Source organism: Chamaea fasciata, unplaced genomic scaffold, assembly GCF_029207755.1.
Source record: "Chamaea fasciata isolate MVZ Bird 193981 ecotype frontalis unplaced genomic scaffold, bChaFas1.0.hap1 SCAF_5, whole genome shotgun sequence".
NCBI lineage: Eukaryota > Metazoa > Chordata > Aves > Passeriformes > Sylviidae > Chamaea > Chamaea fasciata.
The window spans coordinates 43,542,357-43,614,445 of record NW_027094090.1 but is presented as its reverse complement, the minus strand read 5'-3'; the positions used below and the strand labels follow the sequence as shown (position 1 = coordinate 43,614,445).

The 72,089-nt window shown below is 36.8% G+C and overlaps 1 protein-coding gene across 1 annotated transcript; it reads left to right on the top strand.

Moving 5' to 3' along the window:
- Window positions 1-17,324: 17,324 nt before the first annotated feature.
- Window positions 17,325-56,259, top strand: DCN (decorin). The gene is made up of 8 exons (XM_066183365.1): window positions 17,325-17,663; window positions 21,803-22,038; window positions 37,299-37,411; window positions 47,050-47,263; window positions 47,450-47,563; window positions 48,733-48,826; window positions 53,470-53,608; window positions 54,765-56,259. The coding sequence occupies exons 2-8, from the start codon at window positions 21,831-21,833 to the stop codon at window positions 54,957-54,959; spliced, it is 1,077 nt and encodes a 358-aa protein (XP_066039462.1). The 5' UTR covers window positions 17,325-17,663; window positions 21,803-21,830; the 3' UTR covers window positions 54,960-56,259.
- The last annotated feature ends 15,830 nt before the right edge of the window (window positions 56,260-72,089 follow it).

Below are 72,089 nucleotides of genomic sequence, written 5' to 3'. Positions count from 1 at the left end.
TTTTAAGAGTTGAAATGCTTCATAAGTAGTGAGAACAGTGTAGTTTTCTTTTGGCTTTGGATAATACTGGGTTTACAAAGAACTTGTGCCTATTCTGCTGTTTTTATTGGACTTTCTGCCTTCACATCTACTGTCTGTCTTGAGATCTGACTACTACTAATGTGCAGGAATTAGCTGGAAGTTTAATTTTAAATGACCTCTTTGCCTAAAGATATGATATTACTCCTTACAGAATGTTTTACATATGCTCTTCAAATTACAGATGCTCAGACAATCCTCTAAGTCATTCAAAACAATGAATATAGTACTCATTGAGGCACAAAATGTCTTTATAGTTCATCAGGAAGTATTTTAAATCAAAAAGCAGTCAGAACATTCATAATTAAAGCTGACATTCTGCCTCAGTTCAGATAGTTTTTAAACAAAACACTGGGCTGTTTTTCTGAAAAGAAAAACAAAGTGTTGTGAAATTAGATGTGAAATCTGAAATACTGGGGAAGGAAATCAAAGCTGGCTCTTCAAAATGATGCATTAGGGGGCTTGTAGAATGGCTTTCACTGCTGCTGGCATTCCCTTTCTCCTATAGGTCAAAAATGCTGTTGGCCTTACTCTGAAAGAGATACTTTTGCTGTGACAAAAGTGTTTTTAATAAGTTGGTTTGGTTGGTTTTCTCCAGCAGGAATGCAGCTTCAGTTTCCTTTTGAGGCCCCAAATTTGCCTCTTATGATTGGATAGTACTGTTATCTTAACTCCTTTCTGGATAAGGAAGAATTTGAACCTCTGATCACTATACTCATTCGGAACTCATCACAACACCAAGAACTGTTTCACTAGATTAACTACTATAAATGCTTCACCTTACCTGAAATAAGGAAAAATGTTGGTCTTAAAGAGGCAATATTCATTTTTAGTCTACTCAGCTTCCAGAAAGTGATTCAAGACAGCCAGCACAGCTTTACCAGGGGCAAGTCCTGTCAGATCAACCCAGTTATATTCTCTGATTGAGTGACTCCATCAGTAGACAAGTGAGAGGATGAGGATATAATTTTTCTGGATTTCTGTAAAGCCTTTGGCATCATTCCCCCTAACATCTCTCCCTCTAAATTGGAGAGCAATGGATTTGGTGATGTGGCCTCTTAGATGGATGAGAAAGTAGATGGGTGATTGCATCCAGAGGTTAGTGGTCAGTGGTTCACAGTTCTGATGGATATCAGTGACAAGTGGTGTCCCTCAGGGGTCCATACTGGGACCAGTGTTCTTTAATATCTTCATTACTGACATGAACAAAGGGATCAAGTGCGAGTTTGTGACGATCAGCGAGTTTGTGACGACAGCAAGCTGAGTGGTGTGGTTGACACACCTGAAGGATTGGATGCCATCCAGAGGAACCTGGACAAGCTTGAGGAATGGGTCTATGAAAATCTCATGAGGTCTAACAAGACCAAGTGCAAGGTGCTGCACCTGGGTCAGGGCAACCCCTGCTCTCAGTCCAGGCTGGGGGATGAACAGATGGAGAGCAGCCCTGCTGAGGACTTGGGGATGCAGGTGGGTGAGAGGCTGGATGTGACCCAGCAGTGTGCACTCACAGCCCAGAGAGCCAAACGTGTCCTGGGCATCCAAACTGCATCCAAAGCAGTGTGGGCAGCAGAGGAGGGAGGGGATTCTGCCCCTCTGCTCTGCCCTGGTGAGACCCACCTGCAATGCTGCATCCAGCTCTGGGGTCCCAGTACAAAAAGGACATGGAGCTGTTGGAGAGAGTCCAGAGGAGGACACCAAGATAATCAGAGGGCTGGAGCACCTCTCCTGTGATGAAAGGCTGAGAGAACTGGGATTGTTCAGCTTGGAAAAGAGAAGGCTTAGGCTAACTGCTGCCTTCCAGTACCTGAAGGGAGCCTACAAGAAAGATGGAGGGGGTCTTTTTACAAGAGCATATAGTGACAGGACAAGGGGGAATGGCTTCAAACTGAAAGAGACTAGCTTTAGGTTAGATATTAGGAAGAAATTCTTTGCTGTGAGTGTGATGAGACAATGGAACTGGTTAATCAGAGGAGCTGTGGGTGTCCATTCCTGGAAATCTTCAAGGCCAGGTTAGATGGGGCTTTGAACAACCCAGTCTAGTGGAAGGTGTCCCTGTCCATGGCAGGGGCCTTGAAATGAGATCCTGATAAAAGTCTTTTGCAACAGAAACCACTGTGATTACATGAAATTGAAGTAACTTTCAGTCCTCTTCGTATTTTGACTTGAATATTTTCATGTGTAGCTTCCCTTTTCCTTTTGTCAGTTGTAGTTGGCAGTTTAAATTATCCCATTTCCCATAGCAGCACAAAACAATGGAAAGCTGTGTACACATTAGAAAAAATGTAATCATAAAATTTTGCAATTAGTTACAGAACTCTGAATCACTAATCAGTAGCAAAAGTGTTTGTCATTAATGTGAAAACTCACCCTCTTTGGCCTAAAAATTACAAGATGTGGCAGATCCCTACATCCATGGAGAGGCCAAGGTTCCCTGCTGATATGCACATATGAAAAAACAGTCTCCCACTGGAAAAAAGGACATTAGGACATCTCCATACTTCTGGCTTCAATTTAAATTAATTTTTTTCTAATTTTACAGTTTCCTAACTCCAGTTATATTTATAGTCATATTTTCTTATGCATAAATTGGTTTATTGTACAAAATATTTAAGCAACTGTCATGGTACAAGTAGGGTTTTATGACCCTCTTCAACCAAGATTCATAAAAATGCCTTTCATTTGCTTTCTGTTAATTTCCAATTTTTTATCTTTGCTCTTAGCTTGTCAGCTGTCTGTTCATTAATTAGTTTTAAGGAAGCATATAGAATAATAACGTAATTTTAGTTAGCAAGCCTGAACATCTTTTAGTAGCTCAAACACTTTCCTTTTTTGTCTGTTTACAAATTACATTCATGAATGTCCAGTAGAACAGCTAAACACTTCCAAAGGATATTTATAAAGGTAGCATATTTGCAGTGCTAAAGGTGTTAAAATAGGCATCTTACTGTCTGTAACATTTATCAGTAGGCAAACCATATATTTCATGTAATCATGAATAGTTTGCAGCCTTCTGTTTTTTAAACCTACACTGATGTGGTCACAGCAATCTGAAGAATGATTACAATAACTTTTAAGTAAAATAAAGAGAAACCATCCATTCAGTGGTGTACTCAGCTGCTGGGAAGTCATCAGCAAGCCCCAGAAAAATGCCCTAATTTTCTGATTTGAACAGATATGGTTCAGAAGGTTTGTTCAGTAATGAGAAAACCAGTACTGGGCTCAGATTTCAGACAATATATCTAATAATAAGTGGGTTATGTTTTAGTGTTTAGAAAAAGAAAATTATTCCCTGCTAATAATTTCAATTTCATTTTGTGTCCACACATGGGCGTATCTACAAGGTGGATCAAGAAATATGAATGTGCATGTCAAAACCAGTATGTTACCTAATATTTTCAGTGAGTGGTTTGACTAATATTTATGACCATCTTATAAGGTACAATTTTAACCGAGACTAATGCAAGCAATAATTTATCTGTGGGATCCTAGGGGTTGCCTGTCTCCATGAATCATATCCAGAATCTCAAACAGCTGTAAGCCTATTTAGAAAATGTGAAGTTGTTCCTAAGATTCAGCACCTGTCTATAGAAATCTCTGCATGAAAAAACATGAGCTGGAAATTGCACACACCTATGGGAACTAAAAGGTATTTAACCAAGACTGAGTTCTGAGTTAGCAATACATTTAGGTGTGTATAAGGGCAAAATATCTTCAAATATTCAAACATGATGTAAATTATTTTCCTTTTTTTTCTGTACACATTTATATACACATGGAAGTTGGTTCAAATAAACATCTGAATGCTACCTCCTGCAGAAATTGCAACAACTGTCAATATATTTTAAAATCACTGAGAGTGAACAATTCAAAGGCAGAAATGATCCATCTTTGAAAGACGAGTCACATGCCAAGAATGTTACTCAAGGTCAGTGATTTTTGCTGTTTTCTTGTTGCTGTCTTTGTTAATATCCCTGTATTTCCATGAGTGCCGCTACATGCAAACAAAGTACATGTTCCTGAACTGACACAAGGATGGAACATAAAAATCAGCCTTTCAATGTCCCTTAAATATATATAATTTTAACATTAAGATTTGTACTATGGCTCCTAGAGTACTGAAATGCCAAATAAGTCTTGTTTTTGTGTTACTAAATAAATACCTGATAAGAAACATTTCTAGTCAAAACCCAACAAAGTTTACAGCCTTAAATTCTCTATTGTTTCAATTTTTAGATGGCAGAAATATGTTTTCTGGCATAAAAAGTTTTTCTACTTGATATTTAGTAGTACTCCTAGTACACTGAAAAGCAATAAGCAAAAGAACATTGCTGCCAAGAAGCCTCTGCATTCTGTCTGGCTAATTTACTGAACGTGTTTTTGTCATAAGTGCCTGGTACTCTGCCCATGGTAATAACATAAAACTCACCATCATGAACACACAGCAGTATATTACATGCTATTTCAAATATATTCCCTACATAAAGAACGTCAGGATAAGGAAGGATAATGTATTAGATGGTGGAGCTGGGAGATATGAAATGGTTTCTTAATTATTAGTGGAGTAAAATGTGATCTGGGCTAAATCCATGTAAGTGAAATTAATGGTTCTTCTAAACATGTTCTGCAGAAATAAAAATAAAAATCTTTATTAAAGTGTATGCAAGCCAACACTTTTTCAGTACATGAAATATCTGCTCACTCTTCCTGTAATGTTTTATTCATACATGATTTCACAGTAACTCCAATTTTCTAATACAATTCCCCAAATATATGATTATATCTAGATCTGTGGTCTCATTTTAGGCATACTGAATTTTTCCCCATGTCCCACTGAACAAGCACAACTAAGCTGGTGTGCAAAACTGACCTATTTATTTATGGTCCTATTCAACATCAACTGAAAAACTTCATCTTACCTTGTGTGCAATAAGATGAAGGGATGAAGGGGTGTGCTACATCATTTATATTTAAATACTCATTCATTCACTCAAAAGTTTGTGAAAAGAATCTTTAAAATGCAAGAAAAAGAATTTGGTTAAAGAGTTTGGGTTTGGAAGAAAATTATTATTTTTGATTATTGTCACTTATTTTGGGAAATGTGTTCCTAAGTCTTTCCTACTGTAATTAATTGTTAATAAAAAACAGTGGCAAAAAAAAATCTCTGTATTACTGCGTTTCTTACTCAGATTATCACACTCACATTTTCCTTCCAAATTATTTGGGTGAAAAAAAGTGTTTGACTGTTCTACCATAAAGCAAAAGAGGTGTATCTGGAGAATAATGAAAATAGCCTTGAGCAAATGAACTATAATATGAGCAAATGGACTACAATAATTCTATTCAAAATATTTAAATTTCTCAGTCTATTAATGCAGGGAGTTTTTCTCCCTGACTCTCATATAATCTGTTTTGTGTCTGTCTGAACAATATTTAACTGAGAATGGTATTTATTTTACTTTCACATCATACTGAGAAATGTTAATTGTCCTCTTTTAAACAAGCATTTGGAACTTCCTGTGGCTTGTGGAAAAAAAAAAGTTTTCTTTTAAATTATGTGCAAAGTTGGATAAGTGTGGATAAGAGAAATTCACTTAGTGAATAATTTACTCCAAAGAGTAGGATTATTTTTTAATAAACCAAATAAAAGTTGCTAAATATGGGAAATAAATATTTGAGGAAAAAGCCTGATTAAAAAAAAATCATGTAATGCCTATCTAGTAAACAGATTTGCTTGCTAATTTAGGAATGTCTGTGAGACGTTTGCTTCCATTGCGGCCCATCCTACATAAGCTACAAAAGCTTTCCAACATGCTTCTGGCAGCCTCTTACTCTTCTTATCATACCCTGAGAAACCCCAAAACTACAAGGCAACCAGCTGAAATGTCCGGCCAAAGCCCTGTCCAGCAGCAGTCAGAGCAGACAGGTTGCTTTTAGTGCCTTCTGTGCCACATCCAGGCTTGGAAAGAGTCTAGTGCTTAATGGTATTATTCCAATGTTCATTCCACTCTGTCAGTTACCTGTCATTTAGAGATGTTTAGAAAGTCCACTTTTTAATTAAGAAACTTGAAACAAAGAATTTGCCCCTAACAATACGGGTTACTTTTTCTAGGAGTGACCAGAGAAATTTGTCAGTGTGAGAGAAAGCGGAAAGAAATATTGCCCTGTGGGAATGTTCAAGTGTACATACTATAAAAGTCTCATTGGTGAATAATAGGAGAAGATATCAGAAAAATATATGTTTCAGGGGAGGAAAACTTTAAGTGATTCAGTCTGGTGAGCAATAGCTCTAGCTAGGATGTTAATCTTTCTCCATCTAGTAGTCTCCCTCTCCCTTTTCCGTCTTAACTTCTGATTTCCTCCTTTGATTTATTTAATATTTTAATTTATTCCAAATCAATTGTCTGTGTGATGCATTTTTTTCAAAAGAGCCGCTTATTCCCAGGTAACACTCATAATTTATAGCACTATGTGCTAAAGCACAAACTTTTCAAGGCATACTTATTTTTGCTTACTGGACTGACTTGCATTTAGTGACATTTACTACAAAATATAATGAGTACATTACTTCGCCTTTTCCATATCCACCCTCCAAGAAGGGCTTTCACAAGTAAATATCTGGATTGCAAACAGTTTCTTTGGTGCCAGAAAAACCCCCTGTTCTGTTTTTATATGACTCTACAGTCCTGTTGAGTTGAAATTTTAAAGTTGCCTGGATGTTCTGTCATGCCTACAAATCACATAATTGTGTGTCTCAACATTAATATGTTCCCTCAATAACTGGTTCATTAAATGGATTACTATAAAATCTGCATCCACAGTTTCATTGTATCAATGAAAATGAAAATCCAGGCTCGGTGGCGTTGCAAATTTACTCCATAATTTCTAACTTCAGACACATTAACAGATAGGAATATCTTTTTTGACCAAATTAAATGGACCACAAGATTTCTCTGAAATAATATGTGCTTCCTGTGAAAGGCTAAGACGAACTAAATCAATTCAATCAATTCAATCAAATCTGTTCAATTTAAATGACTGTTATAAACCCAGTTATAATAGGTTGGACATAGCCTTATATTAAATTTTATTCTGCAATATTTACAGCAGACAAACTGAAGAAATCCAAGCCCGGAATCCCCCAAGGAGAACAGTAATCTTTGTGCATGACTAATTTGTTGTGAAGTCTCAGAAAGATCTGTTACTCCAGTCATTTGAGGTAGATGTACAGTGTCATTCATTTGCTGTTAAATGCAGAAGTGTTACGAAATAACCTCCCCACCACATGTATATTTTTGCTGCGATCACTTCCTCTGCCTCCAAGACACATACAATGGAGTTTGGCTCAAATCTGATCAGAACTGATTTGCTGGGTTCTGCTAGTGTTTATTGAAGTGAAGTCTCTGTGCAGACTTTTGAGCAGTCTTCCAGTACCCCATTTTAAGATTTAATTAAGAGAACCTGTGGGAGAATCATAAATGGTTTGGATTGGAAGAGACCTTAAAAATCGTAAATAGAAGAATAAATGAAGATTTGGATGAAAAGTGTAGCAAGCAAAATAGTTAGAGGATTAACAGTTTGGAGAAGAAGGAAGTGATGACACTTGAAGTACACAAAATGTTACTATGAAGAAGACTGTCATGAGATGTCTCACAGAAAGTAGAACAAAGTGTAATTGGCTTAATTTGCAGCAGATACCCATGTTTGATATTGAGAAAGCTTTGCTAGCCATCAGTAGAGCTGAGTAACTGAGTTAAACAGGAATAAAATAAATGTGCCTGTACAGGAATTACTCAGAATGCAGGAGAACGAAGTGTTGTATGAAATTGTTCCCACAGAATTTTTACATGCAACAGGATGTAAAACAGTGGCCTGTAGTAAGAATGTAATTTTTCATTTATTTTCCATTTGACTGTGTTGGTTGTTTTAGAAATAGTCTACAACCTCAATTTTGATTCTATTAAATATTGTTGTACTTTTTCAACACACATGTTGAAAAATCAGATTTCCTCTCTGATGATTTTGTGTCTTTTTGTCTTCAAAGAGATGGATAATTATAAAGACAAACAAAATGATATTCTGATGAAATAGTTTAATTTTACAGTTTCTAGAGCAAAATACATGCCGATGTAAACCCATTTCTCATGGTGATAGAAAATGTCCTTTTGCCCAGGTATTTCCTATATGGAGTATATTGTTCTCCAAGAGCAAAGAGATGGAAAGAAGAAACAGATGCACAGTTTTCCATGTCTTATGTAATCAAGAGTTTATGGATCTTAGATTTCTGAAAACCTAACACAAAACTCCAGAATTCAGTAAGCAGTAGGTCTAAACCAAAATTAAGTTTTTACAATTAAGATAAGCCTGGGAAGTCTGGGGAAAGGGCACACTGTAGGTCAGAGTTTGGTAAAGGCCATTGCACATCACATCAGTCACTTAAGTTCACCAACCTTATACAAACAAAACTAAACTATGGAAAAAAAGAGGGTGAAGTACTCTGAATTTCTAGAAATGCCATATTTAAATAAGTCATAATTTATACTAATTTACTATAAGATTACCAGCTGCCCTAAGTCAAGGGTTCATAGTCACAGCAATCATAGGGTCAGCACAATATTTTTTATGGTCCCACTTAGCACCCAACACAAGGCTTATCTATCCTCTCCACAAAAACACAGTTCCTTCTCATTTAGTCTACAAACTGGCAAATCCTTAAATGCACATCACATCTTAACCAGACAAGATGAAAATATACCCTTATGTTTTGGTTAAAAACTAGAGTTGTATTGTATTGTAGAGTTGTATTGGACAAACTTTCATCGTAAGGCTGTAAATTGACTCTGCTTTTTGTTGATGAAAGATTTCTAGTAATTTTTTTTAAAGGTTCTGACCTGAAATACAACAATGTGAATTTTCATTATCTACATCCACTGAACTTTTATTACAAAGAGAAGGCCATATTATGGCTTTGGTTTTTAGAAATAAAATAAACTGAAATACACCTTTTAAGGAAAGCCATAAAAAAGGTAATCTAAAACAGGCTAAACCTTCTTTCAAGATTCAAATACTTTTAAGAACTACAAAACCCATTTTGCTGTCTCCAGTGTATTTGACAATTACATTTCATACTTTTTTGGCATCACTAATGTTGTTCTCCTTTAATCTGAAACATACTGTAATAAATTACAAGTTCACTCTTTGAAAAAGAAACCATACAAAGAAGCTGCAAAATAGCACCAAACTGTTTCAATGAACACAAAAATGGAGAGGCCATGGGAAGACTTGCAGGAAAAAAAGGAGAATTTCAGTAGATGGTCCCAGCTCCATAACTCTGTACTAAATTCATATAAAATGGCTGACCAGTAACATTCGTGGATGAGAGTCAGAGCATGTTCAGCAACAAGGCTATGTACAATGATGACAAGGGGTGAAATTGAGATCTACACTCAGAGCGAGGTTTTGCTGTCATTGTAGGTGGGTACCTGGGCTCAACAGACAAATCAGGTCTTTGAGCCTCACAATCTGGCAATGCCATCTCCTGTGTGTCCTGGGAACAGTCATAACAAAGTGGAGAAGAGATCCCAGTCACTTCAGGTTTCGTACTTCAAAGCCACAAAGCAAAATAAAGTTGTATTAAAGTATCCAAACCAGTAACCCTATCTTGTGCCTGCCAGCCTGCTGTAGTCCATTATACAGATGTTTATTCTGTTGAAGCTGAGGGAATGCAATATTTTTGGGATACAGGAAGGAAGAGAGGGTTGCAAAATGGCGTCATTCTAAAGTATATATGCTTCCATCCTGGATATGCCCTTGACAAATAGATGGTGATTAATAGCTAGGCATTTCACAGTAAATATCAGATGTCCATCAGGCTGAAATATGACCTAACCTATAGCCATAGGGGGACTTGTGGGGAAAAAACCGAACCAAACAAAAAAAACCCCACAAAAATCAGGATTTTGTGAGGCCTAAAAGGTTCTACAGAGTTTACACATTACTAGCATTTTCTTGGATGTATTTTTAAAACCTGTTTTTCTCACTTCTGGTAATTTGTATAATAATTATTTATTTTCTCTGACTTAATTCCATTGTTTTATTTGTCAACTCTTTCTCATTTTAAACTGACACCAGAATGAATGTCATTGCAGGCTGTGAGTGGGTTGGATACAGTATGAACTCTTCAGAGAGATGAATTTTCTAATTGTGACTGAAAGATAGGCTATTCCTCTTGTGAAGCTGATTCAAATTACTTGAAGGAGATACAGTATGCAGGAGCACAATGAACAGCATTATGAGAAATAACTGTTCCAACCCATCCAAGTCTCAAGATTCAGTTTGGAGTGGGTTTGGTTTTATAGGTGAAAAACAGTCTCTGAATAGCTTTTCCCTTGCAGGTACATACATGTGGCTTCTTCAGAGGCAAGCTTTCCATCTTGCAATAAAAAGTTGATTGATTCATTTTGAAACATTCTCTGTTATTTTTAGAATTAAAGCACAATATGTTGATCCTTAAATTCTGTAGGTAGTTTCGAACTGGTACAATACACTGATCTTTTCAAAAGCTGTTAGATAGGTGGATGCCTAGCTGTTTTCTGTGTCCATCCTCCAATGCATCATGCAACACATGATTTTCATAAACTGCACTTTGAAAGTCTCTTTGAAAATCAAATCTATCAGAGGTATTTTGAAAAACTGTTAGTCACTTTTACAAATCTTTACTTAGACCTCTAAGGGTTTGGGTTCCTCATATATTTTGATAGATTAGGATGAGACAAGAAAATAAGTGGTTAAGTTCTGAAATGGGATAAAACACAGGATGTTGCAATTCCAATAAGATGGTATCATTTGTGTCTTCTGGAGCTGTGTCCCAGCATGCTCATAAATCTGCCTATTGCATATGCAGATCTAAGAAAAACCCAACCAAAAAAATAAAAGTGAGATGAATAAATGCAAAACAATAATAGTCATAATAAGAGTAATTTAACTTCTATTCTGCTGGAAGACAACGGATGTGTGCTATCGTCTAAATTAAAATGTAGCTGGTCTTTTTGGAACACAATATTCCTGAAGGGAACTGAAAAACAAGTTGTAAAGAAGGAAATAAAACAATGAATAATGTAGAAAAAGGTCTAGAAAAAGGATAGCCTTCATTTTTTTTTCTGATTACCAATTAACATTCCACTTTAATTCAGTAGCTGAAGGAATTACCATCACATTTTAAGTTTTTCCATGTAGAATAAAACTTCATTTAATTTAGAAAACCACACTATGTTTTGTCCAGTCTGTCTATGGAAAATTTGTGTTGAGGAGCATCAGCACAATTTTTTAATCAGCACAATCCTTTGAGGAGTTTATTTACATGAATAAAAGTTTATATATATATAATTTAAATAGTAGTCAAAGTAAAGCTTAAACATGGTTAAGGCAAGTTAAAGTGAATGACTCTTCAATTGCTTAAGGAAGTATAATGGATATTTTAAAGACTCTTCCCAGAATATCCAGGACTTTTATTTTTTAGTCATTATATTGTGAAAATCAATTTGAAAGCTTCTACTACACTCTGTTATAAACTTCCATTTCACCCTTCTTTCCTCTATAATGAAACACAGTCCATACAAAACTAGTAAGTTTCGTGATGGCATTGCTTATATCTTCAAAGTCAACATTTTGTATGTTTAGCTGAAGTTAGAATTTTTTTCCTCAACAGATTGCCAAAAATGAGCATTTTGATACAGAGATAAAGACACAAAACCTTATGTAATTGTTGTTTTTTTCTATCCCACTCCTTTTTCTGGACTTTCCTCAGTATAACAGTCACAAGTTCCCCCTGAACAAGTTTACTGTCTGTGATGACTAAATTGGAAATCCAAGCTGACCCCTGTATTCACGTGTTTTTCATAATCTGGGAATAGGCTGTTCAGGGCTGCACAGGATGTGCCTCATTTTGAATGCTGGTTCATAACCCATGACTAAAAGAGTACATGCAAGGAATACAGTTACAACATTTGCATGCATTATTGTCATCCTTTTCTAGGGCATTGTGTAATTCAGCTGGGATGATGAAGTTTGTCCAGAGCATGATCTAAGGGCCATCAAAATGAGAATTAAGGTTTAAATTTTTCATCTGAACCTTGGAAATAGTTGGACTGCAACTCAGGGTAATGCAAAATATAGAGAAAGGCCAAAATCTGATGAAAAAACTGCTCACTGGAAAGAAAATTAATTTCCTCTTACCTAAACTAATCCTCCCTCATCTTCAGTCATCACTTCCTCTTTGGCAGCCCATACTCCCAAAGTGACACACTTTTCTGGGAAAGTGTCTTTCAAGGGGACTTGTGGATTCCTGGAACCTTTGCTGATGTCAGAACACTTTTTTTTTCATATAAGAGATTTTCTGGAGGACAAGAGACTGCTGACACTCACCTAGAATCCAGTCAGGAACAACATTTAATGCTGTCACTGAAGCACAGAAAATGAACACCTGAGTACGAATATTCTGTCTATCAATGTGTGTGAGAACAAACATTTTCGCCTACATTTTCTTCAATTTCTTTAATTAAAGGTGAAGACATAGAGTCAAAGTGAGGTTCTGGGATCTTTGGTCTACAATTGCTTTTAATTTTCCATCATTCTTTGCTTGTGGTATGACCAGGAGATGGTAGGACTCATAAAAAGTCAAGTTTTATCTATTTCCTGCATTTTTGGAGGAGAGAGGTATTATCAATCTCAAAACGTACATCTACACTACGAAAACATGAGTATTAGGCAGGAAATGTTTCCTCCTCCAGGGTAGAAGTCAAGTCCAGAGCATTTGAAATCATAGTGAGCAGTAAGGCTACATCAATATGTGGTTAACTACTACAGCTGCTAGATAGACCTGGACAATGTTATTTGGTTCAGGAGAAAATCGAAAAGCCAGTGGAAATGAAATCCAGCTTTGAGTACAGGAACAGATAGGCCTTTCCAAAGAAATGAGACCAAAGTGAAGGATATGATCACATGTCAGATACCTCAGCTGAGGAAAATTTGAATTAATTTCCTAGATTGACTTGTAGACCCCACAGACTCCCTTCAGAAGAGAGGAGAAAGATGACCATTAGAGGGAACAGTACATGCTCTTTCAGGGTGGGAAAGGGAAAGGTAGTGACAGAAGAGACTAATCTTTCAAAGAGATGGCTGTCTTTTGAAGTATGACTGCATTTTGTTCAAACAGTTGTACAAGTACTGGTTTTCATGGAAGCATAAATAAAATGCTACTGGTAACATACAACCAAAATCTGATACATTAGCCCTTTTGATCTGTAAAAATGTGAAGGAGTTCAGGCTGGTGATTTCTGAGGTCACAGAGCACTGAAGGAAACTTTCATACTCAGGATATCCAGAAATTACATTTCTTCTCTTTGACCACCTTTTTAAGCTGTGCCTGGGTCAATATTTACCTGGATCAATGTTTATTAAGCAGGGGTGAATATTTACTCACATTTTTAGTAAAGGAACTCAACTGCTGACTGCGAAGAACAGTTTACTACACTTAATTGGAAGAAATTATTATGCCTAGTGTAGAAAGAAGAGACAGGGTGTAGTACCTAGTGAATGTAGAATCTGAAATTCAAGGAAACTGTTCATAAAAGCCCAGGTGTGAGATACCAAGGAGGTAGAGGGTTCCCATAAGGCAGCCAAGCAAGGGATCTGTTTTCATCCCATCCTGATAGGGACTGGTACTTAACTAGCTGTTTTATGAGGACTTTGAGACACACTTGCCTGCTGTCCTTTACCACAACGCTAACCAGTCTTTGATCATCAAAGCTGGGATTCATTAGGAGGCAGCCCAAGAAAATGCCTTCTTCTCTAGAGAAAACTTAGAATTAGTAAGAGTCTGTATCTCTGGGACATGGGACACCATATTCCTGCAGAATAGATCCCGTCCTCCTGCTTTGGTTTCATTCCAGTAGCTTTCTGGATTGAAATAAATGTTACCCATTTTGTCCCAGACTCCCTTAAAAAAAGCCTTTCTTTCCACCATCAGGGACAGATTATGTCAGCTGCTCTGAGGAGACCTCAACCTGTTCTGGCAGCACTGGATGCCTGCTGGACATGCCTCTCTCCCAGCTCAACCCCATGCTCCAGGAGAAATTTCCCCAGGAAATGCTTTCTCCTCATAGGGCAGTGCTCATCTTTTTCCTGCAGAGACTTTCACTGGACCCAGGTGGAGCACTCACCAGCAGGCAGGCTTCCTGCTTTCTTTCCCACTGCTGCCCTTTGAAAGGTCCACAAAATAAGCTAAGAGCAAATGAAGCAGATGCTATCCATCAAAATTTAATAACAATATTGTTATATAAACAACATTAACATGCAGTTGCCTGTAACTTTCTGGGAACCAGAATTTGCAGAAGCATGTAGCCCTAAAAGTTTGTTGAATTGGAGTAATAAAATCACATAGAAACCAAGACTCTTCTAATAATGTGGGGTTTTTTTATTGGCTAAGCAGTAGTCAAAGTAGGTCAGACTGAGAAGGATATCTGATTGATGCTGGGCCCCGTGTATAGTCAAGGGCCATAAAATTACATAATGACCTAATATTGTTCTTTGGTTGTTAGGTTTTTTTAAGGTTGTTTATCTTCTTAGTGACACAGCAGGGGGCAAAGAGTGGAATTAAAGGAATACTTGTATCAGAAAGGATCTGCATTCCCATGAAAGCACACAAATATTGCGTATCCAGAGAAGAGCAGCTAAGCTGGTGAGAGGTCTAGAGAGAGTAAGTCCTAAGAGGAGCAACTGAGGGAGCTGGGGTTGTTTAACCTGGAGAAAAGGAGACTCAGGGTAAAGGAGGGTAGGCAAGTGTGTCTCAAAGTCCTCGTAAAGCAGCTAGTTAAGTGCCAGTCTCCATCAGGTAAGTGCCAATCCCCTTATCACTCTCTACAACTGCCTGAAAGGAGGGTGTAGCCAGGTGGGGGTCAGTCTCTTCTCCCAGGCAACAGGTGGTGAGATTAGAGCAAATAGCCTCAAGCTGCATCAGGGTATGTTCAGGTTGGACATCAGGAAGAATTTCTTGATGGAAAGGGTTATTAAGCATTGGAATGGGTGTCCCAGTGAGGTGGTGGAGTCACTATCCCTGGAGATGTTCAAGAAAAGACAGCATGTAGCACCTAGGGCCATGGTCTAAATGACAAGGTGGTGATCAGGCAAAGGTTAGTCTCAATGACCTTGGAGGTCTCCTCCAACCTAAGTGATTCTGTGATTCCTTGATTCAAAACAACTAATAGGGTATTACGTCATTGTCATAAGTCCTCTCCCATTCAGTTGCTCTGTTCAACCTAACTCAACTTTCCATTTCAGGAAGGGCTGGACACCTGACACATTCCTCTTCTGCTTCTGGGTATCAACAGGTAGCACAACTGTTTTAAGCATTCCTAAAGCTGGTAATATCTTTTCTCCTCTGAACTTCTTGCGATGGACTTCAGGAAAGAAAATGGAGCCCCTAGTTCATACAGCAGGTGCCCTGTTCTCCACCTGTTCCCACCTTTATTTTCATATTTTGGTTTGAATCTCCCTAATGCCTAAGACAAGCAGAAGGAGAGATGGTTGTTCATCCTCCCCTCTGCCTCCAAAGAAATTACTGAGGTATTAAATTACAACACCTTTCAACCCCATAACAGATATCAGAACAAATGTATTAAGTCTTTGCTGGGAAAGGATATGAATGGGTTTTGTGAAGCAAATGGACAAGTTTACCCTGACCTGTTCCTCATCAAAATCTTGCTTTGAAATGTTTTTAAACACCAGATGCAGCTGGTGACCAAGGTTCAAATAACTGACATTACTAAGATGCAGCCAAGATTTCAACAAGCCTCATGGTGACACTTCTGGACACAGATAAGGCTTTGTTGTAAGCATGAAAGCTTGGAACACCACTAATCATATGTAGGAAAATGTCACAACAAAAACCATTAGCAGTCTTGAATCCAGTGGAGATGCAGGGAAAAGAAGTTACCTTGAGGACTCGGGGTGAATAACTGATCCTTAACTTTTAGAGTGAGCTATATAAGGAATCTGTAACGTTAGATGTCTGATTACATCTTTGTTCTCCAGAGACCAAAATTAACAGACAATTATTCTCCCATGCTTTCTTCCACCAAAGGAGAACAATTATGAGATCTCTTAAAAGTACTCTTCTTGAATTTAAATGGGGAGGACAGCTAAAATTTCAAGAGTCTATTGTGTTTCTAAAAATTCTGACTTCTTTTAAACATCATTTTACAGGCTTTAATTTCAGATTTGCACCTGGTCTTTGCCTAGGGGCGGAAATAAAAAGGATACAAGTCAAAACACAGAGACAGGAGCCTTCAGTATTTAGATAGGACAGCTAACAGCACAGTGAAGCTACACATGTTCACAATGTGTTTGGATTACTAAATAAATAGTAATTATTGTATTTGCTTTCATTTCAGTTCACTTGACTTTCAAAATTGCGCAGCGATTAAGAAACTGCATTTTAGCTTCCACTGACATTTGCATAAAACCAGAAATTAGTAAAATAAAATAAAATCTAAATCTGAACAATAAGTCAGATGCATTTTTTTTCCATGTTTTTAAAAAAAAATCTCCTCTGTCTCTTAAAAAAACTCAACTAACCAAAAAGCCCAGCCCACTAAAAAAATTAAAAACACAAAAAACCACCAGCCCAAAACCCAAACAGTTAAAGCTAATTTCCCCTCTGTTTTGCTGTCCTGGTGAGAAGGTGGTGAAGGAAAAAGAAAAAAAAAAAAACAAACCCAAAAACAACAAAGTTTATATAAAGCATCTCTAACCACAAATGTTAGAATCATTTTTCTAATGAAAACATGATTTTCATATATATCAAAATTATGCTGTAGTTTAAAAAATACATACAAACTCTATTATTAGACAGGATAATAATATATTGAACTATATACTACTTAGCTTGAAAATAATTATAGCATAAGCAAAGGCAGGTTGATATCTGTTTAAATAATTTTACTTAAAGCTAACCCTTTTCTTCTGATATTAATCTCGACTTTGCCTAACTCAAAGATAAATTTTGTATAATTTCCTTGATATCAAAATACTATAAAGAAGAGGAACAACTAAAGATTTTTTTCTATAATGAGTCATAAACCCCCCCATAGTTAAAATCAAGAAAACTTTCCTGAATATATGTCGTAGGACATAAAAAAAATAAGCAGGATGAATTACAGCTAAGAATCTGTCTTATAATGTACAAGTAGTTTGGGATTGTAAACAGATGAAAGAGAAATAAAGCAAATGAAAAAGAAAAAGGAAGAAAAGAAAGAAAAAGAGCTGATAAAGTTTCTGGCTACAATACAGGAGACATATCATTACCATATGATCTAATGTGGGTGTCAGCCTGGATTGTGTTCATTGAGAGAAACATTTTTTAACTGTGCTATGGAATAGAAGCAGGAGGGCTTTCCACCAAGTGACAGTCACTGAGCTGAATTTACCCCCTCCTCCTTTCCACACCTGCAAAGCCTTCTGCCTGGGTTGAATATTTAGTTTAATTACATCTCAGCTTTGAGAGCTCCTGTTGCAAATCCCTGGATTAAAAGGTACGGTTTTTAATAATTCTTCTGAACTATGCTGTACTAATAAAACTTCGGGCAAGTCTATGGCAAGAACTATTTGAATTTTAAGAGAAGCAAGTTAAAAATCCTACTAAATGTTTAGCAATGTTAAGTTTTCTGTGATGCACTTTTGTTTCTTGGAAACATGAGAATACATTCTCAAAGGCTGTGCAGATTTCCTACTGTTTATTTGACTATTCTGTCTCTTGTTTTGATTTGTATAAGCACTGCTATAGTCCTTTCTTTTTCTTTACTCTAAACTTTTGCGGCAGCATATTCTCTGCAATCCAGTGTTTAGAATCGGTGATATAGAGAGTGTAAAAAATGTGTGTATGCTTACATTTCTGCTTTAAATTGTGCTCTGTGAATTCTTTCTCGTGTGTTTCTTCATATATATTTCAAACACTTATGAATATAATTTCAATTTCAGAGAAAAAAAAAGCATAGTAGTTAGTTAAATGGGTTCTGTGTTTGCCTTTGTAATGTTAGAAAGTGCTATGTTACAGGGAAAAAACAAGGGAATCATGTTTAAAGAAAGTCCTTATGAATGAAATAGTAGAAAAGAAAATTCTTGCAGTTGAAACTCCTGTTAACAGAGTTTTATTCTCTTTAAAACTTCCAACTCCTATGTTTGCATGTCTAGATTTTATTGCACAAAATGGGCAAAACATAAAATAGAGGGGATTTTTTTGAAACTGGAAAATATTGTTTAGCTTGTCTTTGTGGAATTTTGAGAGATTTCTGACAGTAGGTGAACTAATAATTTAACCTTACTATTAAGGTAAACTGACAAGAAGACCACCAATACAGTGGTGACGTGAACTGATGAAGCATATTTTCAGTGGTATTTTAAAACGAAATGTGGCCAAGCCTATGGTATAGTTTCCTCTGTTTGTGGAAAAGTCTTCTTCACTGTAAACACATAATTAAAGGAATTTTAAACAGCTGTGTCCTGAAGACATAAATATTGTGTCACAGAATTTAGATTTTTTTTGTCCTCTCCACTTTTGTAAGTGAAGTGTAAACATTCCTTGGTAGTAGTTTTGTGTATATCTTTTCCTTTGTTTATGTTCAATTACACATGCAAACAATAGGAACAGATACATGTATCTGCAGAATGAATGCATGTAGGACTGAAGATATCTGTTCCTATATCCTGATTAACATGTAGCTCGTGTCTGCTGTTTTTCTCTGCTGTATCCTCAGATTACATACTTAAATATCCTTTGTTGTCCTACAGTTTTTCTTTATAGCCACCTCTTTCTGATTTTATTACAGTTCTTGCAAAACAGGGTCCAAAGGAAAGGCCTGCTACAGGGTTTAACTGAGATAAATGAAGTCATCAATATTAATGTGACTAAGAAGCAAAGTGTGAAGACACTTCCAAAGTGCTTTTTCTTTTCTTTTCTTTTCTTTTCTTTTCTTTTCTTTTCTTTTCTTTTCTTTTCTTTTCTTTTCTTTTCTTTTCTTTTCTTTTCTTTTCTTTTCTTTTCTTTTCTTTTCTTTTCTTTTCTTTTCTTTTCTTTTCTTTTCTTTTCTTTTCTTTTCTTTTTCCGAGTGGTAGTAATTAAACTCCAGGATAAGTTCCTAATTCTGCATTCTTGGGAAGGGTGGTACTTCAGCAGTGACCCTGAGAGGGAACAAAGAAGTTTTAAATATTTTAAAATGTTTTAAAATCATATTAATACATTAAAAAAGGCTGAGGAAGGTCTTTAAAAAGTCCTGACTGCCACTGCCATTCAAGGATTAGCATGCAGTATTCTCAATGTTTATTTTTATTAATATCAATTCTGAAAAATAATTTGTACTGGGGTTATGTTTTTTTGTTCATTTTCACAAGGCAGCTTATTGTGATGAATGGTGATGATTTAGGAATTTTTTCTTCTCATTCCATATTATTAATAAATTGTTTTTTTTATTTTGCAGTAATTTGCCCATGATTATTACTATTTCAAAAATCGTGTTTTAGATTAAGCCCTGGAAACAGCTCACTACCATACATTAACAGCACTTTGCTGTGACATCCTGAGGTGTCCCTGTGCACTCTGCCTGCACTGGTAGAGGTGGTGTTGGGAAAGGGACACAGCCCCAGTGCTGGTGGGGAGCCAGGGCAGGAGGCAGCGCAGGAGGATGATCCACATGGGGACACAGCCTGCCCCTGCTACATGTCATGAGTTTACACAGCACTGGCTGACAGGACATACTAAAAATCTCTAGCTGATTTTGGGGTCTGTGACCCCACCCAGTGCATGCAGCAAGTAGGGTGTCTGTTCCAGAAACAGAAGTACTTGCACGTCCAACTAAGAAAACAAATATGTCTCTTAAAGAGACAACATAAACAGTGTTTTACTCCATGTGATTTAACTTTGTAGTCTTTGGGATATCTGAAAATATTAGATACATGTCCTTCTGTCAGGTAGCTCACAGGAAGGTAGGGTACGATTTTAAGCATATTTCATTAGGTGATCTAATCTTCTTCTCAAGAAACAGACCTAAAGGTTTCTGGAGAACTGTATTATTGGTACCTTTAGGTAGAAATTCAAAAAGAAAAATGAACTCAGGCACAATATAAATTGTATCCAAATCCAGTCTCATGGCTTTTTTACATATTTAGCTTTTTTCTTAACCCTAACCATTCCTTTTAGAGTACCTGGTAGTAGTATGTTAGAAAGGCAGGCTTCAGTAAACTACTCTCACCTGAAATCATCTGTTCATTCTCGTCACCTACCTGGTAGGTTCCATATGTCAAAGTAGAGAGGGAGACAGTCCTTCTCCTCTGTGTCTCCCAGTTTTTTTATCCAACAATGAATATGGAGCTGAAAAATGCTCTACCACACTCCTAACTGTTAGATAACTTATTCTAGAAAAAGAAACAATTCTAGCGAGCACCCAGACAAGGTGTTTCTAAGATATTGACCTAAAGAAGCAAGTGGACATTCTTGCTTTCATTACAAAGAGCAGCATCTATATTTAGGACTATGCTATTCATTTTAATAAAAAGCTCCTATATAAATGACAAGTTTGTCTTTGTGTCACTTACAATTTGAAGGCAGATTTTTTTTTTTTTGGTGGGTTTTTTTAATCAATTAAAATTAGTAAAGTATGAACTTAATTACATAAAAGATACAGTAAAAGAAAATAGTATTCAGATAATTAGCTGGACTTTACAGCCTTGATACCAACCTGCAAACTCTTGTGCAATTTCTCCTTAGTGCACAACAAGACAGGTAGCACAACCTAGAGTGTGTTGAAAGGCATCTAGGCCTAAGTCCTGAGAACATGCATTTAGGCAGCTTTCCTTGTTAATATCTGTGGCAATACATACTTGTGTAAAGTTTCTCCTGACCATGAAAGTCTGCAGAATGAAGCCCTGAAGTCCTAACAGAAAGAATGTACGCAACACTACAAGCATCAATTCAAATGCTTATGCAGTAAAAAGCAGAGGATTGTCAGGGTGGATGTCAAAATTCAGAAAGAAAGTCAAGAATATTCAATACAACACAACATCGTATTCCATTTTATTGTGCTGTTTGAACTAGGAAATAAGTATAGTGCATTTAAACAGCTAAAGATCTTCCCCTTACTTTCCACCCTGTCACTAAATCCTACTCTTTCTCAGTCAGTTTTACTAGGTTATAATTTTAAACATACAGCAAGCTGAAACTTAAAAATATTTCTCTAGACATGAAATATTTGGGAACCTCAGGTTTGTCCCCAGGGGTCAAACGCATTGCTATGAAATAAATGCTAATGAAATCAAATGGACTGTCATGTTGGCAGAAGACAGGCACATGGAAAATGTGGCTTATTGCTTTGACTCTTTTGTATCACAAAGTTGACATTGCTGCCTGTTCCTAATAAATATCACTCTAAATATGCAAACAGATGTGTTTACAGTTGCCTTCAAATTGCTCAAAAAAAAACCCAACAAAAAACGTAAAAGGCCTATTGACAAGCGGTTACCAGACTCCTATCACATAACTGTCCTATTTTTTCAATTCAGTTTTCTTTTATTGAAAGGAACAGTTATGCAATTGGTGGATGACCTGGACCTCCTTCAGGAGGAACTTTGCAGCTATGGGAAACTGCTACTTTTGTTGTTAATCTGCTGTTTTGAATTCTAGGTTCTGCTGGGAGTCGATGAACTAAGCCATGAAGAGGCTGGCTCTGCTCTTCATCCTACTGCTGCCAGCATGCTTGGCCAAGCCATTCCACCAGCAGGGCCTCTTTGACTTCATGCTGGAGGATGAGGGCTCAGCCGACATGGCTCCAACAGATGATCCCGTCATATCCGGATTTGGACCAGTGTGCCCCTTTCGCTGCCAGTGCCATCTTCGTGTGGTGCAGTGCTCTGACCTAGGTAAGCCCAAGAGCACCTCCAGGGGCTCTGTACTTCCAGCAGCCAGCAACCCAGATGGTGAGGCTGCCGTGCACTGTCTCTCCCTGTCTTTTTCCAAATATATATCCTACAGTTGCAGTTAACAAGAACCTACTATACAAAGTAGGCCAAAGAGCCCTGGCAAGATGGGCATTTGTTGTGACCATGAAGAATGTTTGACTTCTTTTTAATGTATATTTTGAAAGTGCACATTTCATTTGTTCTTTGAAATGCCACAGATTTCTCTTGTAGAGAAAATAACTTTTCAAAGCTGTTTCTTCAGATGAATATTAAATAAAGGCAGCAAGGTCAGATGTGGGGATGGAAATATTTTAAAAGGTTCTAAACTGCATGGTCCCAGGTCCAACACCTTTAATCACACTGTCTAGTACCTCAACATAGAAGTCATCCCATTTCCATAGGAATACATGAGCATGTAATAACCAACTGAATCATAGATCCTGGAACCAGCTCTTTGGAGTAAAGAGCTTGGAAACATACCAAAACAATTAAAACATTATGGAATTCCTTATTAAATATCTTTCTCAGACACTATATAAGGTGAAACCATGAGAACATTTCTCACAAACTTTCCTTACTCCCTTATTTAAGGGAAGGGCTTGTGTGCACAGTCAGAGTAGCAGGATATGAAGCCATGTCTGCCATCACTGTATTTGACTTTTCCATGCAGAAGTCTCAAGTAATTAAGTTGACTTCAGTGAGACTGTTTTTAGTTTAAACCAGTATTATTCAATCTTAGTTAGTGTACAGTGCAGAAAATCAATTAGAGTCAGTTTTGCTGGCAAGCAAACAGACAACTTCTCATCATTTTATAGAGCTTCTTTTTCTTTAAGTCTTCTCCCAGCTCTTTAAATGTATAACTGGGTGTTTCCATTTTCCTATGTCTTAACATTGGCTTTGATAATTACTTTAAGTCCACCAGTTAGGATCTGTGTCTCATTGTGGTGGGGGTTGTATAATTACAGAAAGGAGGGGAAATTTTAGCTACACCCTTAGAAACTTCTGTGAATTCATTAAAGTGAGCCACATAATTACGCAACAGATACGTTTGGCAAAGACCCAGTGAACAATGCAAGCCAAGTTGCACAAAACAGTGTGAGCTAACCTAGCCATGCATTCATAAAGCTTCCACAGTACTGTCTCTCTTGAAAAATATTTTCTTTTTTTCTACCATTTAGGTGCCAGAGAGAGCAAACTTGGGGCAGGGAGTAGGGAGGAGGTTGCCCCACATGCCATGAAAGTCTTAGGTTTTATTGTTGTTACACTCAGTAATGCTGATGGAATTTAAGTTATTTTGAGAACTTGTTCTCAGTCTGCTTCAATTCCACAGAATGTAATGAGCTTTCACTTGGTAAAAAAGTAGAGACATTCACACAGGGACCCTTTGCTCCTGTACTTCCTCCTGTGGCCATGCACTTCTCCTTCACACACACATGGTTTACAGTCCATTGCATAAGATACTTCTGGGGTGATAGAGTCCCATGCTGACTAGGAGTCTCAGAAATACCGCAGTTAAGGTCCCAGGTCAGTGTTTCCCAGGTAATTTCAAGTGGGGTGAAAAGAAAGAGATATATTTTGAGCTTTTCTTAAACCTGCATGCTGCATATCATGCAATGAAAAGATTGTGCTTTTGGATCAGCTGGGCTGATAACATCCAGCCCTTGGGTACAAAGGAAAAGAGATCTCCCTGGGGTCAAAATATGCAGCTCTGAAAAATAAATAAATAATATTTCCCTGGCAGAGCTCAAGGAAGTAATTATCAAGCAGTGCCAGCCTTGGTGCTAAGTTCCACCCATCTTTGTTGCATGTGACAGCCCCTGATGGGACATGGCCCAGTTGGGAGACTCATGAAGACACAGGTCTGCTGGATGCCCTGCAAGCAGGGGTAGGAGAGCTGTGTGTCACATGCTCACAGGCAAACTTGCCCTCTAGTCTTCTGAATTCACTTCTGTGTGACAGACCCAGGCAAAGTCATATTTACCTACTGACTTGAGAAAAGGCAGCTGCTGGCCTTTTGTTGCAAACTATGCAGGAGACCTCGTGTGCTCCTGAGCTGTGGCATGAAGGGTGCTCATGTTTCAGGGATCAGGAGGGCAATTTGCACATGGAAGGCATGAAACTAGCAGTGACAGTTCTGCCTCCCTGTTAACTTGTGCTCCTGGCTTGCCTCTCCCTTCAGCTCTGGGCATTTCCAACCTAACCAAATTAGCTACATCAGTCCTCCAAAATTATAAAATTTAGTCATCTAGTCCCACGGGTACTAGTTGAAGAAAAATTTCAGGCAATAACAAGGGTCCTCACAAGGATATATTAAGATCTTCCTGAATAAATTCTCACAAAGGGAAGTTGAAACCTGAGTCAGGGTCCTTTCCCCTACTCACTCTCTGGCATGGAAGGAGTGTTTAACAGCTGTGGGTGCAGGGGACATGCCAGAGCAAGGCAGCTGGAGGAACCTAACATGGGGAACATATGGAGCTATCTCCTCTTCCTCAGCCTGTTTCTTTTGTGCCTAAATGGGCATTTGCTCTTTGTAGATTCTTACATCATAAAGGAAATAAACAACCATCTGACACAGGGTTATGTGAATAAAGCACAGGAGAACTACTAGATCCAGAGTCCAGAGATCAGGTTTGTCCCTTTTCTCATGAGCACTGAATGGGAATTAAAAAAAAAAAAAAATCCAAGTTCAATAAAAACAGTGAAAAGAAAGCCCAGTGGTCCAATTGAACTCTCGTCAGCTGAATTTTTGCATTCCTATAGTCTTAAACTTCAGACACATCTTCCTAAGCACACACCTAGAAATTAATTTATTTTGCTTTCCAGCCAAGAGCTGAGTTGGCAAGAAGGAGAATGCTGCCTTCTCACATCCTGAAAAAGAATTCTCTCTAAGTTTTGGTTACTGATGGATCAAAAGCAGAACCCCATGTGTCTACATTTCATGACATGTATTACCTTTGTGAATAGGCTCAAGGATCTCATTAAGGAAGGCCGCTGTGCTATCTTTATAAAAGTGTTGCCTTTTATGAATTTACGCCCTGCTTTTAAAATGGAGTCACAAGTCTATTTTTTGATCATGCTTCAGTATGAGGCATTGCTGTGCTATATCCAGGCTTTCCATAGAAATCACAAACATATTCCTTATTAGAGCACAGTACAGGTGGGGAGTAACTGATGTAGCTGCTCAGAGGCCACATTTCCTGTCTTAAAGTAATATGTACAGAGAAGATGTACAGTCAGCCAGCCAGGCAAACATGCGTCTCAAAAAACCCTAGCAAGGATTAACAGTTCCATTTAAAGTCTCATCCTCCCAAAGGGAGTCTCAAGTAAAGTTCATCCCTGAGCGCCCTGGTAGGCAGGAGAATGCATGTGTGATTACTCATCCCTGCAGCACATGCAGAATGGTTCGAAAGTGCGTTCAGAGGTGGTGGTCAGAGCCTTATTTCACCTTCAAATAAGTCTGGCAGCCCCTTCTAAATGAGGAGTGTCTCTCTACAGGATGCAATGAGATTGCCTTCCTTGAAGACCTTATAGGACATATGGGGGGCCTCTCTATCTCTCTTGCTGGGAGTATCCATGGAGGTTTTGCCGTTTCCAAAAGGTGTGTGAGAGAGAGATGTCAGCAAACAAAGTATTACAGCTAAAATTCAAATTTTGCCCGCAGCTCAGAAATGCAGGGTTTCTCCATCTTATATAAAGAAGAGTACATTAGAGCTCAGCATGGATGTTGGAGGGTGTGTTTGAAAAGGACTTTGAGATCAGGAGGTGAAAATCTCACAGATATATGAAGTATTATCACTGGAATCTGGCAACATGAGGCAGTTTATCTGAACAGAGTGTCTCAATATATCAACTGATGTCTCTTCAACACTTGAACCATCCTAACATGGCAATATATTTGTTGGCAAAAAGATAACTGTACGTAATCTTCCAGAAATATCTGAACACCCATTTTCTGATTTTGACTCCCTGTGAGAATCCAATTTTTCACTATGAAGGAAATTATCTCCTTTACAATATACCTTGGCCTGAAATATAATCTTTAAAGCTAAATGTTCAGCTCAAAATCTTATAGGTTACTAAACACACAATAAAAGAAAGCGTGTATCCTTAAATGGCCAGACATTAACAAATACAATTTTTAAATAAAATAATTTTGTGAATTTACAATGTCACTGATTAGTCTTTAGGACAAGTTATTTCATTTTTATGCGTTTTTTTTGTTTTGTTTTGTTTTGTTTTTTGTTTGGTTTTTTTTTCTTCTTAAAATAAAGATTAAAGTCTTACTCCTTTTATGTTTAATAGAGGCTTATATTCTCATGAAATCTCCTGACTTCATAGAACTGGATCTTTTACCAAAATTATTATCATGAAAAGAGGAGCCATGAAATCTGGGAAAGTATTCTGTCACTCATACTGAGAATAGCATCTACATCACAAGACCCTGCCCTTAAAACTGACATTCTTTAGCCCAACATAATTTAGACTGTAAGCAAGCAGAGGCCACTGGGCATTCCACATGCTGTCTGGGTGAATTGGAATGCTCTTAACATGCCGGAGGTCACACTGGAGGATCTATCAGAATTATCACAGGATGTTAAGAATCTAAGAGTGGTCTGCTTTCCTTTCACAGACATGGGATGAGTTAGGTTGCCCACGCAGGGGTTCATCCTGTCTGAGGTGGAGGTCAGTGACAGAAAGGACACATCACTCTTGGAGAACCAAACTGCCAAGGGAGGGCAGTGATCACTGGAGGTTATACAACTTACTTTCAGATTAATGAAGTTATATGTGTTAAAATCAAGGCAAGGAAAAATAAAACCATGTTGCCATCTTTGTTTTGTGATAAATTTGGCCCTGGTTATTAAATTTTTTGTATATCTTCTGCTTTGGTACAATTTTGGGGGTGCCCTGGAAGTTAAAAAACATGAATTAAAGCCCTGTGCTCAGTACATTCTGAAAAATTATTAAATCGAGAACCCAATAATTAGAAAACACTCTTGAAAAATCGTCAAGAAAAAGAATATTGGCTTGGATGTAACCTACTTTATAATAACAAAAAGCCATTATCTTTTGCCAGTGTGGCAGTAAAAGACAGGCCTTCTTGCATCACCACCTGAATTACTGATGTTCCAGTTTCAGCTGATAAACATAATCCTAGATGAAAATTAATCCACTCTAAGTACATCCCTTCCTTATTTACTGCTTACTCCAAGGTAACAGTGACCAGCTTTCTATGTTTCAGTTTTTAAAGTTTTTTTTTAAAATTTGTTTTCTTTCTTCAGACTTGGAAATGCCATTTATGAAAGCCTAGTGGCAGGAATGGAAATCCAGACTGCCAAGTCTAGGTGATACAAGAAGTGACTGTTTTCTGACTGGCTCTGTCACAACAGTTCATTTCTAAAATCTCCCAATGCACTAATAAATAACTAGTAGATAGCTAGAAAAATGTGAGTCAATTATAAGTGGTTATAGGTGACTACAATGTTTAAAACAAGCTAAATAATCACTCCTTATATGACCTAGTGTTAGGGACTAACAGGTGTGACTGGTATGTTTATTATGTTCTTGAAACCTTTGTATGGAGTGTTACTTGGGAAGTCATATAATTATTTTAAAAATATCTGTGTTTTCACAGCAGAAAGCCTCTAGTATTTATTTGTGGAGGGTTCCCAGCCAAGGAAGAAATAGAGTCCAAAAGCTCCTTCCCAGGGTTCACTGAGAACCCATAGCAACAGGGAGGAGATCTAGGAATTTGGGTCCTGTGTGAAGTCATCAATGACAACAGCAAGAAGCTTCTGGTATTAGCACCCAGCTCAAAAACTCTGTTCACACAGTCCAGTTACCATGGTATTTTGTAAATCTAATTTTAAGCAGATTTTCAAAACACCGGTTTCAAACCCGGATTGGATTGTCCCAACCTTATCAAATTTGGTCTCAAATTTTGCTTTGCACATGCCCTGAATCTTTGATTATAAAAGAAGTGGTCCAAAAGAAGATAATCAGGTTACAGGAAAATAAAGCATTTTTTCTGAATATGCTTTAGTCTTTTCATAAAGTTCAAATCAAAAACTGTATTCTTCAAAATATATTGACATTTTTTAAAATTTATCCTGTTTTTCATGTTTGCCCTGACAAAAAAAAAATGTTGACAAATGCTGGAATTAATTATATGTCTCTTTGGCTGTATTGTATTTAAAATGCTCACACAGAGCACTGTTGTCCTTTACACTATGAAAGCAAAGGAGATAGATAATCACAGAATATTCTTAGTTGGAAGGGACTCATCAGGATCATCAAGGTCCAGCTCCTGGCCCTGCCCAAAAAGCCCCATGTGCCTGAGAGTGTTTCTGACTTGATCTCTCTCAGGCTTGGTGCTGTGACCACTTCCCTGGGGAGCTGTCCCAGTGCCCAAACACCTTCTGTGTGAAGAACTTATTTTGTAATATCCAACCTAAACCTCCTCTGGCACAGCTTCAGGCCATTCTCTTGGGTCCTGTCACTGCTGACCACAGAGAAGAGGTTAATGTCTGCCCCTCCTGTTCCCTTCACAAGGAAGTTGTAAATTGCAATGAGGTCTCTCCTAAGTCTCCTCTTCTTCAGGCTGAGCAAAAGAGTAGAGCTTGCTAATGGGCTTCTCTGCAGTGATAGAGGTGGAAAAAATAAACACAAACACACAGGGGCCTCAAGATCAAGGACCATGCCTTCATGGGTTTTAGGAAAAAAAAAAAAAAAAAAAAAAAAAAAAAAAAAAAAAAAAAAGAGATTTGTGTTGTAGTTTTCAACCTATGAAGCCAGTTACAAGATTCGAACAGTTCTCTGCAAATGACGCTGACTCCCTGATTTTAGTAAGATTGCATTTGCTATATAGGCAACTCTACTGCAAATCTTATATGCAGTCAATAGGAAACGAAAAAGGGGAAAAGCAGTATTTAAAGAATTTATATATTCTCTGCATGCATACTCATATGAGGGGTCACCCAGGACAGCATCCCATACCATCTTTGTGTTTATTACCTGGGACCTACTCGGAGTGTTTTTAGTTTCTGTAAAAATCTGTTAAGGAGAGATGCTTACAGTTTTAATTTTAATAAGAAACAAAATGTAATAATTATAATTTAAAAATAGCAGTGAAAGCAAGAAGCCAATTCTGCCCACCTGATGGCAGTTTTAAGGACTTCATGGCAAAAACCCCAAATGGACAAATTATTTATAGAAATGTCACAGTTTTTAAAACATGTAAAAGTGGCAAGGGGGCTACAGTCTGGTTTGTATTTCAACTTTAGCACAACAGAAATGTGCAATAAGGCATCCCAGAACCAGTTTCTGCTTGCACCTCCTCTATGACCTAAAATGTGAAAGCCTAGAATGATTTCAGTTTCTATGTTAGATTACATGCTTTCCCTTCTACTGCTCCAGAGTGGATCTCAGAAACTAAAGAGTTTCTCAATTAATTCATATTTTAGGGCAACATGGAAGAAAAGTGTCCGTAGTAGTGCAATAATCAAACTTATTGCTGAGTATCTCTACCTAGGATATATAGGAGTAAAGGCAATAAATTGAAGTATAATCATAATATTTTTCAGGATTAGGGGGAAAAATTACTTTCTCTTCTTTATTCTTTCACTCTGTGACAGATAGTTTACATCTTCTGGGCTGGAGATAACTCTTAGTGTTACAGAAGACCTGGGGAAGAGACCTGGGGAAGCTCTATCACTAAATGTCTGACAAAATAATAGAAAGCAAATATGTCTAAGAGTTACAAGAGTATATATAATATCTTGTAGTAGAAAGAGGGAACTAGCACGTTTGTAGATTTCCTGATTCAGTCAAGATGTTTTCTTCCAAAATTTGTCTGTGTCCAGACATGACCACAGCAGCTTCTTCCATTTTTATGTTTTTGTTGACAGTAGGTTGACAACAATTCTAAAACATTTTTGAAAAATGGCTGTGTTATGTTTAGAAGTACCTGAAATAACCAGGAACATATCTCTGCCCTCAGGTTATAAACTAGGGCTGTGTAATGACCATGTGGTCAGAACAGGAAGGGGTAAGTTTACTTGAAACTAGAGAAGACCTCCCCCAAATGATTCTTTATGACATTATGTTGGAGCCAATTCTGGTAAATCCCAAAGTAAAAATTGAGGGAACAATCCTCAAATTGTCATCTGTTGCCTGTTGCTAACTTAAACTGGAGCAGAGGTAAACATCAAATTACAATACTCCAAAGGGTCATTCAAAACATAATTTGTTAGATGATGCTCACTTTTCTGAGTCACTGAAATGCTGTCTTATGACTACTGAAGGAATAAATGTTTCACTTTACTGTGTGAGTACTCATAGGTAGTACATCTGCATTGCATCCACTTTGAGTAAAGCCATTATGCACATGGTGCTGGCAGATTGCATGAATCACACGGGTCAGTTGCTGCTCTCTGATGGGATGTTTTTTGTCCCCAGCCATGGCAATGGGAAATGTAAAGCTGATGATTCTAGGAGTTAACTAGAAAACTCATATTACTTGATTTTTATTTATGCCTATCTAAAATGTTAGTGTTCTTCAGGAGGCTTATACATTTCAGATCATTGTAATTAAAAGTTAGAAGTAGAAATTGCTTGAATTTTAGCTTCAAAAATGTATCATTACTCTTAGGTATTAACTTTTGGAGCCAGGAGACTAACTCAATCTGTACCAAAAATGTGACTAGCACTGAAAAATAATTCATAACAGCTGTGGCTTGCAATATCTGTTATGCTTTGAAATATGTGTTCACTACTCAGAGTGGGTGGAGGTGCAAAAGAGCAGATAAAGCCATGCATTCACTTTTATAGCTTTGCTAGGGCTTTTATAATTATAAGCACTATCACAATGGAGAACTGTTCATTTGATCACAAACTGAGTGATTTTTTTTTTTTTTTTTTTTTTTTTTTTTTTTTTTTTGTGTTCTTCACTCTTTTCTGGGAAGCAATGTTATAAATGTTTGGGGGGAAAAAAACCCAGTGAAGTAATAGGTCAGTAGGTCTACCCTTGTGAGGGGCCACCTCAGCAGGGATTGGAGTTTGTTTTCTTGTTCTTTCCTATGGGAAGGGTCAGACACATAAAAAACCAACAATGTGTGTGAAAAATAAGCCCAAAATCGATCTTATGAGACTTTCAGACTGCTGATCAGGAAAATGGTCTAAAAAGTGGTTGTGAATCACCTTCAGGATATTTTAAGAATCTTATGCATTCCATAATGTTTTGTTACATCTGTTAGGAAAAAAATATGACTGCTGATTTCACAGCAAGAGTGGAGAAAATAGAGAAGAAACTTTTAGTTTGAAAGTGGAAGAGAGAAGGCGGCCATGGATACTTGTCTCTAGAAAAAAACAATTGTTTCTTATTTCATGGATGCAAATAATGAAATTATTCCTATTTACATATCCCACAAAATAGAGAACAATTTTCCAGTAAATACTGCAGCACATAGCCTGGGAAAGTATCAGTAAACTTTTCTAAGTCAAAGCATTCAAAGCTGTTCCTTGCCATCCTTCCAGAAAGCAGACCATGGATCCAGTTATTTTTCCATGACTAAGTGTCCTGACCCTGCAAACTTGCCTTTCGCCTCGTTTGCCCCAGAGTCCACTCAGGGCATTAGTAAGGTCGTTCACCCCTGGGAGGATTGCTGCCTGTCAGTGGGATGCAGCAGAGCTGGGCTTGGAGCAAGGAGAGCACGCAGCAGTGTGTGGGGACAGCCCAGGCAGCTGCTGGAGAGGCTGCGTCCACGGGGAGTGCAGCCACTGATGATCACGGCTGGGAATTACATGGAGCTCAGTCCAAATTCCTCAGCTGACGGCAGCTGTTTGTAGAAACTGAAAGAGTCTTAAAACGAGCCCCATTTTATGGCCCCTATGATAATAATCGTAAGTGCTGCAATGTAATAACACATGTATCTGAGCTACAGCGTTCAGATGTCTCTCTACCTTCTGGCCCACGCTCTCCAACTGGGAAAGCAAAGGTTTATTCAGAGGAATAAGCCCCATCCCTGCTCTTTGTAAAATGGATAGGTGGAGGAAAAATCTCCCAAAATACCCTAAACACACCAAAAAATCAAACCACAAAATTGTAAAAATTGTTTATCACTGTCGCTGTTCACATATTTGTTATTTAGGTTTTGTGGTCTCAGTGTGGGAAAGATGCAATTCTCAGGACAGCATCCTCTTCTCTGGGCTGCAGACTCAGACTTCTACTTGCTTAGTCTCCCTTGCTGGCCCCATAAATCTTGCATTCCTTTTCTGCATAGTCGTATGGCTTCAGGAGAAATGTGGCTCCATGCCAAGCTGCAGACTAACTTGTGGCTCTTGCTGCTGAGAAGCTGGAGCAGTGGACTGAAACCTCTGCATATCCAGGAGGGTTCAAAATTCTCCCTTCTACTTTGTGGGTTAAATGTTTCCTCGACCACTTGATCACAACTTCTGTAGCTTGAGCAGGTTATTCCCTCAGCTGCAGAAACAATAACGACTGCTGTGTGCCCCAAAACCCATAACATCCTCACATTATTCCTAAATTCTTGCTACATCTCCTACACCTGTTTGACTGGCTAAAGAGCAGCATGTGCTAGTTGGGCTGGTGCAGTGCTACACAGGAGATGGCTAACCACTGATTGATTCTCTCTCAGGGACCAGATAAGGGATGAATTATACCAGTCTTGGCCCTTCTCTGCCTAATTTCCAGTCTCATAAAATCTCCAGACCGACCAGACTTCTGTCCTTTCCAGGATGTGAGGCAATCACAGCTAAACAGCCAGACAATGCCGTTTGCTGAAGAAATGGTAATAAAAGACTACGGCCCACAAGGATGCGATCCCACAAAGACAAGCTTGATTTCTGCAAAGTTACCTTCTCCAACCTCCCACTAAGCAGGGATTCCTGGTCCATGTAACATCTCCCCACCAAAGGTGACTGTAGATGAGCCTTTCTTGTATGAGAAAGAAATTGGTGAACTATCCAATTATTCTGGCTTTTATTGAATACATTTTGATGGTGTATGTTATCTCAAAAATCTGTTGTTTAGCAAGGAAGTGTACAAAAAGTTAAGAAAACTTCAGTCCTGAATAATAAAAGCTCAACTTATCCTAAGAAAAATGAAGTGTTCAAACTTACCTTTTTTTTTTTTTTTTTTTTTTTTTTTTTTTTTTTTTCCCATTTTATATCCTATGGTTTATTCTGTTCTTCATGTGTTTTAATGTGCATACATTTTTACACACGTAAATGTATACAGGTGGGAATAATTGTTTGCTCCAGGTTGATAATGTAGAACAGTAGGAAATTTCTGCCTATAAAAATTCATAAGGGATATTAGAGATCTGAACTGGGATACAGGAACTGATGGCTGTTCAGTTTCTTTAAGGAAGTAATGATTTCTCCCAAAGAAATTTTTTAGTGTGACTCAAAAGGGTATTTTGACTAAGATACATGAATTTGTTAATTTAATCTCTTTTATTTCCAGAATCTTTAAGCTCTTAATCTCAGTGCAAACAAGAATTTTAGAACGGTGGAGCTATACCATTTTTTCTTATTTTTGAATAAATGAATTTAAAAAAATATTTACCAAATTTAATAATAACTGACTTAGTTTTATTCAACCATAATTTAAAAAAAGATATATGTATTTTCAATTGAGCATACAGTGGGAAAGGCAGAATAATCTAAATTTTTAATCAGTTTTAAGTTAATCTTAGGACCTAGAAGCCTGAAATACTTCCAGGCAGCTGAATACCAAACCGTGTAGCACTCAGTATTCACATAGAAACTCAGACTGCTATGAGAGATTTTCATGTGGCATTTCAAGAAGCGAGTTTTAATGTATAAAAACATCCAAGAACTGGAATGTCTGTGTATACTGTTCTTAAAATGATTGAGAGGAGGAGACTCAATTGATATTTTCTGAGCTCAGTTTTCCTTTTGGTTGGCATTACATAAATTTCACTGGAAGTCATTTGTAGGTGGATGTGTGCTCACGCTGTACCACATGGCTTCATAAGTACATGGGCATCACTTAAGTTTCTCAGAAATGAGTAGTAAGGACAGCCCACAGTTCCCCTCTAAACTTCTGTCTCCCAGACAAAAGAACCAAAACCAATTTTTCTGGGACATGATAATTCTATCCCAGGAGCCATTTGAGCTTCCAATGGGATTACAATTTTCTCCATTCAATTTAAACCCCGTCACACTGTCACATCAGTTCAGGCTTCCCCCATTCATCTGAACTGGCTGCTGTTGACTAGAAAGGTTTGAAACTTTGCTCTCCAGGCTGGGAGCCTTCAACTCGGGGAATAGTTTCAGTACACCAATGCTCTTCCTACATGTATCTCTCTGGAGGTTCATCAAGTTAGACAGAGACCTGGAACTGCAAGTTGAAGCACAAGCCAAGGTAGATGTAGATCTGGTCTACACCTTAAATGCAATTTATTCCTGAATTATTTAAATTCTGATTTTGCAAGTCAGGGTCCATATTCCCCATTTATAAACTCTTCCTCCACTGGAGAGCTTTGGATGATGTAAGTTTCAGCTGGAGGATGCACTAAATTGCTGCTGCTGATAATGCAAGGTCTCCTCAGCAGCTGGTGTGCACCTTGTACTCATCTACGCTTTGCTCTTCCAAACCCGCACAAGTCAAGAAAAAAAATGAAATATAATGTCTATAGCTGGTTTTGAAAACATTTTTTAAAAAATCTTCAGGAAATACATTACAAAAAACGTGGGATAGGTAATAAAAAAAGTTTAACTCTTCAAGAAATGGCAATTATACTCTGCATGCAGAGCTAATTACTGTATTGTACATCATTCTAGTTTCTAGTACAAGACAGGAAAATTATGTTATAAAAAATTTTCAGAAATGGATTTTTGATTATTAAATTTGTTTTATCTTTATAATATGAAACATTGAAAGTCTAACTTTATTGCTCATAGAAATTATCAGTTCTGCCATATTTATGGGTAACAGTTAAGCTTTTAGAAACTGAGAGGTACAGCTGGAAGTTGTGTTTGAAATTTAGTCTCTGGCAAATTAACCCTTCAGTGGCAAGCCAAGTGTTCCCCAAGTGTTCTTACAAAGTATGTTCCAAGGGCATAACATAAAGCATGGCTGTGTAGCTCTTTCACCCTGTTGTTTGCCATAACACTTATTAGTGGTACCAACCTACTAATACAAATGTGCTGACAACCAGAACATACTAATGCTACTTTGAATATAAGTAATTAAAGCCTTGGGATTTTTTATTCATATGTGAAGAATGCTATAGAAGTTGCTAGACTGTAGAAAGTTATAACAAAATTATTGTCTAGAAAAAGTTGTGTTTTTTGGGAAAGAAGTTTTAGTTGCTGACATCAGTCCTGTTCACTGAAGACAGAAGCTGTCCAAAGACAACCAACATACAAATTATACAGTATCACATTCTTATATATTTGGAACTCTAGTACTACAGTTCTGGAAGTAATGAGGGTTTTGAAACTGTTGAAGTAAAATCAAAGTCCATGCCTAAATGAGGAAAAGTTATTTTAGTAATATGAATAATCTGTATCAAATATTTGTGCACTGAATATCAGTTAGGTAAACAGGATGAGATGTGTGTTTTGGCTGTTGTCAGTTTATGAAGCTTTTACTAATTCATCCCAGGCCACATAATTCTGCTTTTTAAAACTTTTGAATTCTGGTGTAGTTAAAACTCAAACAGGTGATTTTTTATTGCACTCAGTTTTAATAAAAATCTGATGCAAATATTTTAATATTTTTTATCTTACCACACTTTTACTTTACATATACACCTATTCTAAGAAAAGATTGAAAGAGAAGGAGTTTTGCTACACATAGGATTTTGACAGGGAAACCTACATGCTGTGTGTGAAAATTCATTTTTGTTGAGTGTTAAGTATCACAGAATTGTTGATTTTTGGAGATCAACTCTTGAGACCATCTATGCCACTCCCCTGCTTGGGGAGTTGCTTGCAGCTGTATCCAGACAACTTTGGAGTATCTCCAAGGATGGAATCTCCACAGCCATGGTGGGCGAAGCATCTTATCTCTGGGAAGCAAATCTCACTGTCTTTGCAATGCCATGCTTGGGGTTAACATATAGGTTTAGAAAGACAATCTTTATTGGTATATATCTTTCCTCTGAGAAGAATAGGATGCAGTCCACCATCATTCTGGGGGGAGTCTGGAAATACTCGCAGAGAGATCTTTCCCGGAAGAGTACAAATATAGCTTCAGGAATACTAGTTAAAACCTTTTCTGATAAAAAGACAATTTTACCCAGAGAAGTCCACTTCTGATATGTGCCCACATAGAGACTTTATTCATGTCTAGAATTTTTTTCCTACCAACTATTCATTTAGCATTTCACATTTTGTTAAAAAAAAAGGAAAAAAAGGCTAGTTAGGAAAGAACATTTTAATTTTGTGGTAAATCAGAATGACTATAAAAGACTTGTTTTATTCCAAGTCACAGTATGAAAGGAAAGCTGGGTAAAGCAAGTGTTATTTAACACTAAATAATTTCATTTCCATGACTTCATCAGACATACATATCAGCTATTCAGAAAATAGTCCCAAAGAGAGTCTTTAATTTAAACTGTCTGATGTTCTTTTGGCAGTTGTAGTTAAACCAAGAGATTTGTTCTCCAGAAAAGTTGGACATAGTTTCAGTTCAAAGAAAAGGGGGAATGTGGATTGGTAGTTTGGGGTTTTTTTTAAGGTGGACTTTACTGCAATTTACTCAGTTATGTCAAACAAACTGTATTTTTTTCTGGAAGTTATTATAGTTAACTATAGTACTTCTTTCAAAAATCCTAGTACCTTTTAAAATCAGGAAAGGTTCTCTGTCCACAAAAGCTAACACCCAGTGAAAATAATAAATACCATATCTCATTCCAAAAGGATTTTTATTCACACAATTCAGTGGAATAAAACATGTTAGAAATTATTTTCCCAAACTAAATCCTCAGATATTTTCTCAGAAAAGGCATAATGGAAATGTGAAAAAATAAATGTTGGTTCAACTTAGCAAAATAAAACTCTCTTTTACTTGCTGGAGACAGAAACAGTTTCTTTGTAAGTCTTTGTAAGCTGCTTCAGGAAATTAGTTCTAGAAATGGTGTTTACTAAAAGAAAAATGTTACTAAGAAAGGCACTGTCCCTTATTTAAAGCTTCTTTCAGATTTAATTGTTCTCTTCACTGTCACTAGGTCTGGAAAAGGTGCCAAAAGACCTTCCCCCGGACACAACCCTGTTGGACTTACAGAACAACAAAATCACTGAAATTAAAGAAGGAGATTTCAAGAACCTGAAGAATCTTCATGTAAGTGTATAAATGGACTAGTACTTGCCAACAAAAATGGAGAGAAAATGTGGTTTTAGCCTGGTAATGCATTTTTTAAGGAAAACTGGTTAAATCATTTGTGATCTTCTTCACCAGCCCAGCCTATTTATTTTTATTTCCCTTTCTCTCCTGCAAGCCTTCTTGTCAAACTACAGAAATGTAGAGCTCTTTTCAGCCCTTCGTATCTGTCTCCTGTCCATTCAGTTCTCTAATCTCCATCATAACTTCTCTCACATATTTATTTATGTTCCAGTCTCTTTGGCACAGTTACTTGGCTATTTTCATCTCAACCCTGCCACCTCACTCACTGCTTACTGTATTCTTTCCCCTCCTACCTCTGAGGTCACAGAGATTTGTATGTGCCACGTTTGTCAGCAGATATTCTGTACTAATTTTAATTCAAGAATCTTTCCAAATTACACTTCTGCTCCCTGTACTACAATGAAATTGTGTTTTTTTCAATAATTTTCTGCTAGCAAAGCTCCTTCTTTACCTGCCAGTCTCTTCTAACACTTCTGTCTGGTTTCCTCTTTGCTGAAGTATTTTCCTTCCTGGTTTCTGTGACTGTTTTTTTTTCTGGTTCACCTCTTCTTTTCCAAGTTTCCATCAGACAGTTACCTTCCTCTGTTTCTAAATTTTTTTTCTCTGTCTGAGGTTCTCCTCCCTGCCTTCAGTTTTTATCAACATTTTAAAATACATACCTCATTCTTTTGCCTAAATTTTGTTGAAATGCATTTTTTTACAGAGCAGAAAACGGCTATTCTCTGTTTTTGAAAGTAATATCCTAAATCAGGCATATGCCTGAAAATACTATTTTTCTAGACTTTCAACAACTCATTTTATTCTGTGAATTCCTCCATTTGATCCTTTTTTATTATAAACAATATCTTATTTGGCTTTTCATGCATTGGCTCTTTACAGCCTAATTCTATTCTATTCTATTCTATTCTATTCTATTCTATTCTATTCTATTCTATTCTATTCTATTCTATTCTATTCTATTCTATTCTATTCTATTCTATTCTATTCTATTCCATTCCATTCCATTCCATTCCATTCCATTCCATTCCATTCCATTCCATTCCATTCCATTCCCAAACAAGAGGCCTACTCCCACTTTTTATCCATTACTAGTGCCAGTGTCATCACCCATAAAAATCACTGTTTCAAACAAGAACCTGCATTCAACCATTCATACTTGGAAAAAAAAGTCCTATAAAATTTGACCTCTTTTAATTTCTTCCAAAGTCCCTCTTAAATATTTGTTTCAATGCAACATCAAAAAGATAAGTTTTAAAAAATATAAATGGCAGACTGTCCATAGTGAAGGGATCTGCCTGAGTGAATCATGAGGTTCATGTCATCTAATTTTTGCATAAGTGTCTATACTTGATCCACTTCCATAAGTAATTTCTAAAGTCAACAAATCACATTCTTCCACATCACATTTCAGTAGTCTAGGTTAAAGAATGAGATAACTTGTTCCCCAGATTTTTTTTTTTTTATTTAATTCCCTTCTTTGGCTACAGGACAGATTTGACACTGTAATTCCTGACCATTTGTTTTGGTTTTCTTCCACCTTGGAAAGAAGTCCTGTGTGTTCAGTGAAGATTATCTATGAAGTGCTAAAAGAGATAAAATTCCTATCAGTTTAATTAATCTTTTGGCTATCCTTCTTCATGACACTGCCTTAAATGAGTCAGAGCATGGCGTTACAGATGAAAATCACTGCTCCCAGTGACTTCTACCCACTTGGCACTTGGTTCAGGTCTCAATTACACATCCTGCTGTGAGTTATGCTGTTGTGAACTCTTTTATCTCATTGAAGTTAACTCTAAGGGGTTTTTTGTATTTCATACTGGTGTGTTTTTTTTTTCTTTTTCTTTTCTTACAACAGGTACAATTTCATAGTGAATTAAATGACTCCTCAGGGAAGATATTATTTGTTTGGCTTACTCACAAAGGTACCTAGTACATGCTTAGGGACCACTGGAAATCATACATAGCATACATTTTTACAAATAACCTTCGAAACTGCGATTTTCCTGGATTTACTCAAGAGCAAATAATGATTCTCTCAAGGTCTCTTTCCAATCCAAACCATTCTACAATGCTGTGATCTTCTCTCCAAAATAATAATTTAGTCATCCAGTATATTTTTGTAATTAGGAACCATCTTTGCTCTCAGCAGGACTATTCCTGTGTAATATTTGGGAATGATTCCTATTCCCCAACTTTTGATTATATATTTTTAGAAAGTAACACTCAAAAGCATTGTTGTTGACAGAGCTCTATTATGACATTTATTTTAAAAATATATCAGTGTGTGAGAGACATATATAAAATGTATAGGCTTTTTAATTTTATTTCCTGAGAAACATGGCTTGGGTTAATGTCACACTTTACAGTGTAATGTTCAAAAATTTCTTGGACAATACTGAACTTTCTTGTACTCTCTTAACATTTACAAAAATTAACTGCATTATTGTTACAAAATCTAAAAGGAGAAACTGGAGTTAACCTTTTGCATGAGTGATCACTTAAGAAAACAATTCTTTAAACTCCAGTTTTCACAGGTCTTGAAAAAATGACCAGTTTATACAGTTTGTTACTTTTAAATAATCCATTAAAATATTAATACTTATTTTAATACTTACAGCTTTCACCAACCACAAGTGCATTAGTTTTAAAAGAGATTTTCATGAGCAAGCTGGGTTGACCCTAAGGTACAGCTGGTACTAAAACCCAGAATAAATAGTGAGAAATGTAAGGATTTACCTATAACTTTCTCATGGCTTCTCTTTCAGTAGAAATGTAACTGCTTATGCTACACATCACTGGAGTACACAGCACTGTAGATGAAAGAGAAATTAGAACCTACCAAGATATTCTTTGCATTGAAAATTTTGCTATGTAGATTTCCCAAGAGCAGCAAAAATTTGCAGCTGTGGAAATAAGGCAAGCACTTAGGAGAGGATGCAACTAAAGGAACATTTGCCTACAAAAAATAGATTTCTGCCAAAAAAAAATCACAGTCAGCAGTTATAGTACACTTGATATTTTTATTGTTTTAAATTATCTATTAAAAGTAGCTAAACTATTAATGTTGTGCTATAAAAGCACAGTGATACTTCACTCTATTTAAAAATGAAAGATTGTGTGTTTTTGGTTTTGTTTTTTTAGCACAGGACTTGGGAGAAAGGGGAAAATTAAAGACTTTTTTTAAGGGCTGGGGACTGAGTTTCATGGTTTCAGAAAACTGTCTGATATTATGTAAAAAACTTGCTTATGACTTAGACCTGTGGCAAAAAAGTCAGACAGGAAAGCTATTGGAAAAGCCAGGAAAAAAGTCTCTATTTCTATGAAACTGTCAGAATTTTCCAGGCAGACTGACATTTCTGGATGGAGTTCAGTACTTTGACCCCATGGACACAATAAAGAATCCAAAATACTACATGAGTAAGCCCTCATGCAGAGTAAAGGAGGAGCCTACACAAACAGCACATGGAGTTGCAGGCTGTGTGGCAAAGCCAAAGCAAATCAGCAGAGTGCCTGGAACCTGGAAAAAGAGGTGAAAGAAACTGCTCTGTGTTAGATCACCATAAGAACAGCACAAACAACAGAATAGTGACTGCATGCTTTTCCAACAAGAATTTTTCAATTGGCACAGAGCTATCATAGTGAAAGGAGATGAACGCACTATTGGCCCGAAATCAAATGGAACTTTACTTAACTGAAGCTAGCAGAACTGTTCAGAGCCATGGCTGTATATTCAAAATTGCTAAACCCAACTTTGTTTAAACTGAAGAAAAAGACCTTAGAGATAAAAGATTTAAACTTGGAACTTAAAGTTATGACCATATCCACACTAGAGGTTTATCAACACTAAATGTGCAAGCAGACAACCTGAAAATCTTTGTAGTAATAGCAAGTGAAAAAACAACCCATGGCACTAGAAAATTTCATGTCACCCTTTCTTCAAAAAACAAAACAAACAAAAAAACCCCCAAAACACCTAAACCAAACCAAACAAACCTGAAGGAAAGTCTAAGAAGATATTTCAGAGATACAGAAAACCCCCAGAGAGAACAAAAAAAATTAATTAAATAATCCAGTATTCTGATGACTCATTACAGCTTCAGTTTCCTCTTCCCAGGCCTAAAAAGAAGTTAAGTAAACACTCATTTTCTGTAAATAACAGAATGAGAATCAGTAATCACCATTATACTGTGAAAAAGCAAATATATTTTCCATCCAGGTTCTACCCCTGAACCCAGTTTCTAGTATCATCAGTTGCAGGACTGAGGTGCAGCTTTGGGTTTCTTACAAATATTCAGAGGGGGGAACGAAAGGTTAATCTTTCTGAAATACAGCACTCCCTTAGAGAATTTTCATTTTCTTATACTCACCTTTGCATTGTGCTTAAGAAACAATGAAATTTTTCACTGAAACAAGTATAAAACAGACCACATGCACAGAAAACATTTCGTTTGTACAATGGGTAAAGATTTTTTCATGTGAGGAAAAAAAACAGGACAAAATATTTTGAGGTCCTTAAAATTCTGGAGAGTGTCAGCATACTAGTCTAATGAAGAAAAAGGAAATTTTTATAGGATATGACAATAAAAAAATCAGATCTATTGTAATAAATTTAATGAATGACTAAAATTACTTGTCATAATAGACAAAGACAAGGTTGAAAGAAAAAGGAAAATGCAGGGCCACCTGTTTCCTCATCATCTGTGCAAGTCACGTTGTGTGAGGTACCAGTGAGAGCTCAGAGGCCAAGCAAACCAGGTTTGCGGCAGGCTCCTTCACTTCGTGAGATTATTCAACAAGGTCCTGTGTATGTGGCCAAACTGCTTTCCACAGGCTTCTTTTGTTTGTACTGACAGGCATCTCCTTCCTTCCAATTCATTCATCTCTTCTCTATTGCTTCTATGTCATCCCTTTGTCCTTGCTTTTCTTAGCTACGTTCTCTGGATCCTAGGTTTGGAGGGTTAGAGAAGAATGTCAGGTTCTGGATTTTGGGTTTTCTTTTTGTTTGTGTGTTTGTTTCGTTCTTGTGTTGCTTGGTTTTTTAGGTTTTCCATAAATGTACATGCATCCTTAATAATTTGGAAGAAAACTTTGACTCTATGTCCATGTTATAATTATGGCTTAACTGAAAACATAAAGTAAACAAAAGGGATGAATTTTATTATTATTTTTATTGGGATGCCCAGCTCCTGAGGTTAGATTTCTTAAGATATAACTGTTTCTATCAGAACTGTAATAAAAACCAAGTAATAATGTAATACATAACCCAGGAAATTAAAGAAATTCCATTGGGTCAGGGATTGCCTTTTCAGGTTAAACCCTGAAGGATGCATGCATCAGTAAAGAATTGATGTTAGATAAGTGTACCATCCCCAGCTGGCAAAACAGGTGCATCACTATGCAGTATGGCTGATGAAAGTTTGCTGGTAATTTTCCATTTTAATTCTGGTTTTGGCAAAGCTCTCACTTCAAACTATACTAAATTTACGTGTATGGAGATTGAACCCCTCAGAACAGTCTCCTGAGATTCTCATATAATGAAATTACACCAGAAAATTATTCTCTGCTCCCCACCACTAGAAAGGGCAAAAAATTGGAAGTTTTAGTATCCACAAGAAGAGGAACCCAATGCTAATTCCACTCTGACTGCCACATGCTTCCTCTGCAGTTTGTCTGGGTGTATTTTGACAAAAGCCTGCCAACAGGGGTTCCAAAATTTTCCTGAATTTTGAATCCTCCTTTTTTTTTGTTAGGAATAAATATTTGAGGTAGAAACCAGGTCAGAGGGAGCTAAATGGCCAGACTCCCACTGACTTCAACATAGCCAGTGTCTATTCCTGTCATACAGTGGTTTTTATTTTTTCTCCTGACTCCAGAAATACCAGAGATGTTTCACTAAAAAAGAAAGTCATCTTTGCAGCAAAGCTTAATTTATTTTCCTCTCTGAACGCCACTTAAATTGCTGGTCATGATAAGGTGGTGCAATATTAAAACTGAGTCAATGTTTACTGTGCATTTTACATGCTAGATTATGACAAAGAAAAAAAGCTTTATCTCAGGAAAATGAGGCTGGAAGTTGTATTTTCTCTTATCCGTGGGAAATTGCTATTAAACTTATGAGCCAAACAAACTCATGTATTAATACTTGATTTTTTTTTGCCTCTTTATTTTTTCTTTCTTTTATGCCTTTTTTTTATGGAAGGACTTATATTTTTGCACCTGTACCAGGTCATGTTGAAAGCTATACATTTGTATGCTCAGTCTTTTGTATTGTGAATTCATGATGTGCTTCAGCTTTTTTGGTGGGGAGGAAGTTAGGGCTTAGGGAGTATATTTAGTCTAAAGGAAATATCCTGTTTCCTCCACTAAAAGTGAAAGAGCAGAAGAAGGGAGATTTTTAAATAAAAGTATTAATTCCTGTAACTTTTGTTCTAGGCTGTCATTTCTGCAAATCATTTCATACCAACAGCATTAAAAGTGATGCTCATGACCAAGGGCTCCAGCACTTTTAGCACTTTCATGATGACCCTTATTTTTCTCTCCAAGTACTTCTTGCCCTGTACAAAAATGTCAAATGTCCTTTAACACACTGAATAAAATGTCCCATCATGCCACTTGGGCTTTATTCAGGATAGCTGGTCCATGTGACCTGTTTTTGCCTAAGATCCATTCCTCTGTAACACTGCCTGCAGATGTTTTCCCTAGGTTTTTGTCCTCTGGTTCCTGTTTTCGTTGACCTCTAAATCCCCTGAGTTTTTAATTTTATTTTATTTTGGTTTGATTTAGCTTTTGTTACATGCAAACCATATGGGACACATTCTGAGGAAAGTAAACAGCATTGCTGCAAGGCTAATAACTTAGTTCTTAAAGAATGGGATATAATAGAGGTATTGTGAAGTGGGGAAGGAATCCAGGGCTTGCCAGGTGCTATACTGGTGTGTTATCCTCATCATTTGTTGTTGCCCTGGGAGACAGTAAAATGTCTCTTACAGACTGTAGTGTGTGGGTTAATTTTTCCTTCTTTACAGCTGCACAACAATGGAAAAATAATGCAGGTTTAAAATACTGGGATCAGGGACTTGCCAGAGGGGTCTAAGTGGGAAATAATATTCTCATACAGAAAAAGTTGTAAACTCTGACTTGTGGTATTTTCCCACCTTACACCACCAAACACATGTTCCCACTGAGAAATTAGTGTTTTTACACATACCTTTGATTGAATACCACCATTTCTAATTGAGAGATTCCTTGAAATGTTTAAACAACAATTCTGAGTGATAGCATTAACATATTCAAGAGAATGCATTGGAAAAGCATAATAGATTGATCCTAGGTAACTAGATAACTTCTGAGTTTGGTCAGGGGTATTAGTTCCCACCTGAAGAGATATAACAATCAACTACTTAGAATATTTACAGTGCCTAGCCGGATCTATGCCCGCCTATTTCCCTCAAGAAATATTTCACACCAAGCCATCAGCTGCAATTAATGTCTCCCAAATTTTTTTATTTAGAAGGTAACAAAGTTAAAAGAACCCAAAAGAAAGCAGACTTTTAGCTGAAACAAATGGTTAAGCATTACAAAGCAAGATGCAGGATAAAAATTTCAAATACACATAACGTGAGCCCAAACTCATTGAGTGTTGACTTAGAGATCAATGGAAAAGAAATATATGGTGAAAATAATTTAAAAAAGGACAATGTAATTAGCATTAGTGCATTCAATTATTGAAATAAAAACAATGTAACAGACTAATTGGCATAATACCAACTGTACCACTTTTAAATAACTGGATTGTTTGCCATGTCCTAATGCTCTACAGGTAGCTGAATTTCACTATGGGCAGAATCTATGTCTGTATCACAGTTCTGGCAATCATGAACTAGAAAACCACTCCCACTATGTATCCATGTGTTCTCATGTCAGGTTTTATAGTACAGGCCCAAATAGAGAGTTGGGACCATGGCTTCCACTGACCAACACATTTATTTTGGGATAGACTTATTGTTAGGGAAATACTCTGCTGAACTGTGGGTAACCTCTTCTACCTCCTCTTGCATATGAGTTATTTCTAGATAGCAAGCAAAATTAAAACCAGATATGTTCAACTTTACATGCACTGAATGAAGCCATGTATAGTACATGGTTTCACCCTGCTGGCTTTGCTCGGGGTGTTCTGCAAGAAGAGTCCATCAGGGGAAAAACACATCACCATTTTAATCTGCCCACTTCTCTTTCAAGTTTCCATGATGGAGAGGTACTGTCACAGAGGCTGATAAAATTGGCATTGTTCTAATACTTAACTGATTATGGAATAAGACACTCACTCCATTTTCCTCCAAGAAACAGGCTAAAGTGTAATTCTGAAAATATCGAAAGTGTATGAAAATTCTCTGAATGTTCACTACAGTATTTACAACAACTTTTGTCTTCTGTTTCTGAAACTAGCATAATGGAGTTGGTGAAAAAAATGCCCTAGTAATAAATATAAGTAGATATTATATCAATATTTACATGTCCCATTCTACCTAATCCACTGCACAGACATGCAGCACTGTAAATCTGATAAGTAGATAGCAAACAGATAGAATAAGAGTCATTTAAGTATCTATTTTATCTGAAATACTCTCTTCATTACTCTGTTATGTCCTGACAGTAACGAGACCTTCTCCCTTTTTTGTGATGTTTAATTAAGCTGTGAGATTTAGAAGTAACGTAGAATTTTAGAGGCATGCAGAGAACACCTATTACAGATAACAGTGCTTTCATGGAAGCCTTTCTCCCCTGACTGATTGGAGATAATCTTGTTAGAGTTACGCTGAGTTTAGATAACACAGTTGTGAGAGCTGTATTAGGCACTGACAGGGAAGGCAAAATAAGTCCATGATTTCCAACTGCAGGACTTGGAGCATGATGCTTCAGGCTGTTCCTCTTCCATACAAAGTTTTGCTTACGAGAGAGATAGCTTATATCTCTGAATAAAAGAAAAAAAAAAGAAAAGAAAAAGAAAAAAAGAGGTGGTTATTCATCAGTAATCTAGTAAGTGCAGTTTTAAAAGACTAAGGAACGAGGTGAAGTTACGTATAATTTTACTAAGCTGGGCTGTGCCTTCAGTCAATTGAGTGATAGAATTTCCTGTTCAGGAGAAACTGGTTAGCAGGGTTGTATGATTATGGGTGAGGTATAACAGTAACCTTAGGATAAACAAATACAGGAAAAAAAATACCCAAACAAATTTTTGTGACTGTCTTGCTCTTCACAGCTTTCAAATGGAATTATTGTACTTATTCTTGAACATAAATTATGGATGCTAACAGAATTGCAGTCTCAGCAATGAAGTAACACTTGTATTTCTATAGGACTTATAGTTCTATAGGACTTATCTTTCAATGTTTAAGAAGTTTATAATTTTTTTTAGTACTTCATTGCACTTTCTTCAGCTCACAAGACTTGCCATCAGAAGAGCTCAAAAGGCACTAGAGAATAATAATAATAATAACAATAATAATAATTTTAAAGGTTTCACCACAAAATAATTTCCCTTGCAATCATCTGAGATCTTGATTATTACTCTACAGGCATTGATCCTTGTCAACAACAAAATCAGCAAAATAAGCCCATTAGCTTTTGCTCCTCTGAAGAAACTGGAAAGACTTTACCTGTCCAAGAACAGCCTGAAGGAACTCCCAGAAAACATGCCGAAGTCTCTCCAGGAGATACGGGCTCATGAGAATGAGATCTCCAAGTTGAGGAAAGCTGTCTTTAATGGACTGAATCAAGTGATTGTCTTAGGTATGAGCATGAGAAATTATAACAAACACAGCTGTTTGTTTCTTCAAGATGTTGTTTTTAGTTTGATCAGTGATTATGTAGAAAGCCAACAAATGCCCCAATAAATTGTACCTCCAAATTAGCTTTGACCTGAAGAATATAGGTACCTACACTGCAGCACAGCTCACAACCATGTTTTGTTGGCAGAACTAGGCACCAATCCAATCAAGAGTTCAGGCATTGAAAACGGAGCTTTTCAGGGGATGAAGAGGCTCTCCTACATCCGTATTGCAGACACCAACATTACAAGCATCCCAAAGGGTAAGAAATTCAATTAGCATTTCAGAGATTTGCACAGGTATAACGTGGTGACTTCTACTCAGTTGGGGAAAAAAAAATATGGAAGGTTTTTCAGTCTGTCCTTAAAGTATCTATTTTTAGACCAGATGACTTTTATTATGGAAAATTTTAGCTTTTGGTTACAAGAAGCTCCATGCGAGGTGCACTGTAAAATGTCATTTTATGTTATTTTGCTTTGCTTGTCTCATAACTGAAATATAAAATGGAAGAACATTTCCAGCATCCAAGCCTGGTTATTGAGTCTGATTAATATTACACAATTGTAAACTCATGTAGAATTAACTGAAGTTGTACAAGCATATAATCAGCCCTCCACAAGTCTGTGGGTTTGAAGCCAAAAATACTCTCCCTATAACAAAACAGAAACCTTTGCTATTTTTCAAAGTACTTAATTGCAAATTCCTTCAAAATAAGAACAATTTCATTGTAATTTATTGAAAACAAACAAACAAGAATGGTTCCAATACAGAGGAAATTATATTCAATTTATTCATACTTCAGTTAACGGATTGTTTTGAAATGGCTGAAAACTTTTTTGAAAGATAATACTGGTTGTTATTTTTTTTTTCTACCCATATTTCCTGTTTTGGATGTTCTTTTGAGGGACCTCAGATAGATAAAATATGTTCCCTCTTCTTTTTTCCTGATAAACAGAATTTGTAAACTAGCATCCACCCTAACTAAACTAGCATTAAAATTATTTTGCCTCATACTTACAGTCGCATTTTCTACTGCTATTTCTTGTTAAATATCTAGGTGCCAGACATTTGCACATTTATGTATGTGGATATTCTGGCTAAAATGAGAGTTCTTTATGTGTCCTATTTACATAATCACAAAGGCTAGAAGTAATAAATGAGAAGAATTTAATTTAGGTATTTTTCAAGAGTTAACTGTTTTATAATGACTCTAGGAGCTTGGTCTTACTTCATGCTAAATAAAGTGTTACTAGCTGCTTTCAGTTTCCCTGATTGTGAAAGTTATTAATTTCATTTAGTGAATTGTTTATGGGCATGTTTAGAAAAAATCTTTTGTCAGCTGTAAGAGGGCTTTGGTATAGTACAAGTATTTTTTAAAAATATAAGAATCTAGTTTAATCAAAAGTAATTTGATGCTGTTCTCTCTTTCAGGCCTTCCTCCATCCCTTACTGAACTTCACCTTGATGGTAACAAAATCAGCAAAATTGATGCTGACAGTCTCTCTGGACTCACCAACTTGGCAAAGTAAGAATTAACTTCTACTTTTCACACAAAATATTAGTTGAAATTGCAATCACCACACAGACAATCATAAAACATCAGCCTGAGCTTCATGAGTATTAGAATCATTGAAATAATCATAACTTAAGAGAAAAAACTTCTAAGGATTTGTGTACTGATTGAAGAGAACAAACACTTCTTACATTTTCCTGACAAAACTTTTCATCTGTTTTCAATTGTGAGTGCTATAGGCTCAGCACAATTGTTTATTTGATTTACAACAAAAAAAAAAACCCAAACAAAAACGCAAACCAGACCAAAGGGAAAAAAAAAAATAAAACCCAAACAAACAAACAAACAAGAACAATTAGACATTTTGAATTATATCACATTTCTTTCATTGCATGTCCATTTTTGGTTCATGCAGTCTTCTTGGAGCACAGAAATGCTCATGCAGTTTGCCTGGAAACTGAGGGAAAAAGTACATGGGAACCAAAATTTCTTTCAACACTGGTTCCTTTGTTTCTCAAGAAAGGCAAGTTTGCAGTGAGTCCAGGAACATGATTAAAAAACAAAAATCATAAAATTTAATTTAAAAATTGTTACTGTCAGAATGACATTACTCTGCAAATCTGTGACTACATTGTTGAATAAATTTCTCTAACTGTAGGAAAATAAAAGGACCATTCCCAATGATTTGTGAATTCATTCACATCAAAAAACATGTAGCAGAGTAAAATGGACCTTTACTACAAGTAATTTTTGTAATTTAATACTTTAAAAATTTACTATGAAAACAGTTTTAAAAAAGACTGCTAATCAGACTTTTACCCAGATTACTGGATCTAATTAACGGATTTTCATCTTAATCATTCTGCTTGTCATAATGAGGGTAGAAAACAGAAATCAGAGAAAGATTAATGAGTAACAGGAGTTAAGTTTACTATTATTTACAGTAGCTTGGACAGCACTTCAATGCAATCAAGTATATAATAACCTAACACTTATTTTGAATCTGAAAGATTCCAACATATAAAGCTGGGAATAGTTTATAAATTAAGACATTTCATCTAACATTTTATGTTAATATTTTTTCACAGACTCAAAAAAAAAAAGTCCTAGATTTTGATGGAAAAGTAAAAATACTATAATTATGGATTAGAGAATTATGGAGCAGTTATTTTTTGTTACAGAAGCTTAGTATAGAATATAATATTCTTCAGAGAAATTATGAAGAAAACTTCCAAAACCAAAACAAAATTGTAACTACTCAGGTAGACAGTAATTTACATTACTGGAGAGGGGGGTTGTGGGGTGTGTGAGCTGTCCTGCAGATGACACAGTTTTTCTGTTTTTCTCATTCACACTTGGAAAACATCACAGGCAGCATCACATGGGCAACATTGTTGGAAATCTGGCCCAAGACATAAAGTTTTAAACAGCAAGTGCCAATGTACTCCTAAAAATATCTAAACTTGGGCTGCTTCTATTGTGGCTGTACTGTATGGAGCAACAAGATATTATATTGAGCATGATGTGGAAATGAGGAGCTGCTCAGAGCAAGCTCCATGTTTTAAACCGTTCTCTGCCTTGTGCTTAAGCAGGTAACCTAAGCATAGTCAGAGATGCTCTTTTGCAAAAGTGAGAGGCAGGGAAGAGTACAGATTGGTGAACAAGAAGGACATTGCACAAAACAAAACAGACGGATGAGGAAAGGAGGAAGCTATGGAAGAGCTCCAGCCCAGCATAAAAAACCCCCCCTTTTATTTACATGTCTACATTTTCAGTGATGTTAGGACAGAGTCAGAGAACCTTGTTCATGCCAACTCAAGCCTGACAGTCTAATAGCTGTCCTAAAGCACAGATAAACTTTGAGAAACAGGTAATTTTTCTGACTGTGTTAAGGAATTATAAACTGTAAAGTGTTTCATGCAAGAGCTTGGTGTAGGTCTGTTGCTCATTCTCTTTTGTCTTGCATTCTGTAGATCTACAATATTTGTCCTTTTGTTTGTTTGTTTGTTTTCCTCGCAAAATTACTCTTAAGTCTTTCAAAAGACGTCATAGAATGTTTCAGTGAAAAACCAATATTCTTATGAAAGTAAACCCAACAAAGACTTTGCTGATTACATGCAGGAATGAGCTCCAAGAGGACATTCACATTTCACATCTGATGTTACTAATGTCTATATTCTAATAAACCTTACTGAAATGGTCTAGCTCCATACAGTGGAATTTGAACCAAACAAAGGGAGTTTTAGATTAGATATTAGGAAAAATTTCTTCAATGAAAGGGCAGTCAGGGACTTCAACAGACTGCCCAGGGAAGTGGTGGAATCACCATCCCTGGATGTGTTCAAAAGGACATGGATGTGGCACCTGGGGGCATTGTTTAGGAGTGAACATGGTGGGGCAGTATTAATGTTTGAACTTGGTCGTGTTAGAGGTCTTTTCCGACCTTAATGATTCTATGATTCTAAGCCCATAATGATAATAATGGTGTTGAAGTTTCTTTCAAAATACAGTGGAAATGATCAGCAGGGATGTTGGAAAGAAAAGGTGAAATAGTATCTGAGCATTTCTTCAGTGCTGAGATATGGTTTTGGTGATGCTCTTCAATGATCTAGAACCCTTGGATGAAATCTACTGAAATACTGGGAAAATGTTACTTATTCCTTAATAAAAAAGGAAGTAATATATCAATGTATGAAGCAAGAGTGATTTTTCAAATTCTTCCCTTTTTTTCCTATGGGAAGGGAGATGAAGATCGTGCTCTTTCCAAACACTCTTGAACACCCTCTGTTTTACACAATAATATTGACTTATTTCATCTGTAAGCATAGCCCCAAGTGACTGAGAGTTTTTTGTTTGACATCTAGAGGAGATGTAATGTAATTACATATAATTTCACTTCTCCTGGGATTTAGGCCCACTTCACTACTGACTCCTATAATTTCATTCTTTCCCTAGAAGACGGTGCAAAGGGACTATTTTTCTTCAACAGACTAATATGAGAGTCAGAACTCCTTTTTTTTCGTACTGGTCTCCTAGGTTTGACACATATGCTTGTAGACCTGCATATGTAGTGAGCACATACTTAGATATGTGTCAAACAAGAATTTATAGCCCTCTGACAAAATGTGGAGGTTTTTTTTTCCAATCCTTTCAAAGACATTTACTATGAGTGCCCATCACTGAAGTCCTTTGTAAGCATTCTGTATAACTTCAGACTGAATTGCTCTGTAGGATCCAATTCCCCAAGTTTTCCTAAATCTTGGTATACTCTATTCAAAAGAGGGTCTGTTCTAATAATTTTTAATGAAAATTCTTCATTATCAAATTCTGGCTAGGAGATGGGATGCTGTGAATTTTGATTTCTGAGTGAAGTAAATTTATGTTGATGTAAGTGAGAGTTCTCATTAAATTCTCCTTTGTCGTTTAATAGTTTGAAAAGATTTCCATATTTAAATTAGTATGATAAGACTATTTGCATTATATGTAATACTAATTAATACACTATTTGCATTATATGTGATACTAATTAATACTAGGAAACCTCTCAGCCATAAAGATCAAACAAGAATTTTCAGTTCTGTGATTTTATTCCAGTTTCAGACCCTGACTTCTGAAATTGCTACAAGCCACAAAGAATTGCAGGTTTTTAGATAACTGTGAAGAAGGCTTTCTTTAAAATACTCCTCCATGGCAAATTATTTTAACGTGAAGTTTCTTATTACCTATATTAAATTCTCCTATGGATTAAGCTATTTATAAATCTCAGAGCATTTTCCCCATTAATTTTTTTAAAAATGGTTAAATGAAAACAGAGCAAAACAGATGAATTAAGTTTAGACTTTATAGAAATAATTTTTTAAAATTACAATCCTCCTGATGATGACAGCTCCTGTAATATTGTCACTGATTTCTTTACTGCAACACAGATTATTTTAAATTATGGGAGGCTCTTGAAAAATTTCTGTAGTTTAATAATCGTAAACCAAAATAGTATCAACACAGAAATACACAAATAGAAACAGATTTTCCAAATTGAACTTAAATTATGCTATAGACCAAGTACGTGGATGTGTAAAGCAGAAAAGATGATTTTGTGATGGAAACTCTGGATTGGAACTTAGGAGAAATGTGTAAGTCCCACTTCTGTGGCCTGCTGAAGTATGACTGAGCTCCTGTTTCCAGCATGTAACAGGGCTCTAACTAGTTAAGTACCTTAGAAGGATGTGGTGGAGTTTTAAGTTAACAGTTCTGGGTACATGGGTTATGTAGATTGACAAAAAGTTTCAGACAGTGCTCCTAAAGTTACAGGTATCACTTATTCATTGTTTCAGCTTTTGAAGAAAAACTTGTACCTGTGGAGTTGCACAGTATGGATCTACACCAGGATTAGTCACACAGCTCATCAAAGTATGCAGCATCATAAGCACAAGTTGAATGATATAATAATAATAATGATTGTTCACATCACATGCCAAACTTATTTATTTTTTTAATTTAACCTAGCTCTACCTAGCTCACACATAATTCTGAAAATTAGCCTGGTCTGTTCTGCAACAGCAGTGTAGAGAAGGAATCAAACCAAGACAGATGGGCAAGTTTAATGCTTTTTTGGTTGTTTTTTCCTCATTTATTTATTTATTTATTTACTTTTTCAGACTGGGTCTCAGTTTCAACAGTATTTCTTCAGTTGAGAATGGCTCTCTTAACAATGTACCTCATCTGAGGGAGCTCCACTTGAACAACAATGAACTTGTCAGAGTACCCAGTGGACTGGGTGATCACAAATATATACAGGTAAAGGTTTTCGTACTCAGAGAGTCAAGTTTATCAGTCTCAGAGAGCAATTGTTGAAAGATTCCTAATGGTATTTGTGTGTTAATTCAGTTTTGAACAGGAATGTGCCCACTGTTTTTAACTTGATGCAAGTTTTGTAAATGCTTGAATTATCAAGGAAATATTGAATACAACAAGAGGACTCTTATTCTGATTTTTTTGTGAACATGATTATGGAGGTGTATAGACCTGGATGTGTACATTTGTTGTCTCTGTGTGTTTGACGGGCCGCAACAAATATGGGATTATTTGTGTACTTTGTTTCCTCTTCATTCAAAAAATAATTTCTAAGAACATTTCTTCTGCTGTTTTTTTTGTTTGGTTTTTTTTGGGTTGGTTTTTTTTTGTTTGTTTTGTTTTGTTTTGTTTTTTCATTTCTACTAAGTGATGTTTTGCAACCTTTCCCTTGTTATCTCACAAAACAGTGCCATCAGGAGGGCAAATAGACAAAGTAGGCATTTAACATCACCAGTATTTTTGAGGTCCTTTTGGCTGGAGATCTAGAAAAATTTCCTCTTGGGAGCAATTTAAATCTGTCTTCACCCAGACTAAGATTTTACAGGAAAGAAAACTCCCAAAGAATGAAGACTCTCAAATGTAAATTACCCCCTGCATGTAGCTTGGAAAAATTCTCCAGAAATGGTGAAACTGGAGCAAAATAATATTCATCAGCTACTTTAAATCATCATTAGTGGTTACTTTGACTCTGAGTCCTGTATAGTTGCACTCATGGGAATGAAAATATTAGAGCTGGACAGAAAAAAAATAGCATCAAATGCACGGTATTCACTGAATACTCTGTACACAGTGCATGCTCCTGAGCCACCCTGCTGTATTAGTAATTTCACATCTTTGACTCCTCTTTTGGTTACAGTGCCACCAGCTCACAGTAACATTATTAGATTGCCTTGCATGGTTTGTGCACTTTCTGTAGAAATTATGTCAATTTGGTGTATGGTAGGTATTTCAAAAAGTAAACAGAGTCAAGAATTTGTTTGGAAAGAAGACACATTTGTATAATGTTGCCCAAACACATGTAAAACATTTAATATGAAATAATTTATATTATTTGCCATGATAGCTCAATTTCTCACTTCAGTACTTGTATGCTTTTCAGGTGGTCTATCTTCATAACAACAAAATTGCTTCCATCGGTATCAACGACTTTTGCCCTCTTGGCTACAACACCAAAAAGGCCAGCTACTCTGGTGTGAGCCTCTTCAGCAACCCTGTGCAGTACTGGGAAATCCAGCCCTCTGCTTTCCGGTGTATCCATGAACGCTCTGCAGTACAGATTGGAAATTACAAATAGATGTCCAAAGATGGGAGTCAGTTGTGTTTCAGCTAAAGTATCTGTCGTTATAGGCCTGTTCAAAAAACCGTTGCTAACAATTAACGCCAAATGCCAGAAACTTCACTTAAAAGTGGAGATGATCCATTTATGTAGAATAAATGAGACATTACAGATGTACAAGAGTGAGCATACCATCAATAAGAATTCCCAACTGTGCTTTAAACTGACGTATTTCAGCCTTTTTTTTTTCAGCATGCTTTCTGTGGCATTTTTCAGTTTGCTGAGTGCTGCAGGTTTTCAGATTCCACTGTATATGAAATTCGGAGTAAATATTTGTCAAGTTATGATATATTAAAAAAAAAAGATAGTGATTGAGGTTATTTTTATAGCCACACACAGAGAAAAATAGCAGAGGGAAAAAAGACTCTCAAATCATCTGGAGACTTGAGAAGGTAAGAATTACCTCCTTTAAATTTATTTCAAGCCCTGGAGGTTTAAAAATATCCACTCTAAGATAATTCTGAATGTATCTATTTAGCAGAGGCAAATAAAGTTGTTGCTAATGTCAATATGTTTGGAAAAATAAAATAAATTCATATTGTACACATAGTTCTTTAAAGTTTGCCATTCTTCTAGAGCAATGCTATTCAGAATTAGCCTAACATCATCCTAAAGAACAAAATACTGAGTAGTCTGCAGTAAAAACTTGCAACCTATATCTGGAGCTCGATGACTAAATTTCTCTAGTGCAAATCCTTCTCATCTTAGTCACAAGAGCAGTTTTTATGACTTTACTGCCTTTCAGAATATGGTATGAGGGTTTAGTAATTGATATCAACCTATGCATTTATCTAAACAAAAAACCATAGCAGTTCACTTTTCACTTGTTCTGCATTGTACTTTTGTCAGCATCCTTTATTGGTTTTGGTTTTAAAAAAAGGAATTAATTGTGAAGGTGAGATATGCAGGCTCCTCTGTCTGACAAATTTGTGGAATTTAGCCTATACAAGGAAAACCATAAGTATAGAAATATATGAAGTGAAATAACTGCAGTTGTGGGGACACCATTTGTAGATGTATCTATTTAGAGTGATTTGGAGCCCTCAGTAAATTGGGATTCTTTAACCCATACCAGCAGGTAGCAAGCACAGCAGGTAGCTGCACATTTCTACTCTCAATCTTCAAAGCTAAACATATACTCAATAAAAACATCACCTGAAAAGAATCTTCGGCAGACTCTTAATACTCCAAGGTCAATCTCTCTAATTTGTACAACTTATATGTCATTTATATTAAAGAATAATGTAATACAGGCAAACTCCAAAGTGTTTGTCTTTCTTATTTTGTTTTGATAGAATAACATCAGTGTGTCAGAACTTTAAGTAAGTCTTTTAAAATGAACATCTTTGGCATGGTGATAGCTAAAGTAAGAATAAGTTCTGTGAAATTCTTTTGCCTCAAGGAACTCTTTCTTGCCTAATTCTCATAGGTATTTTTTAGGAGCAAACAAATATAGTCTCTTTATAGCTCTTGTTTATTCAGTAGCAAATAATTGGAAACAATTATGACTCACTATAACCACTACAGAGAAAAAGCATGTTTGCACTCTTCTGAGCTATCTTCTTCATATAGTAGCCAATGATTTCTCTGCCTTCTATCTGTTTTTCTTCTGGGTTTCACATTTTCAGACAGTTATTTTTAAAATAAAACAAACAGTATATGATATCTTTCTGTCTCAGGAGGGAAAAGCCTCCAGAAAACCATCAGTTATGGTTTTTTTCCTTTTGGTCCTTGGTTGGATATCAGCTGTTCTACAGACAGAGACTTTGTGCAGAAAACTAAGCACTGGCATTTCAACCAAGAACAAAGGCATTGTCTTAGCCTGAAAAACTCCAGAATCTGTATGTGCATGGTTACAGAGAGAGATTAACACAAAAGGTAATAACAACTACATAAAGCATCATAGAAACATATGCACAAACTTTCCATTTCTCCATCCAAAACTTTAACATCTCACATACTAAGGCTTTTCTTTCAAACTGGAACAAACTTTAAGTCCAGATGAAAATATCTGAGTCTCATCCTCCACTGTAATACCCACGACATGTCCCCTATCAAGCTCGCTGCCTGCTGCTGAAGCCTAAGTTATTCCTCATAAAATACATTCCCTTCTAACAACCAAGGGCTGCAAAGATAGCAGGACTTTGCTGATTCCCAGTCTTTCTCAATGAGATAGAATAAGCAAATCCTATGACAGGAGACCTAAGCAAGATCCTGATAAATTTGAACAGTAAACATGCTGTTGGTTTTCCATAAATTGTGCAGCCACACCGACAGTGTTTGACTGATGGGATTCTAGCCACACACAGCATCTGCAGAGACTTCAAAGCAGCAGGAAGCCCAGTACTTTTAAAACTGCATTTCATAGAAATAAAGAACAGATGGTTCTTCCACTTAAAAAGAAAACAAGGAGAGAAAGAAAGAAAAAAAAAAACCCCAAACACCACCACCACCACCAACAAACAAAACCCCCAAAAAACTATCTATAAACAACTGGGTGGAAAGAAATAAGAGAACTAAAGTAGAAAGTCTTTGTGCCCTGCACTGGCAATTTCTTCATAAATTACGAAGACAGTAAATGGTCATAACTCTTGGACTCAAACACATATAGAAAAATGTCCTTGTTTCCTCATGCACCCTAAAACATCTTATCCCTTACTGCCAGCAAGGGTGTGGCCATCTTTCAGTCTGGTTTCTCCTACAATGCACCAGGTTATGGACAGTTATCACATACTCAATTGCTGACGTATAAGTGACAGTAAATCTAATTTCATTTCCAGGTAAGGATCTGACCTTAAATCCCTGGCATTAGAATGTTGCTCTCATTTCCAAGACCATACATTTTTTTCAGTTGCCTTCACAAACTGTTTCTAAAATTCTCTAAGTACAAGGTCTGGAAACAGCTCTTTGGGGGGTTTTGGGAGGGTTTTTTTTTTGAGGGGAGTGTTTGGTTTGGGGTTTTTTGGGTTTCTTTTTTTTTTGAGCCGCTAACAAACCACTCTGTCATAATCTATTTCTGCTTATGTTATCTATTTTTGAAAACAGACAGCATTTTCTACCTCACAGTCATGTGTAAAAAATAGGAGAAAGCTGACAAATTTTTTTTGTTCAAGGCAAGCATTATTTTAATGTATTTCTACTATCACATGCAAAATGACTAAAAAAGATTATGGACTTTTTGATCCCACCACTACTCTGAAGTGCCATCTAGTGTCACTGAGGGACAGTAACAAAGTTACTGTTAATTAGGGAAAACCAGAAGAAAAAAGGTTTATGAATCTTTATGGGAAGAGGGTACTCAAATTCACATACTCTGCTTGTTTCGGTTTTCTGTTTTTACTTAGTCAGAGGTGCAGAGCTGTGAAATCAATAGTCTTTTTGTACACGCACAATCAAATATGTTTGCTTTGAACAAGGATGGGGTTCTGCTCATTCTCTCTATGCACGCATTGTTCTGAACTCAGTTTTGCTTCAGAGACTTGCCTACATCTGTGTTTTTTGGTTTTTATTCAGAAGAGTTGCCCTAATTTAGCTGAAAGTAGTTCATTCAATAAAAAGGAAAACAAATTAAAGAGTCATGTTTGTGAAAAGTTGCAGAGCACTCACTGAGGGGGAAATATGGGCTGTGAGATAAATCTTCGATATTAACTGCCTCATCTTCAAAATGAAATAGTGAAATTAAAAATTGCTGATAATTTTTAGCATAAAACATTATCTTAACAATGCTGCAGCAGCTCCATCTGCAAAAGAACATAGTTTCTGTGGATGTCCTGAAAAGGCACAAAAACTGTTTAGCTGTTTGGATTACACTCAACACAAACACTCAAACAGCTAGACTCATCAATGGCTGCATTTTAAGTGATACAAACCAGCCTTTGGCTGCCTGCCCTGCTTCCTGCTCTGGAAGTTCAGGGCTGTTAGTGTGCCATAAGTGCATAAGAAGATCAGTCTGGATACAGGAGCTATGAAAGGCTGTTTACCCTGCCTGTTAAACCCCACACTTTCCTTCCTGAGATATAAAGAAGTGGTTTCTTCATAACTGCTTTGTCAGGCAGTTTTCTTTCTCAGTGTGTACATTATGCTGCTTGAAAGCTTTGGAGATTACCTCTATGTGGGTGTCTTAAGTCAGCAGACCAGAAGAATGTTAATGCTCTGTTACTGCCTGCTTGAATTGGACTTAAATCTGCAGGAGAAAGAATGTAAAAAACTATGAAAAAATTTAATTCTAATTATATATTTATTTATATATTTCACACATCTTTTTAGTGTACAGCAGAAAACTATTAACAAAATTACAACAGTGTGATGAGATGCAGTGATGGTTTTGCTTCTATACCCATGTTTACTTCTGCAGCATGAGACACAGTGAAGAAGCTTTTGAAAAGTGACAATAATTGTAGGCCTTACATCTGAAAGCACTTATCCACATGAACAGCTCCAATATTTTCATTCAGAGGAGCTGAAAAAATACAGATGAGCAGCAATTTTGAAGGTAAATAAAAAAAAAAATAAAGATGCTGTCCACCCCTAAATACAAAAAGCTGTTTTTAAACAAAAGAAACCTGAACTGTCTAAAACATGTCTATCCTGGAAATTTTCATTCCAGGAAATGTCCAACGTACTTTCTTTGGTTCACACCCAGAAGGAGAGAAGGTGAATACTTGAAAATTATGATTCCTAGTCACAAACGGCATGGTATTTTGTTTAGATGCACAGATATTAATTGATTGGATGTGTTGTTCCTAGCTTTTGGCAGAATGGACAGTAGAATATGTACTGCTTTATTCTGGATATTCCCTGGATGGAAAGATAGAACGTACCCTCAGAAATTTTGCTGTTGATACAAAACTGGGGAGTGGGGTTGTTGGCTGATCAGCTGAAGGCTGTGCTGCCATTCAGTGGGACCTTGATAGACTAGAGAACTGGGCAGAGAGAAACCTAAAGAGGTTCAACAAGGGCAAATTCAGGGACATGGGGAGGAGTAACTTCAAGTGCCAGCACAGGCTGGGGGCTGCCCTGCTAGAGAATAGCTCTGCAAGAAGGGGCCTGGTGGATGACAAGCTGACCATGAGCCGGTAGCGCCCTTGCAGCCAGGAGGGTCAGTGATATCCAGGGGTGCATTGGGAAGAGTGTGGCCAGGAGGTCGAGGGATGTGATCCTGCCCCTCTACTCAGCCCTGTTAAGGCCAGTCCTGGTGCTGTGTTCTGGGCTCCTCAGGACAAGAAAGAAAAAAAGCTACTGGAGAGGGTCCAGTGGTGGGCCACAAATGTGATGAGAGGTCCGACACATCTCTTTTATGAGGGAGCTGGGCCTGTTTGCTCTGGAAAAGAGAAGACTGAGAGGAGATCTCATTAACATTTGTAAATATCTCAAAGGTAGGTGGCAAGAGAATGGTGCCAGACTATTTTCAGTGGTTCCCAGTGACAGGGAGAGGAGCAGTAGACATAAATTAAATCACCAGAAGTTTGATCTCAACATGAGGAAAAACTTCTTTACACTGAGTGTGGCAGAGGACTGGAAAACGCTGCCCAGTGAGGTTGTGGGATCTCCCTCTCTGGAAACATCAGATGGACTGGAGGATCTCCTGAGGTCTCTTCTGATTGTGATTCTCTGTAAATTATTACAATTTACAAAACCTTCTGAATTCATATTTAACATGAAATCAAGCAAAATTATTCCAACTCTTTATGTTATTGTCTCAAAAGCATTGAAGTATATATTTTGTGATAAATCATACCTACACCTTTTATTCATTTTCAAGTAGTATATTGAAGCATATATCATATTTGAATAAAAAAGCCTTAAGAATTTTGTTGCTATTTTTGAAACTACAAGTTTATACATTATTGCTTCCAGATGAAGACTTTAATTGAGATAAATTGGGCTAGTCCTACTCTACAGAGTAATTTTTGAATGTAGTGGAAAATAGGGACCATGTGTCTGCTACTAAGTGCATGTTAGAAAGCCCTCTCAACAGGAAAAACTCAGAAGCAAATTAAGCTAATCATGTACCATTCTGATGCTGAATCATTTAATCTTTTAATTTCAAGGTATTGAATCTCTGCAGGAATCAAAGAATAAACCAAATTCCAGAGTGTAGAAGAAAAAAAATGAAATTTCAAGATGCAGAAAATAATCTCATCATGAAAGACTGAACAATTCTAACTACTGCTTGCCTATGCTAGAAACTCTAGACCATTGAAATGCTGCAAAAGGCTTATTCCCTTGTGAGAATAAACCTTCAGAGGTTTGTTCATACACGTCATTCTAATATGGAAGGAAAACATAGATACATTGCAATGAATTGTTGAAACAAAGCACTGACTTTGAAGCGTTGGTTAACAGAGAGTGACTGAGAGATCCTAAACCTTGAGTGACTTAATATTCTGTCAGGCCATCAAGAAAATGAAACAAAAAGATTTGCCTTTTGGCTATATTTTAGTTTTCTATCCTTTGTTGCTCATTTTCAGCACCAAATTCTTTAAAGACATGCCAGTCTTTTATATACAGAAGAGCCTTGCATGTGTAGATTACAGAGATAGAGAAGATTGTGTGGATTTATTTTTAACAGATAGAGATAGTTGTACTGTTATGTAAAAACTTAAATATTTTAGCTCTTTACTGCTGTCAAAGGATTAAATTACAATGAAGTAGTAATATTCCCTTTGAGTTGCCTTGTTAGAATTCTGACACACAGGATTGCCATGTTTCTTACATCTTAGACAGTGGGAATGGTCTCACACTATGAAAAATTGCAACAGCACAAGGATTTTATATTATTCTGAAGAGCTGAGAAAGAAATAACATTAATAGGAATTGAAGAAGACATGTCCCATTTACCAAAGCTCTGTCCTATAGAGGAGGAAGCTGAGGATTCCACCAGCCTGGATTTACCCTCTCTTACCTTTCAAGTGAGGAACTTGAGATAAAAGAGCTTTCTAGCCCCTTGGTTACCTCATGGGCAGCTTCTGGGCTGTAGCCCAGAAAAGACAGCATGTAGTACATGAACATATGTGAATCTCACGAGGATAAAAGCAATCCCAGCATTGGTACAGACTGGGTGATGAATAGTCTGAGATCAGCTCTGCAAAGAGAAATTTTGAGATACTGGTGGATGAATATTTGGATATGAACCAGCAGTGTGCACTTGTGGCCTAGAAAGTAAAACATGTCCTGGGCTGCATCAAAAGCAGTGTGGCCATCACATCCAGGGAGCTGATTCTGCTCCTCTTCTCCACTTCCTTGAACCACTCACCTGCAGTTATGGGGTCTCCAGCCCAGGAAAGAGCTGATAGAACAGGAATAGATGAGAGCCACAAGAAGGGTCAGAGGGCTGGGGCACCTCTCCTGCAAAGAAATGCTGAGAGAATTGGAATTGTTCTGGGGAAAAAAAAAGACTAAGGAGAGACAAAACTGCAGTCTTTCACTATATAAAGAAGGCTTTTAAGAAAGACAGAGACTTTTCAACATGGCTGGTAGTGACAGGATAAGGTGCAATGATTTTAAGCTGAAAGATGGTAGAATTAGATTGGAAATGAGGGAGATACTCTTTAAATTAAGGATGGTGATACACTGTAACAGGTTGCTCAGAGAAGCTGTGGATGTCTGGTCATTGGCAGCATTCAAGGCCAGGATTGGGTTTTGTGCAGGCTGACCTCATGGAAAGTATCACTTACTGCAGTGAGGTTGGACTACATGATCTCTAAAGGTTCCTTCTAAACCAAACCATTCTGTGATTCCAAATGCAGTATCAGGGCCCTGAGTACACTAGCAGGCTCTTGCTGCCATGACCATCTCTTCCAGAGCCTCTGTCCACCTACACTTCTACCACTCATTGTCCAGGAGCTACATTTAATCTCAATTCCTTGTCCTTTCCCTGAGTTTACAGCTGGGTTTCAGCAGGGCAGAGCAGCTGTGCAGGAGAAGGCAAGCTGGGAGCCAGCAGTTAGACAAGGCAGGGCAGCAGCCTCAGGATTGAGGTAACAGTGCCCCAGCACCCAATGAAGCACAGCAGAGCTGTTTGGGTGACTGAAACCATGGTGGGGCAACCATCCAGCAACAGATGTCCACTGAGAGGGCAGGCTTAAAGTCAAGCTCAGTTTGCAAGTCATAATATAGTGCCAGGTACAAAACCAGGTACAGCATACGTAGAACAGAGCTAGGACCAGGATTCAGCTGGAATACAGCTGCTGGACAATGGCTGGAGGCAGTGTGGCTGGAGAATGTGGATGAGGCTGGAGTGAAATCTTCAACATCACCTGAGTTAGTTAGGAATCCCAAACCTGTCTTCCAAGGCTTTGGAAGACACTTTTCTAAAAATGTTTTGATGTGAATATGTGACAATTCATTAGCGGTGGCTTTCAGAAGAAGAATTTCCTGCTAATTGGTAAAGCAAACACCTTCTTCCCTTCCCCAAGCTTTGAATCAAAATGTTGTGGTCTATCACCTTCTCTTCTCTTCTCTTCTCTTCTCTTCTCTTCTCTTCTCTTCTCTTCTCTTCTCTTCTCTTCTCTTCTCTTCTCTTCTCTTCTCTTCTCTTCTCTTCTCTTCTCTTCTCTTCTCTTCTCTTCTCTTCTCTTCTCTTCTCTTCTCTTCTCCTCTTCTCTTCTCTTCCACATCTATTCCCTACTTGCTTGAAAGAATGGCCTTCATGTGGGCTCCCTGGAAAAGTAACCATGCTGAGAAAACACATCTCAGGGTCTCAGGGTTATTCAGTTATGGTTGTGTTAAAAGGTCCATAAAATGGCAAAGATTTAACTGCTGAAACACAGCGTAAAAACCTTCCCTTTATGACTGAAGTTGCTACAAATATGTGATCCTAGGTCTCATTCTGTTTTCATGAAATTGAATAGGAGCAATGAATTTGCTATCCCACAACTGAGTAGTCATATTATCTGGATCTATCTTGAAGCTATCTATGGGGTGGGAAAATGGCCTAAATTAAAGTGTTACTCACCAGTACTGCTGTAGCTAAGTTTGTGTCAGCAGTTTTATGTGAAACCAGCTTTTCCACTTCAATATTATTACTCTGCTAAATCTTGGAATCAGATGTTGTTTCTCAAGAGTATTTGTTTCTCCTCTGAAAATTAAAAATAGTCCATTGTAACATCTTTGCAACTCTAGTGCAAAGCAAAAGTGTATATAAATACAACCACACAGATGCAAGCACGCATAAATTTTGAGAAAATGGTGGAGATCATGAAATTATAACTTGATAAAATTCAAATTGTGGATCAGGGCATGTCATCAAACCTTAGGACCTGAATGTCTACTTTCATATTGGTGGCTTAGGTTATATTCCAGAGTCTAAAGCTACATTTGTGTTATTAAGTGAAATCATGTCATTTTCAAAGTCTGGAACATGACTTAGTCCCACCTCTGTTGTAAGGTTTTCTTGTCTCCTGAAATACGGTGGCTTCATTTAAGCTCTCTGTTGAGAGTGATAAATCCCCAGCCCTGGCTAGGGATTGTTTAGTTCAGGCTAGAATAAAGCAAAAACCCCTTCTGATATATTAATACTGCAAAGAATAACTTGCCAGTGTCAGGGACATTTTGTGATTTACTAGTGTAGGTAAAACCTAAAGAGGAGAGAAGTCATTGATTTCCTTTTATGCAATATTCTTTTTTTGCCTAATATTTTGTGTTTATCTACCCAACTATTGAAAATGCTGTTAATCTGCCTGGTATCTCCGTTCTTTCCTTACTTTTTCTTCTCAGTCAGTTATAAGGCTTGCTGCAATCCTACACAGTAAAGTTTATCTCTGGGTTTTTTATATCTTTGAACAGCTGATAATATGGCATTCTGATCTGACTGAGGCTTGGGAAGAGTTACAGTATTTGATCGCAATACCTTACTTTCCATACCCACAACCCAAAAGCCATTGCAACCCACTTCAGAAGAGGAAAAGGAAGGCATTCCCTTTGAGTTAGCTTTCTATCACTGCTCCGAAAAGATGCAGCACCTTTCAAAATGCTGTTCTAATTTGTAGCATAATGTATTTATATATATATATATATATATATATATATATATATATATACATATATAAATATTATTAAAGCATTAAAAGGTCTACTAAGAAGCTAAAGGGCCAGATGTTGATTCCAGTTTTGATCCAATTCACATTATCATTTAACAAACAGACACCCATTTATAAAAATATACAGATACAGAACTATTCAAATACAATCTCTAGGCGCTTGCTGAAGTCTGAAAAAATAGGAGGTGAAGAGAAAAGAGTCAGGCAAAGTAGGGAGAGGTCTGAGATATATGGGAGGTGGAGAAGTTTAATTGTGAAATGCTGTATTCTCCTTAAAACATTGCAGGATGAGGGAAAAGTTAGTGCAGCTGGGCCATTCTTGAGTTGGATGGAGATCAACTTAGACCTTAAGCATATTTTTGTCCATCAAAATAAGTTTATGAACACCTGTGACACAAAATGTCTTAAATAGTTCCTCTCCTATCCAATGTATTTAACTTGTTCAGTTATATTTGAAAAGCTTTGCTTGACTGAAAAAACCAAAAACTGTTCAGTTAGGCCTCAGGTGATGGTCTAATGGAATCAGAGCACTGTCTTCTAAGTTTTTATTTGACCTTTCAGAGAATTGCTTATTTTGGCTTTTTTACTATTGTGATTTTTAGGGGTGGTAATATAATGGAAAATACCTGTGGGTTAATAGATCATGACTGCTGCCAGACTTGTACATCCCATTTTGCTTGGCTCTATTTCTGCGACATTTCATTGCAGATATTCTACTGGATACACAGCTAAGAGAAAACTGTGGAGAAAACTGTTGGAGAATACTATTTAGACAGTTTACACAAAGTGAGGCTATTACTTAGGAGACTGATTTTTTCCTGGACTGGATCTCCAAGGGCACAATTTTGATTCCAAAAGATAAGTGTCTAATATCATTCTGGATTGCTTATATGTGCCTGCTTTCCTGCTGCTATTTCAGGACAGGACAGGTCTCCTCAGAATCCTGAGTCACAGTAGCCAGACCCCCTTGGTTGTGCTGTACAGCCCAGGGCATGTCAGAGAGCAGTTAGATGTCCTTGCACCACCTGACTGAAACCCCTTGACCACAGGCAATTGTCTAAATGCAGATGTCTTGCTATTAAGCACTGAAGTTCTCTTCTTTGTTGTCAGCAACCATTTGAAAAGGGCACAAGTGTTAAAGCCCTCTCCTGTAATTTATAAAGGAGAGTTGGACACCTGAGAGCCTCTCAAATAATACTGGATGCCTACTATTAGGTAAGTGAATACTGTTGCAGTGTCTCTTTTGGGGAATTGAATCACTCCCCAGGCTCCAAATCTGTTTATTACATCCCCACTGGTCTTGAGGAGTGCCTGGACTCCTATCACACATGTAGACACACCTGTGTTTGCTGTCTCTCAGGACCAAAATGTCTGATACTTCACATACCTGACACCGTTTATAGTAATAGATAGTCTGCATCTTGCAGAGAAGTGGAGGCAGTCTTAGTGAGATATAAAGTGGTGTTACTTAAAAAAAAAAAATTATCTTTTGTGATGGGAAATTTGATTTTGTGAGATGCTTTTAGCAGTGACATGTGGCCTGTAGTAAAGCATTAGAAGAGTTTCTCAACACTGCACATTTCCTAAGACAAAAGGTGTTTCATACAGCATGAGGTTAATCCACTCTGGATCTCTTTATAAAAAATAAAGACAATTAAATCACTGGATTGGAATCTGTGGTTGCCAAAGCTGACCATTTAATATGGCCAAAAGCATATTTCCAGCCAGTCTTTCAGAGGAGTTTCATGTCTCCAAACAGGAAAAGGATGAACAAATTTTTCTGGAAGGAAAAAATTGTATGAAAAATAAAAATATTTATCTTTTAAGATAATTTAAGACTGTGTCCTCAAATACCTTGTTTCTTGATATAACACCCAAAAAAGGCCAGTTTAAACCATAGCTTGCTTTTTTTTTTAATTGAAAAGTAAAATGTAAATAAAAGGGGAAAAAAAAAACCATGTATGAAACATGACAAAAAAAAGGTTAGGATTAAATATTACTGTCCTTGTACATACTAGTAATAGGGAAAAAATAGAACAATTGCACTGATTATGTCAGTGACAGATCTACAGATAGCATGGCAAAAGATAGTTGGAAGAAGATAGGCATTTTGATGAGGAAAAGAAATTCTAGTAATGTTATAGAAGTGCAAATAATATACACAGGACAATGGTTAGCAATGGAATATGAATAAAAGTAATCATTGTTTTCTGCATTTGGAAAGTAGTAGGTCTGCTTTTTCAGACTGATGCGTTTTTATTATATCATGCTCTTTCTAAAGAGTAAAGAACAACAAAAATATTTGATAGTGAAAAGTACTTTTAGGTTTGGTTGTGATAATAGTTTGTACTTAAACATCTCAGGAAGACATGTAAGAGCTGTTTGGTTCATTTACAGTCCATTTTCATGAGCCTGGGAATACCAGAACACTGGTGTGGGGTTACTGTTCACGGATTTTAAATAGGTAGATGCTATCTCTACCTCAAGGCTATTAACCTGCCACCATTCCTAGGGAAAATAATGTAAAATCTCATGCAGCAGTCAGGTGGTAATGAACTGAGTGACAACTTATGTCAAAATAGATACTAATAGGTAGCCAATGATATAATAGATGTTATCTATCAAGCTTTACTTGTTCATGAGGTTTTAAACCTGGTAAAAGCATCTTCTGTACGTTCAGCAGATTTGTCCAAGGTGCTTCATTTTAGAAATGGCAATGGACAGAATTTTTAAGAAGCTGCATATTAAGTGTCTCCCGAACTGCCCCACCTTCATGGCAAAGATGATTTATGACTTAGTGAATCTGTTTAAGACCAGGGTCACATAAACTAGCAGAAGGACAAATGCTATACTCTGGTTGTACAGCAGAATCCAGATGATGTCACATCCCTTCTGGCCTTAAGCTGTAGAGATCTGAGTGCAAACAGACACTGATAATGTTTAGATTCTGGAAAGGTGTTTAGCACGCAGTGATTTTCAAAACAGGTCTATGTTGGTACAGCATTAGCATATACAAATAATAGGTAGTGAACAAACCAAGTTTGCCAAGTCCAAACCTTCTTTTTCTATAAATTATCTGTACTGTTTACAATAGAGAAATACAGAGATGCTGCTATAATTTTTACTTGTAGCCACAATTTTCCTGCAAATTCACTAGCTCCTTGAGATACTCTTGGATTCTTTACATAAGGAATCATTTGAATTGACTCATGTTCCAAGGTCACCTAATTTTCTTTTATGCATGGATCAGCAGATTTTAAACACTATGACAAAACATATAGAATATATTAAGATGTCTGGTTTAAAAACAGACTCTTGCCTTCATATTTAGTCCCCATTTAAAAAAAAAAAAATAAAAATAAGCTTTGATCAGACTTTGGATCAACTCAAAGAAATTTTCCTACTGACTATTTGAATCGAATCAAAAACAATCTGAAAAGCAACACAGAGGAGGATAACAGTACTAGAGTATAGACGCTGTCAAGTTTGAAGCAACACAGTGAGCAGTCTTTCAGAAGGACAAAAACAGAGATTCATGATCAACTAAAATATCTGTTGCGGTCTGCTAATAGGTTGTAACACTATTACCATTTTTGTAAGTTTCCAAAGCTATTTCCTTTTTAGGACAAAGGAAAAGAAGGATTTGTATCACCACAAATTTTGTAATGCTTATAATATGTGCTCTAACACTTTCCATTTAACATGTAAGTCCAGTGTAGAGGATGAAAAAATAAAATTTCAATTAGGAAGAATGGAAGTTTTCAGACGAAAAAATAAGCACCTACAGCCTCCAGAGTCTGGAACTGAATTGTTTTTAGTGGAACTCATAAAATATGAGTCAGCCTTCAGTAATATTTTGAAAATGCTGCAGAACTTAACAGAAATACTTAAATAATTGTTCCTGGAGATTAGTGCCAATATCATATTTTTGTTTTTTTCACCATAAATAGGCTAACAGGATGTATATTTACTGTTTAGAGACATAGAAAACATCATATATAAGCACTATGTTACCTCTCTATAATTAAGTAGTTTGCTGCATGGTGTCCATGGAACAGCTTTTCACTTAGTGGACGTTTCTTAACCTCTGCTGCAGGTAGCCAAATAAAATGAACTAACCTTCATTTCATCTTGAGAGTAATATTTAGTTTAAATTCTGAGTGGTCAGAGGGAAAAACTTCACTGTTCATTTCATGTGGCAGTGTGAAAAGTTCCATGAGGAATTCTTCTGGAGCTATGTGCTCCCGTGGAAAAAACACCCTACTCCTGATACTAGGCACCCAAATCTCCTGGTTCTGTGTACCAGATGTGTGCACAGGTTTAAGATGAAAACAAAGCAGCAGTCGGTTTAGATATTACCTATTAAGTTTTGGTAACCTGAGTTTTTGGGGAAAAGGGGATAAAAAGCAAATATTTTGGAAGGCACTTCCATTTATGCAGAAATACATAGAAGCTATAATAGGCAGTTTTACAAGAGAGAAAAACCAGAGAGAATATCCCTGATGAGTGTAGAAACAAAATGGTGACACTGTAACTCAACAATATTTGACAGCTAGATCTCAGTCAGTGCAAGTTGATACACTTGCAGTGAGTTCTGCTTTCAGATTCTTTCATTACAATCTATTAGATATGGCCATCTCCAGCCATGAAAATATGAAATTAAAAAAAAAAAAAAAAAAAAAAAAGCTTTGGAGTTCATAAAAGAAATATTTCTATCATATATCACAAGACAAAGAAAATTAGATAATAATAGGTTTTGATCATACTTCCCATCAAAGAAAGATGAATAAATAAGGTACAAAAGAAAAGAAATTTTGAAGAAAAACTGGAGCACAGTAGTTGTAAAGGTGAAATATTAATATGTCCTGACATTATCAGTGTGAAGCATATTCATAGCCAGTTTACAGCTTAGATGACATAGGTGAATATACAAAATATTTTGTGTATTCCTTGGAAATTAGTTAGGCATGCCATTTAATGACTTCTGAGAGCAACCAAAAGAACTCCTGCACAGAACATAAAATAGGGCCAGAAAATAATTATTACCCAACCACAGTTCCACCCTCTGTTGCAGAAGAAGCAATGCCTTCATTTGCTGGGTTGTAGTGTGTACCTGCTCTCCCAAACAGAGGTTTATGAGATTAGAGCTTCATGAGTCAGAACAGTAAGATTGAAAAGCACAAAAATGATGCCAAAGGGACAGTATTAAATATCAGATTGGAGAGATGGTAAAAATTCAGAAGGGAGGAAAATATATTGGTTTATATCTTAACCTCAGAAGGCATATGATTCTTCATCTTGACTCTGCAGTTTCCATAGCTAATTTAAAAGAGTCAGCAAGACAGGAACTATATGAAAGAACAAGTCTCAGCTGAACTTTATGCAACCCAAGATCTTACCATATGTTAATTTCAAACTATCATCAGTTTGCTTAATAAGATTTGTAAGCTATAAAGATGTTTCTGCATGTTTTGCATTTCTGTTATCAGAATGAGAAAAAGGATGTATACTTGATATACAGAAAAACTGGTTCATAAATACAACTGTGCCAAAAGCATATTACGACTGTATTATCCTATACTTACAGTCAATATTCAATTCTGTTTGTACTGCAAATGCAAAACTGCACCTATTACCGAGAGTTCAAAATATATATTAATTTATCATAATATTAGGCTTGTCCTTCAAAACAAATCAATAGTCAGAGAAAGCACAGTTAGTGCCTTTCCTGTGATTTTTAATATTCTCTTTACAAATATTATGCTCCACTGCTCTCCTTGATATACGTTCTTCCATAGACCAAATCTTGATATTACCTTAAAGGTTATCTCTTTCTGCATGAAAAATATTTTTTATTCTGACTGATCTCTTGCTGAGTGCTGCTGTTTGTTGCTACATTTGCAGTCAAGCCACAGTTGAGATTTCCTTGGTCAACTAAAGCTAATGAAGTGGTTTTCAGATAAACATCATTCTGTGCATGAGAAACTCCATCTGGTCTCCATCTCTCCACATGAAGAACAACAGCAGCTTTGTCCACTTCTACATTTCTAGTCCTGATACCATGCAGTTTTTCACTTAATTCACTATTGCAATTCCACTGCTTCACATTCACTCCTTGGCACCATTAAAGTAGTAATGCAGTAACAATCTGTCACCAATGTGTTTCCCAGTGTGTAAACGGTTCTCCCACACCAGGGAGACAGGCATGATGTCAGAATATCAAAAAGCATAACATTCACTCCCCGCGGGCTGCACTGGCACATGTCAATCTGTGTTGAGCAAATTAGTTTGCTAATTTGCTAATTCTGGGGCATTGCAGAAGCGCAGAGGTCTGGAAGTGTTTGTTGTCTTTCCTGTTCTTGGTGAAGGGCACTGACTTTTCCTTGCTCCCAGTAACCTTCACTGCTCTGGAGACTGAGATGCATCAGCAGAAAATTTTAGGGAGAAGCTCACATACAGGGTTCTCTTCAGGAAACTGATAGGTTTCTCCAGCCCAGACACATTCTGTACCATGACTTTTCATAAAGATAGTGAGTTGAAAATGGACAAAATCCCTGAATTTCTACCCCCAACTCTTACAGTCAAATGCAATTCAACACACAAGACACTTTAAAATGGCTTGTACATGCTTTCTGTATGCATATTTGATATTTGTCCCTACCCAAATCTATAAAAAAGATGCTTCTCATAAAAAGGAAGACATCCTTCATTTAGAGATAAGGGAAAGTTCTTATGGAAGCATTAAGATCCACTTTAAACTGTTACTTTCTTAATGTATTATTTTTTCGACATTGCCTGGTAAAAGTAACATCTCATCCAAGCCTTAAGATGCATTCTTGAACTACATCCATGGAATAAGAAACAGACAACATAAAGCTGAGTAGTTCCAGATTCTGAAAAGCAGGAGAAAGCTGTAAGTGCAAAATGAACAAATGTATAAAGTGAGTTTACAGCAACTGCTCAAAACCCATTCCTGGGATGTGTTTTTATTAAACAAACATACATTCAACCACTAAAGAAAATCTTCAGACCAAATCAATTCCAATGG

What these genes read in the sequence shown, in the direction of transcription:
- DCN (XM_066183365.1), top strand. Translation starts at nt 21,831, where the DNA reads ATGAAGAGGCTGGCTCTGCTCTTCATCCTACTGCTGCCAGCATGCTTG. An exon ending in GGTGCAGTGCTCTGACCTAG is followed by an intron (nt 22,039 to 37,298) that starts GTAAGCCCAAGA and finishes CACTGTCACTAG; the next exon opens with GTCTGGAAAAGGTGCCAAAA. An exon ending in CATTACAAGCATCCCAAAGG is followed by an intron (nt 47,564 to 48,732) that starts GTAAGAAATTCA and finishes TCTCTCTTTCAG; the next exon opens with GCCTTCCTCCATCCCTTACT.